Here is a 72,089-nt window from a genome sequence, read left to right on the forward strand (position 1 = left end):
AGCAGTGGTTTTCCATGGAGGAGGAAGGGATTTAGGCTTAGGGGATCCCAGAAGAGTTGGCAGTGGCTACTGATGCTTGTGCTTTTAGTATCTCAGGGCCCCCCCTGATGGTTGGCTCCTCTGAACACAGACCTGACAGTCTATGCCTCATGGCAGGTGGAAAATTGGAGTAAACTCTCTCTCTCAAAATTAAAGATAAACTCTCAGGAGACACACACACACACAAAATCAAGACAGAAGAAACCTCATCTGGTTTTACTGGTGACCTCCAACAAAGTTTGTCCAAATGGATGCCAGTTCGGAGAGAACTGCAAACTCATTGGTCTGTGCCTCTGCCTGAGCTCTACCTCGTGATTCTACTTCTTATGACAGACAACACTTTTAGGCAAAACAATACAAAATAGAAGTACAGAAGAGAGTCAACAAGGATGAAAAGGTATAGCCTGATTCCACCAAGGATGCTTAACTAATGGGAACCAATAACAAAACCTGGGCACCAAATTTAGAATAAATAGCTGAGGAACTCCATGCGGACAGCAGAGTTCACATCCAGCACTGACATACCGCAATGGCACAGACTTGACAAGCCTCAAGCAGCAGGGTGCAAGAGGTCTCTGTGGGTACCTCATCCGGTCCAAGGCTGGGGTCCGTGGTGATGGGCAGTGAGGACCATGTCTCAATGGAGTCTTCAGGAAAACTGTGGAAATAAAGGGAGATGACCCAAATAACTAATAGAATTTCAGAGCTTGCTAGAGCAAGGGAGTTAGCAACCATCACTTGCGTTTGGAAGACGAAGAGGCAGGCAGGGGAGTGGAAAAGCTTTATGGCAAACTAATGAGAAGTTCAGGTGTGCTCTGGTTGGAGGTTGTTGGCAAGGGGACGGTGGAGGTGGGCTAACTAGAAACGAGCATCGTATGTCATTGGTTTGGGGAACATATTTGGCTTTTTCTGGTTTGTTCTGAGTTGGAAGCAGGTGAAAAAATTGGGGAACCAGCAGTCACTGACCATGTTCTAACTGTTAGGGGCAGACTGCTGCAGGGCTTGGGTTTGGCTTCGGCTTCCTGGGCTACTTGCTGCCGAGGCTGTGGGTTGGGGTTCTCATCTGGCCCTTGTCCATTTGTAGGATCTGTCTATTAAGGTGAAGATGTCATTGAGAAGTAAGATTTCATTTAATCTACATAACTATCTCCTTCCTATTTTACCGAGGAGGAAAAAAAAAAGCTCAGGGACTATGAGTAATGTATCCAAGCCATACAACTAGTGACACAAACAAAATTCAGACCTACACATGTTAGACCTATTTGTAACTATGTTCCATCATTTAAAGACCATGTATTATTCTGATGCTTTCCTATCTGTTTAAAATAGTAGGTGCTCAAAATTTTTCATTGGCTGAGTGAATGGATGAAAATAATTTTGTAACACTTGTTTTGAAATTGTATCCATAGCCTGCTTTTTGTGACTCCTTCAGTGATGACATGTCTTGATGGATTTAGTTTTTGGAAATAAACATTTTTTTCTAAATTAAGACAGGTGAAAAATGTGAGAGAACCTGCTGGCAGAAAAACTAGTGCGTACATTTAGTAATGAGATGAATCCTGGGATTTTTGCACATTTTGCATGTGATTGACAAAGCAGCTTTGAAGGTTTTTCCTAAAGAAAAGTTGTAAATAGTTGCATTTTGAGAGAAAGGTCTCAATTTCTCCAAAGTTTAAAGGCTAATGTTTATTTTTGAAAAATAAGATAAATTCTCATTATTTTTGTGATTTAGCTATTTGTGTAATTTTTCACAGTTCTCAAATTGTTTACATCATTCAACAAGTATTTGTTGAACATCTATAAATATTATGTGTTCAGTGTGTGCTTTGAACATAGATATGAATTATAATCTTGCCATCCAGGGCCTCAGAGTTTGGTTAAGGAAGACAGAATATTAACAACTGAGATGCAATTAAAGAAGTATTGTGGCTGATAAATGGCAGGATGCCCTGGGCACATGCAGTAGGAACAATAGAGAGTTGGTATGTGTTAAACCACTGATTTGTGGTGGGGTGCGGATAAAGAGGTAAGTGTGCTGATTTTCATGGTGTAAATCAGGGGTCTCAAACTCGCGGCCCGCCGAACAATTTTGTGCGGCCCGCAGACTAATCCACGAAGTTCAAAATATTTTGGATAAAATTAAGTAAGCCCGTGGATTAGTCTGCGGGCTGCACAAAATTGTTTGGCGGGCCGCATGTGGCCCGTGGGCCGCGAGTATGAGACCCCTGGTGTAAATACTCCCACTATGGCCAATTTAAGCTACCAACATGATGCCACCAAAAAAGGAAGTTGAATAGAGATGTGCAGTAGCAACACCATAATATCTTATTCTCACCATACAGACAACATCAATCTAAATAATGTCAAAAACATAGGTAAGAGGAAAGTATGGTAAAATAATTAGGAAATGAGTCTGAGCATTTATTACTTTTGCTTTTAATATAGTTAATTGTAAACTTATTTATTGTTAGAGAGCAGCTATATTTAAAAACCAGCTCACAAAATTACTGAACATTTAGCAATCATCTCTAGTAAGCAAGTGTGAACCAGCGTAAATGGGCTCCAGCACGCCTCTGGACAAGAACAATGTCAGGAATTACAGTAGATCCATCTAAGGTGAAGACTGCAAGAAAATCAAAGGTAACAGTCCTGCCTTTTCATTTCTGTATCTCCGGCACCTAGCGATAGGTTGCTGAATAGTTGCAAAGCCAGCAGCCGCCATCGTGGCCATTCACATGCAGGTTCGCATTAGATTCAGACAGACGGTGATGAAACAATGGAGCCAAGAACTGGTGGGCCATCATCTTTATCCTAGCTTGCACCCGACAGTCAAGAAATACACACAGGCCCTGGCCGGTTGGCTCAGCGGTAAAGCATTGGCCTGGTGTGCGGGGGACCCGGGTTCAATTCCCGGCCAGGGCACATAGAAGAAGCGCCCATTTGCTTCTCCACCTCCCCTCCTTCCTCTCTGTCTCTCTCTTCCCCTCCCGCAGCCAAGGCTCCATTGGAGCAAAGATGGCCCAGGTGCTGGGGATGGCTCCTTGGCCTCTGCCCTAGGCGCTAGAGTGGCTCTGGTCACAGCAAAGCGACTCCCTGGAGGGGCAGAGCATCGCCCCTGGTGGGTGTGCCGGGTGGATCCCGGTCAGGCGCATGCGGGAGTCTGTCTGACTGTCTCTCCCTGTTTCCAGCTTCAGAAAAATACAAAAAAAAAAAAGAAATACACACAGTGGGAAAACATTTCCCTTTCCATTCAGGGCTCCTAAAACCACTGACTTATCTGAGTTTCCTAGAATCAAAGGTTTCTAACCTCACCAGCCTTATTCACCTGTTCCCCATCTCCTTCCCTCTGCACAAACTCTACACAAACTGGCTTCTCCTTTAGTACTCCAACATCTTGGCTGCATCTTCTCTCCTCCACATGGCCTTTCTCTGCTCTTCTTTCTTTGCTCTTTCCTCTAATGCTAATCTCAGGAACCAAGAGACAGCAAGCTCCAGGTCTGCCTCACTTTATAGTGTAGAAATCCAAACCTTTAATCCAATATACAAACAAGGAAGTCTCTGATACAAAGTCACTTATCTGAGGCATAATGGGATTCCTCATAAGAGTGCACCACCTCACTTCAAAAAGGGTGGGAAAGGGTTAGTCCCAAAACCAAGCTCCAGGCTGTATACAAGGATCCTGCCTGCCTATAGCCCACCGCCAACACACATTAATACAATCACACCTATCCCAAGCAATCACCTGGGCAACGGGCTTCCACGTGGACAGCACCATCTTTAACAAAGTGAGCATAATATATTTTATCTGCCCAACAATAGTCAACATAAATTATATGCATATATATATAATGTTATATAATATAAATTTAGCCCTTACTATATTCTGGAAACTACTCTAGGAGCTTGGAGGTGGGTTTGGGTGGGTGTGGCAGTAAAAATCAAGGCCCTCCTTGCCTTTAGGGAATTTACACTCATGGGTGTGTGTGTGTGTGTGTGTGTGAGTGTGTGTGTGAGTGTGTGTGTGTGTGAGTGTGTGTGTGTATAAACAAATGCTGGTCATGTAAGGCGGTGGGTGATAGGGTTAAACATTCAGCAGTGCAAAGTAGAAAAGAAGTGGAGAACGGCTATTTCATAAGGAGTTGTAAGATGTAGGAAAGTAAGGATGGAATGTTCTGTTATCTGAGAAACACACTCTGTGGAAGGCTGAAGCACAGACTGCACGAATCTCGCCATTAAACAGGACTGGAACATTGAGAAATTTAGGAAGTTCCTTCTTCAGAGAACCCCACGCGGTTGCCCTTTACTTTCCTCAGGCCTTCTCCACAGCGCGAAGTCCTTCCTTCAAGTCCATCTCAGAAACACTAAGGGATTAACTAGACCCTTCGTTAAATAGTCATGTAAACTACAGACACCGATCAGAGGGAGTAAGGCGAGGCAAGTCTCCAGCATCAGAAGCCAGCTAAACGCGCTGACAATCCTGCGCATGCTCAAATTCTCCAGTGTCCGGTGCACCGACTCAAGCGGTTCGCGCATGTGCGAGAGCGAGGCTTACATTTTTGACCCAAGGGCTTGCCGTACCGTCCAGGCGGTGAGTTGCACCCTGGCTCTATCGTGTGTCTGCCACGGGTCAAGTGCTGTCCCGCCACAGTTGCTACCGCCAACATGAATCGGGAGAGTTTCGCAGCCGGCGAGAGGCTAGTGTCGCCGACTTACGTGCGGCAGGGCTGTGAGGCCCGCCGATCGCATGAGCACCTCGTACAGCTGCTTCTGGAGCAGGTAGCGAGTTGTCGGGACCCTGCCCCGCCGCGCGTCCCCAGGCTCCGCTCCGTCCCGCCCCCTGTACTGTGGAGCGCCGTGTCACTCGCTCCCGTTTGCTGGTTGAGACGTGTCCCCAGAGTCAGTCGCAGCCTGGCAGACGCTACGCCGATTTGCTGCACTCAGCTCTCCAGCTCGCCAAAGGCGGCAAAACGCAGAGTGTGTTACTAGAGGGTGTGTGGGGTGGAGATCTTGAGCCCCAGTTTGTGTAACTCGGGGATGCGGAAGCGAGTGGAAGTTCCAGTCGGTTTACTGTCCGGTTTGCGGAAAGGGCAAGGTTCGCCCCTCCCACCTGTCAGTCTTCCCGAGAACTCGGGGAACACGTGTTTGTGCACCACGCTGTATTAACTCCAACCCGTGCTGCCTCAGACCAGCACAGGTCTCGCTCCTGCCGGCATTTCCGAATTCTAATTTCACTGGAGTTTGACAACCACCGGTTTTTAACACTCTGGCTTGGAGAACTTTTGTTGAAGATAAGGTTTTGTTGGTTTTCAGTTACCTTAACTTACTGCCACTTTAAACCGGAGTAAACGTCTCACCGTGTTCATTTATCTCTTCTCGCAACCTGCAGATAATCCTAATATACTGTAACATAAACGTTCTGCCTATTTGAGGTTCTTCATAGTGCTGAATTTCTGTCTGACTTTTAGACAGTGAGGAAATGGCAAAATAACACATTAAACCATTTTAAAATTTATTGACGTGTGTTCTAGGAAACGATGCGATCATCTTAAATATAATTAAATTATACTTCAATATAATTACGTGTTGTATTTGTTTGTTTTAAGGGTAAATGTCCAGAGGATGGTTGGGATGAAAGTACACTTGAACTCTTCCTACATGAACTCGCAATCATGGATAGCAACAATTTCCTGGGCAATTGTGGTGTGGGAGAAAGGGAAGGAAGAGTAGCATCGGCCTTAGTTGCTCGGCGTCATTACAGGTATTCTCTCTTTTTTTTTTAGATAGCATATGAAAACATTTATCTTTCTTCCTGTTTGTTTATTTGTTTGTTTGTTTATGTGGGGTGGCTAAAACAATGGTGGCGATATTTATTATATTAGGTTATGAAATCTGTTTGTAGCCCACTTTCCTATTCAAATAGTCATGTAAATTACATAGATGAAACAATTTAGTCTCAGTACTGTAGATGCTTTTCAAGACAGTAGGGTCAAAGTTCTTGTCAGGTTCTGGGTGGTTCACAATACTGGCTATATATTCTGTTAAGAACAGTTCATCTAATAAACCTATTTTTTTTAAACCTATTATTTTTAAGAGTTTAAAACATTTTATCTATTGTAGTTTTCCATGTTTCTTTTCTACAGTTGCAAGTGTTTTTAGAGAATGATGTATAAGTAGAACTTGAAAACATTGTTCATTTGCATCTAAACCGAGTCCCCCATTTTATAAGCACCTTGCTTTGTTGCAACTGACGTGGGAAAAGGTGTCCTAAATTTAATTTTAGATTAAGTCACTCGTTTGTATTTTTTCAAAAAGCTTTTCATCAATTCGGGTAACCATTTAATAGACTGTGGTTCCAAATATACTCATTTCTCTGTTCTCCAGCCTTTCTGTAAAATATATTTCTTAAAAAATTCTTGTCTTCCATGACTTTAAATCATGATGAAATTTTCCATCCCATAGTAGAATTTTATTTAAATCAAAATGACCAAACTTCTAATTCATTCAAAAGGTACAAACTTCAAGTATAAAATAAATAAGTCATGGGATGTAAAGTACATCACAGTACATTTAATAATATTGTATGATATATTCCAAAGTTGCTAAGAGAGTACATCTTGAAGGTTCTCACCATGTGAAAGAAAACTCTGTTACTATGTTTGGTGATGGATGTAAACTAACTAGACTTGTGATCATATTACAATACATACAAATATTTAATTGCTATCTTGTATACCTGAAACTAAGATGATGTTACATGTCAGTTAAAAGAAAACATACTGCAGTTAAAACTAATGATCATGAAGGTATAACTTGGGTGAAAAATTCATGTTAAAAATGGGCTGATAATGGTCGATATTATCTGTAAAACAATGCTTTGTGTGTGAGGTTTCAGTGATGATGAAGTGTGTCAGTAGTGTTCTGTGATAATGCTGGTGTGCAGATTTTTAAAATCTATTTTACTATAAATTATAAATAGATTTTTGATTTTGAAGAATATTCAGAGGTATTTTTAAATAGCATACAACATGTAATTTACAAACTATAGAAATGATCCCTGAAAGTATAGTCTTAACATGTAATTTAAAGTGAGTGGATTTGCACGCAAGTTTTTAAAAATGGATTAAGGCAGTATTTGAAGTATTGACTCTTCCCCCATTGGAACTTAGTCCCCTGCTCCAGTCAGGGGAAAAAGAAAGAAAGAAAAGGATTTAATGTCAGATATATTTTGTTTTTCTGCTATTGCATAACAAACCACTCAAAAACAGTGTCTTAAAACAACCATGTACTATCTCATAGTTCTGTGGGTAAACTGGGCTCAGCAGGATGATTCCTGCTTTGGGTTTCTCTGTAGTTGCCATCAGCTGTTTCCTGAGAGTTTGGTCATCTAAAGGTTCAACTGGGCAATTTATCCAAGTTGATGCACTTGGATTGCTGGGAGCTCAGATGGCCTCTCCGTGTGGCTTTGGCTTCTCCGAACATAGCATCTGGGTTCTAAGAGGGAACTCCTCAAGAGCAAGCCCTTCATGAGGATTGATAGGAAGCTTTAAGGCTTCTCATAATCTGACTCAGAAGTTCTGGATCATCACTTCTGCTAGATTATTTCTGGCCAATCAGGTCACTGAGGCCAGGCCAGATTCAAATGGAGGGAATTAAACTCTACCTCTTGGTGTCACAGTAGTACCACATGGGCACGGGGAGAAAAGGAATTAATGCTGGCTCTTTGGAGACTAGATATCACAGCATAGTTGATGAGTTTGTTTCACTTTAATAAGATATTTTAATATTAATAGTTTAAAATATATCTACAATAGTCAATCAAGTATTGCTTCTGGTATTTTTTGTTGTTGTTGTTATTTCTATACTTAAACAGTGGATAACTTAGAATGCTGAATATTTTTGTCTAGTTGTTGGCCCATTTTTTTGTTTAGGTTCATTCACGGAATTGGACGATCAGGGGACATTTCTGCAGTGCAGCCCAAAGCTGCAGGCTCTAGCCTTTTGAACAAAATTACCAATTCTTTGGTCCTCGACATCATAAAGATGGCTGGTATGTACTGTTTTAATCGTAATACTTTCGGTTGACCAGTCACACATGCCTTTGCCTAATTTCTTTTATTAATGCATCTTTAAAAAAGTACATAAATGGCTTTTGAAAAGACCTGTGTATATGTAAACATACCTTCAGAATAAGATAGAAAATCAGAGCCATAAGCACGGGGGATGAGCGTGGCAGTGAGCTTGCTGAGGGTGAGCACAGGAAAAGGAGCACTCAATCCACTGCTCTTATTATTTGCTAGAGCATAGCACTTCTTCAGGAAGAATACTGGTCTTCCAATGGAGTAACTAATTTCTGTTTTACTTCTTATTCCTAGGTGTCCGTACAGTGACTAATTGCTTTGTAGTGCCTATGGCCACCGGTATGAGTCTGACTCTATGTTTCTTAACATTACGACACAAAAGACCAAAGGCAAAGTATATTATATGGCCGCGGATAGACCAGAAGTCCTGCTTTAAATCCATGATCACTGCAGGTAAAAGAGAAGAACTGGTGTGTATAATGTCTTCAATGTCGCAGTTAAACATTTCAAATTCTTTATGTAAAGACAGATAACTGAAAAGAAACTACACCTATTTCCTATTTCTTCTTTTGATTGTGGTAAAATATACATAACATGAACCATTTTAACCATTTTTAACTGTACAGTTCCATGACAGTAAGTACGTCCACACCGTTGTGCGCCCGTCACCTCCATTCATCTCCAGAACGTTTTCATCCTCTTCAACTGAAAGCTGCCCGTTCAGCAGTCACTGCCCCCTCCCCTCCACTTCCAGTCCCTATCAATCCTCATTCTAGTTCTGTCTCTATGAGTCTGACTACTCCAGCTCCTTCATGTAAGTAGAGCATTTGTCCTTTGTGACTGGCTTATTTTACTTATATCCTTAAGATTTGATCCATGGCATAGTATGTGTCAGAATTTCCCTGTTTTAAGACTAATATTCCATTCTGTGTGTGTGTGTGTGTGTGTGTGTGTGTGTATCCCATATTCTGTTAATTCATTAATTCATAGGTACACACTTGGGTTGCTTCTACCTTTTGGATGTTGTGAATAATACTACAGTGAACATGGGTGTGCAAATACCTGCTTGAGTCCCTGCTTTGAATTTTTCTGGACATATATTCAAATTTCTGTGTCCCTGTTCTTTAAAATGGGGTTATGATTAGCTAACTCACTAGATTGTTTTGAGGATTAAATGGGATGGCATATAAAATGCCCAGCAGTATCCCTTGAGCATGAAAGGTGCTTAGAAATGTTTGTTGCATATTCATGAGTGGAGTACACATAAACTATGACCATGAACCGAAGTGCAAGGAAAACAGGTATTCAGTATAGATGAGACAAAACTTTACATTGGTACTTTAGTATTTGTCTTGCTTAAGTCAATTTGAATTTGAGAATTTAAGATTATTTTTGAATGACTTCAGACTGTTGTATAAGTTGACTGCGTAAGTAATCCTAAAGAAACTCATGTAAAAGGATTTATAATAAGGACATATAGCAGAAATTGATAGACTTTAAAAATACACTGCTTTATTTTAAGTGGTATAAATTTGTCAAGTCTGTTAATTTAAATCCTATTAACCAAAGGATTGATAATCAAACTTATAGAAAAGATTGCTTTATTGAAAAACTGGAAACTTTCCCCCCAAATATGTTATGATCTGTACCATGATGGACACTATTCTTTTTCAGGATAGCCTCTATTCTTAGGAATCAAGATAGTTGTATTTTTTTTCTCTTAGATTTTTTTTATTCATTTTAGAAAGAGGAGACAGAGAGAGAGACAGGGAGAGAGAAAGGGGGAGGAGCAGAAAGCATCAACTCCCATATGTGCCTTGACTAGGCACGCCTGGGGTTTTAAACTGGCGACTTCAGCGTTCCAGGTTGATGCTTTACCCATTGTGCCACCACAGGTCAGACAAGAATGTTGTATTCTTTAAAAAAAAATTGTACTTTAATTGTTTGAAAGCCAAAATAGGGCTGGATCTTGATAAATTTTTCCCCCCCTCTATCAGGTTTATTTCTTTCCCGCTGGCTTTGGATCTGATTTCTCCTTTTTTTCTAATTTCTTAAGGTGGAAACAGACGATTGGTTTGAGACATTTCTGTTTTTTCTTTTACTTACTTGTTTTCATTGAATTCATTGTGGTGTGTTGTTTAATAAGATTATTTAGCTTTCAGGTATACAGTTCTGTAATAAAGTATCTGTATACTGTATTGTGTGGTCACCACCCAAGTCGAGTCTCCCTCCATCACCATCCGTCCCCCTTTACCCCCCTCCACCTCCCCCAACCACCCTTCCCCCCTGATAATCACCATGGTTATTTTTTTCTAATGTAAATCTTTTTTTTTTTATTGGAAGGATCCTTATGTTTATTTTTTTTATTTAATTAATTGTGTTTACATAGATTCTAGGGTCACCCTGAATGCATCCCCCCGCCCCCCTATACCCCTCAACATCTCCCTTGCGCCTACCTACAGTGCCCTCCCCCCTTCGCTTCAGGTTTATCCCATCCTATCATCCCCTTTCCCTCTGTCCTCTTGTCCTCTGGTCCCTTTGATCCCTCCTCTGTCTCAATTCTGTTTCTCAGTTCTCATTACTCCTTGGATTCCTCAAGTGAGTGAGGTCATATGATAATTTTCTTTCTCTGCCTGGCTTATTTCATTCACCATAATAGTTTCCAGGTCCCTCCATATTGTTGCAAAAGGTAATATTTCCTTGTTTTTCATGGCCCTATAGATTTCCATTGTGTATATGTACCACAGCTTTTTAATCCACTCATCCACTGACAGACACTTGAGCTGTTTCCAGGTCTTCGCTATTGTGAACAATGCTGCCATAAAGATGGGGGTGCATTTCTTTTCTTCAGTCAGTGATATGGTGTCCTTGGGATATATTCCTATAAGTGGGATGGCTGGGTCAAAGGGCAGTTCCATTTCTAATTTTTTGAGGAATCTCCATACTGTTTTCCACAGTGGCTGCACCAGTCTGCATTCCCACCAGCAGTGCAGGAGGGTTCCCCTTTCTCCACATCCTCGCCAGCACCTATCCTGTGTTGTTTTGTTAATGAGTGCCATTCTGACTGATGTGAGGTGATATCTCATTGTGGTTTTAATTTGCATTTCTCTAATGATTAGTGATGTTGAGCATTTTTTCATATGCCTATTGGCTATCTGTATGTCCTCTTTGGAGAAGTATCTATTCATTTCTTGTGCCCATTTTTGATTGGATTGTTTGTCTTCCGGGTGTTGAGTTTTACAAGTTCTTTATAAATTTTGGTTATTAACCCCTTATCAGATGTATTGTCAAATACATTCTTCCATTGGGTGGTTTGTCTTTTTATTCTGTTCTTATTGTCTTTAGCTGTGCGAAAGCTTTTTAGTTTGATATAGTCTCATTTGTTTATCCTGTCTTTTATTTCATTTGCTTGTGGAGATAAATCAGCAAATATATTGCTTCGATAGATGTTGGTGAGCTTACTGCCTATGTTTTCTTCTAGGATGCTTATAGTTTCACGATTTACATTTAAGTCTTTTATTCATTTTGAGTTTATTTTTGTGAATGGTGTAAGTTGGTGGTCTAGTTTCATTTTTTTGCAGGTAGCTGTCCAGTTTTTCCAACACCATTTGTTAAAGAGACTGTCTTTACTCCACTGTATGCTCTTACCTCCTTTGGTCAAATATCAATTGTCCATAAAGATGTGGGTTTATTTCTGGGTTCTCTGTTCTGTTCCATTGTTCTATATGCCTGTTCTTATGCCAGTACCAAGCTGTTTTGAGTACAATGACCTTGTAGTATAACTTGATATCAGGAAGTGTGATACCTCCCACTTTCTTCTTCATTTTCAAGATTGCTGAGGCTATTCGTGGTCTTTTTTGGTTCCATATAAATTTTTGGAATATGTGTTCTATATCTTTGAAGTATGTTATTGGTATTTTAATTGGTATTGCATTGAATTTGTAAATTGCTTTGGGTAATATAGACATTTTAATGATATTTATTCTTCCTAATCATGAGCTTCCACTTGTTTGTGTCTTCCTTGATTTCTTTTATCAATGTTTTATAATTTTCTGAGTACAAGTTTTTAACCTCCTTGGTTAAATTTACTCCTAGGTACTTTATTTTTTTTGTTGCAATAGTGAAGGGGGTTGTTTCCTTAATTTCTCTTTCTGACAGTTCATTGTTCATGTATAAAAATGCCTCTGATTTCTGTGTATTAATTTTATATCCTGCCACCTTGCTGAATTCGTTTATTAGGTCCAGTAGTTTTTTGACTGAGACTTTAGGGTTTTCTTTTTTTTTTTTTTTTTTTTCTGAAGCTGGAAACGGGGAGAGACAGTCAGACAGACTCCCGCATGCGCCCGACCGGGATCCACCCGGCACGCCCACCAGGGGTGACGCTCTGCCCACCAGGGGGCGATGCTCTGCCCCTCCGGGGCGTCGTTCTGCCGCGACCAGAGCCACTCTAGCACCTGGGGCAGAGGCCAAGGAGCCATCCCCAGCGCCAGGGCCATCTTTGCTCCAATGGAGCCTTGGTTGCGGGAGGGGAAGAGAGAGACAGAGAGGAAGGAGAGGGGTGGTGGAGAAGCAAATGGGCGCTTCTCCTATGTGCCCTGGCCGGGAATCGAACCCGGGACTTCTGCACGCCAGGCCGACGCTCTACCACTGAGCCAACCGGCCAGGGCCATTAGGGTTTTCTATATACAGTATTATATCATCTACAAATAATGATAGTTTTACTTCTTCTTTTCCAATTTGGATGTGTTTTATTTCTTCTTCTTGTCTGATTGCTGTAGCTAGAACTTCCAGTAATATGTTGAATAAGAGTGGTGAATGGGGGCACCCCTGGTTTGTGCCTGATTTTAGGGGAATTGCTTTTAATTTTTGTCCATTAATTATGATGTTGGCTATGGGTTTGTCATAGATGGCCTTTATCATGTTGAGGTATGCTCCCTGTATTCCCACTTTGCTAAGAGTTTTGATCATAAATTGGTGCTGGATTTTATCAAATGCTTTTTCTGCATCTATTGAAATTATCATGTGGTTTTTCTCCTTCATTTTGTTTATGTGGTGAATCACATTAATTGATTTAAGAATGTTGTACCATCTTTGCCTCCCCAGAATAAATCCCGCTTGATCATGATGTATGATTTTTTATTTCATGTATTGCTGGATCCGGTTTGCTAATATTTTGTTGAGGATTTTAGCATCTAAATTCATCAGGAATATTGGCCTCTAATTTTTTTTCTTTGTGTTGTCTTTGCCTGGTTTTGGAATCAGAATTATGCTCGCCTCATAAAAGGAGCTTGGAAGTGTTCCTTCCTCTTGAATTTTTTGAAATAGCTTGAGAAGGATAGGACTTAGTTCTTTGAATATTTGGTGGAATTCACCAGTGAAACCATCGGGCCCTGGCCGGTTGGCTCAGCGGTAGAGCGTCGGCCTAGCGTGCGGAGGACCTGGGTTCGATTCCCGGCCAGGGCACACAGGAGAAGCGCCCATTTGCTTCTCCACCCCTCCGCCGCGCTTTCCTCTCTGTCTCTCTCTTCCCCTCCTGCAGCCAAGGCTCCATTGGAGCAAAGATGGCCCGGGCGCTGGGGATGGCTCTGTGGCCTCTACCTCAGGCGCTAGAGTGGCTCTGGTCGCAACATGGCGACGCCCAGGATGGGCAGAGCATCGCCCCCTGGTGGGCAGAGCGTCGCCCCTGGTGGGCGTGCCGGGTGGATCCCGGTCAGGCGCATGCGGGAGTCTGTCTGACTGTCTCTCCCCGTTTCCAGCTTCAGAAAAATGAAAAAAAGTAAAAATAAAAAAAAATAAAAAAAAAAAAGAAACCATCGGGCCCAGGGGTTTTGTTTTTTGGGAGTTTTTTGATAACTGTTTCGATCTCTTTTGTTGTAATCGGTCTGTTTAAGTTTTCTGATTTTTCCAGATTGATTTTTGGAAGATTATATGTTTCAAGGAATTTGTCCATTTCACCTAGGTTGTTTAATTTTTTGGCATACAGTTCTTCATAGTATTTTCTTACAATATTTTGTATTTCTGTTGTGTCAGTTGTCATTTCTACACTCTCGTTTCTAATTTTATTTATTTGAGTCCTCTCTCTTCTTTTCTTGGTGAGTGTCATTAAAGGTTCATCGATCTTGTTTACCCTTTCAAAGAATTAGCCCTTGGTTTCATTGATCCTCTGTATTGTTTCTTTAGCCTCTATGTCATTTATTTCTGCTCTGATCTTTATTATTTTCTTCCTTCTACTAGCTCTCTGCTTTACTTGCTGTTCTTTTTCTAGTTCTTTTAGATGAAGGGTTAGGTTGTTTATTTGAGCTTTTTTCAAGCTTCTTAAGAAATGCCTGTAGTGCTATGAACTTCCCTCTCAGGACTGCTTTTGCTGTGTTCCATAAATTTTTGAGTTGTTGTATGTTCATTATCATGCGTTTCTAGGAATTTTTTTATTTCTTCTTTGATTTCATTGTTAACCCGTTCATTATTTAATACCATGCTATTTAGTTTCCATGTGTTTGAGTATTTTTCAGGGTTTTTTTTGTTCTTGATTTCTAGTTTCATGCCATTGTGATCAGAAAAAATGCTTGATATGATTTCAATCTTCTTAACTTTGTTGAGACCGCTTTTGTGTCCTAACTTATGGTCTATCCTAGAGAATGTACCATGAGCACTTGAAAAGAATGGATATTCTGCTGCCGTAGGGTGAAAAGTTCTAAAGATATCTATTAAATTGAGTTGGTCTAGTGTTTCCAATAAGTCTGCTGTTTCTTTGTTAATTTTCTTTCTTGAGAATCTATCTAGTGATGTTAGTGGGGTATTGAAATCTCCTATTATTATAGTATTGCTGTTGATCTAGCCCTTTATATCCATCAAAGTCTGCTTTATATAATTAGGTGCTTGTATATTAGGTGCATAGATATTTATGATGGTTATATCTTCCTGTTGGATTGCTCCCTTTATCATTATGTAGTGACCTTCTTTATCTTCTACTATAGCCTTGGTTTTAAAGTGCATTTTGTCTGATATAAGTATTGCTACCCCAGCCTTTTTTTCATTTTTATTTGCATGAAATATTTTGTTGCATCCTTTTACCTTCAGTATATGTGCTTCTTTTGTTTTAAGGTGTGTCTCTTTTGTTTAAGCATATGTATGGGTCCTGTCCTTTTTGGTTTTTTTTTGTATTTTTCCAAAGTTGGAATCGGGGAGGCAGTCAGACAGACTCCCACATGCGCCCAACCGGGACCCACCCAGCATGCCCACCAGGGGGCGATGCTCTGCCCATCTTGGGGCGTCGCTCTGCCGCAATCAGAGCCATACTAATGCCTGAGGCAGAGGCCATAGAGCCATCCTCAGCACCCGGGCAAACTTTGCTCCAATGGAGCCTTGGCTGCGGGAGGGGAAGAGAGAGAGAGGAAGGAGAGGGGGAGGGGTGGAGAAGCAGATGGGCACTTCTTCTGTGTGCCCTGACCGGGAATCGAACCCGGGACTCCTGCACACCAGGCTGACGCTCTACCACTGAGCCAATCGGCCAGGGTGGGTCCTGTTTTCTTATCCAAGCAGCTACCCTGTGTCTTTTGATTGGATCACTTAACCCATTTACATTTAAGGTTATTATTAATATGTAGTTGTTTATTGCCATTTTATTCTTTAAAGCTTTATTCCTCTTTTGCTATATTCTTTTCCCACTTTGATCTGTTTACAACAGGCCCCTTATCATTTCCTGCAGCATTGGTTTGGTTGTAATGAATTTCTTGAGTATTTGGGGTTGTTTTTTTTTGGTCTGGGAAGCTTTTTATTTCTCCTTCAATTTTAAATGATAGCCTTGCTGGATAAAGTAGTCTCGGTTGTAGGCTCTTGTTCTGCATTACTTTGAATATTTCTTGCCATTTCCTTCTGGCCTCACATGTTTCTGTTGAGAAGTCAGGTGTCGGCCCTGTCCGGTTGGCTCAGTGGTAGAGCGTCGGCCTGGCGTGCAGAAGTCCTGGGTTCGATTCCCGGCCAGGGCACACAGGAGAAGCGCCCATCTGCTTCTCCACCCCTCCCCCTCTCCTTCCTCTCTGTCTCTCTCTTCCCCTCCCGCAGCCGAGGCTCCATTGGAGCAAAGATGGCCCGGGCGCTGGAGATGGCTCCTTGGCCTCTGCCCCAGGTGCTAGAGTGGCTCTGGTCGCGGCAGAACGACGCCCCGGAGGGGCAGAGCATCGCCCCCTGGTGGGCAGAGCGTCACCCCCTGGTGGGCGTGCTGGGTGGATCCTGGTCGGGCGCATGCGGGAGTCTGTCTAACTGTCTCTCCCTGTTTCTAGCTTCAGAAAAATACAAAAAAAAAAAAAAAAAAAAAAAGAAGTCAGATGTCATCCTTATGGGGGCTCCTTTGTAGGTGATAGCCTTTTTTTCTCTAGCAGCTTTTAATATTTTCTCTTTATTGCTTAGCTTTGGTATTTTAATTATGCTGTGTCTTGGTGTAGGTTTCTTTGGGTTTCTCTTTAATGGAGTTCTCTGTGCTTCTTGAACTTGTGAGATTCTTCCTTGCATCAATTTAGGGAAGTTTTCAGTTATGATTTGATTGAGTAAAGTTTCTATCCCTTGTTCTTGCTCATCTTCTTCAGGAACCCCTATGATGCAGATGTTATTTCTCTTCGTGTTGTCACAGAGCTTTCTTAGAGTTTCCTCAGACTTTTTGAGTCTCTTTTCTTTTTTCAGCTCTGTTTCCATGCCTTCATTTATCTTGTCCTCCAGCTCGCTGATTTGATCCTCAGCTTCATCCATCCTGCTTTTAATTCCTTCCATTGTGGTCTTCATTTCTGATATTGTATTTGTCACTTCCGACTGATTATTTTTTAATATTTCAATGTCCTTTCTTATACTTGCTATCTCTTTATTTAAGTGTTTGTAATGACCATCCGTTGTTGTTTTAAGATCCCTAAGCATCCTAACAATCATTATTTTAAACTCTGCATCTGGTAGTTTGGTTATTTCCATATCACTCAGAGTCTTTTTTGGAGGTTTCTCTTGTGGTTTCATTTGGATTGCACTTCTCTGTCTTCTCATTATGTCTGTGTGTTTGGGTGTGTTGTTTGTAGAGCTGGTTGAGTCTAGGCTTGGTATTGTCTGCCTCCAATTTTCAGTTGTGTTATTTCTAGGTCTTCTTGGGTTGGCATCAGCTGTTGTTTGTAATCCACTGTCCTGGGTCTAGATAATTTGAGAAATAGTAGAAAATCAGCTGTTCTCAGGAAGCTACTTATTTAAGTGTTGTATGTTTTAATAACTGTGAAGGTATAGGTTAAGATACCTGGACGTCTTTGAACCCATGTATTTGAAGTGATGATTTTATAGTGGCGAAGCTTTTATATTTCTGTAGATGGAAAAGAGACGAGTTGATGTGGATTCTAAAGCACACCAGAAACTACTTGCTCTTAACTTTGCTGTGTGACCTTGGGGGAGCTGCTTAATCTTCCTGAACTTTGGCTTCCTTATCTTGAAATGAGTGAGTTGAGCTAAATGGTTTCTAAATCCTTTAGGCTTTTAAATCCATGAATCTAGCCTGCTGCTAGATTTGGTATTTGGGAAGACTGAAGATGTGACTCCATAATAACTTTATGTGCAAACTTTCCCAGGTTTATTTGCTACCCAATTTCTGAAACTTAAACACTTAGGGTTTACTTTTACCCTAAGTACTCATTAGTATTATAGTATAGAATACATAGTTATATAAGTGCATTGTACATTATTTGGTGTATATATTGCTTATACAGCTTTTACATCAGTGGATAACTAAATATACCAGGATGACTTTCTATCACATGCTAGTTAAGTGTAATGATTCAACTGAAAATTGATAAACAGTTTTTATATTTATGTTATAGAAGGCCCTTGTAAGCTATGAGGTGAGTCATTACCCTTTTCCTTAGAGGTAAAACTGTTGGCCATGGTGAAGACAGCACCAGGTGTTAGACTGATGGAGCCAGACCGACCTCACTTCAGTGACCTTGGTACTTGAGTTCTGGCTAAGAAAGAATTCAGAAGCAAGACTCAAACAATAAGAGAAAGTTTATTTAGAAAGTGACAGAAGTAGAAGAAGTGAGCTGTTGAAGAAATGGGTTTAGGAAACACATTGCAGAGGCAAAAGAAGGGTTCTTTGACCTTAAGAGGAAAAAAGTAAAAGTAATGCAGCTGGGGGAAGGCAGGAGGGACACAGGTGTGCTGCCAGGAAGGAGAGTGCCATGGATTCTTCATCCAAAGGGCTTTTAAGGGTGGGATTTTAGGAGAAGTCCCAGGGAGAGGATCTCAATAGAATATGCATCAGCTTTCCAGGTGTGTCTTTCAGAGTTATGGTCTCTACTGATTGGTCAGCACCAGGACAGGGGGTCATTGGCCAATGCAGCTGGTCACCCATCACATCGCTTGTCTGATTTTGCTGCTTTTGTGGTCCTGGAGCTGAAACAGCTAAGCTCTAGATATTATCCCCAGGGGTTAATGCTTAAGGGAGTGGTTGTGTAAGGGCCTGTGTGGGAGTCTTCAGCCCCTTGTTCCTCCTCCAAGGGTCTACCTCATGACTAGCAACATGCCAGGGGAGAAAGAGTCCGGGCAAGGTCCAAGCCACTTGACCAGCGAAATGAAAGTTCAAGTGATCCAAACTGGATGACCAGTGTTATGCTAGAGTTGGAAACATTACCCTTTGCGGGGGTGGTGGTGGTGGTGAGGTCCTTGATTTTCCAGTTTTGCCCATTGCTAAGCACCTGGGGATTCCTACCCATCATCTTGTTCTTGACCCATCATCTTTGTTCTGATTATGTCTAACTGCCTACCACAAAACATTTTTTGTAATCTGTTTCAATACTTGAGTTATATTTTTGTCCATCTCTGAAATGAAGTGAACTTTAAAGTAAAACTTAAGCATTGCCGGAGAAATGTGTAGATTTACTTTCCCGTGGACTGAAATGGAACTAGAATAAGTGATCCTTGTCGTCATCGATGACTTACTGCTTTTATAGGTATCTATACACCATTTGTTTTACTTCCCAGAATTAGTCTTTCTTGTAATACCAAAGTTCTAAATAGATTTGTGGGCTCACTGTGGTCTAGTGGTCCTTCACATTATTTTGACCTGCCTTTGACTCATACCAGTATGGAGCCAGGTCCTTATTGCTAGAAGAAGGTTCATCAACCAAAGGAGACCGGTAGAGTTCTTATGTAGAATAGCGCTGCTTCCTAGAGTTCCAGGATCTTCTCTTGTTTTGGCTTACACTAACATTTTGATTTCTGGTTTGCTGGGTTAGGTTTTGAGCCTGTGGTGATCGAGAATGTTTTAGAAGGCGATGAGCTACGCACAGACCTGAAAGCAGTAGAAGCTAAAGTCCAGGAACTTGGGCCTGAGAACGTGCTGTGTGTTCATTCTACTACGTCCTGCTTTGCTCCAAGGGTGCCTGACAGGTAAGTGAGTTGGAATACTGCCCTTTATCTATTCATCAGTCTATTAAAGAAAATGCGCATGTACTCTCTCAGAGATGCTGAGGTAACATTTGGCAGCAAATAGGTGATTGGACTGTTCTAAGAGAATAGATTGACTCTAGTGGAGAATCATTTCTTGAGAAAATAAAAATTTGACATAGAAGAAGAAAAAACAACGAATACCATCTGTTTTCTTGCTCTTTTTTTCTGTTTCTGATCTCTTAGCATCTTTTCCCTTACTATTTAATAGAAGTTTCTAAGCCAAATGTTCAGTTTACTTGTTTTCACTGTTATTGCCACTTCTTTGATCTTACAATTAGTTTTCCTATGTAGGAACTATTGATAATAATGAATTTAAAAACAAATACACGCATATACTTTATTTTCTCTCAAAGTATTGTCTTTGTCTTTTAATAATAGATTATAAGCAGAAAATTTTTAGAATTATTTACTGCCCTTTGAATATTTTTTAATTGAAAGATTAATTCAGATGTACACTTAAGTGTACAGAGTGGTTGTCTTGGCATTCTGAGAAAAATGCAAATGTTTAAGAAAATAAAAGCAAAAAGAAAACAATCAAATGTTTACTTTTTTAAAGGATGACCACACATTTTTATTCTGAAAATGCAATAGGCGTAAGTATAAGAATACAGATTTCTAGTTTCGACAGCAAGTCTTTGTTTCATGTTAACATTGTAAGTAGAAGTGCTAGTCATTTGTTAACATTATATTATAGATGGGCTTTCAGATACAATTTTAAAACCGTGCTTGTGAAAATTTACCTTGCTTCAATCATAAGTCTGTGAATTCTCTTTTAAGATTATATTGAAAATAATATAATCATCAATAAATAGTAATACAAAAATAAACTGTTTCGTGAACTCACATCTATAAACCTACTTTTGACCCACCCTGTATTGTATATGTTTTATTTATTACTTACCAAACATGTTTTAAATTTGCATGCAAATATTAAGCATCTCTATTCTTTCTTCATTGGAGGTTTTGTTATCTAGAAAAAATTTAATGTGCTAGAAATAAATCACATTTCCAAAAACAGCATATGGATATTTGTATCAATTTTATCCTGGAGGATAGTATTGTTTTTATTTAATCTTGACTAACTCTTTTTGGCTGTTTACAGTGTGCCTGGTTCAATATTAAATATTTCACATGAATCATAAAGTTTTTTTATCAGCAAAATTCTTATATATCACTTTCTAGTGGGTATTAAATGATGAATGCTTCTTATAAGAATGAACTTTAAGAAAATGGTGATATACCATTATTACTAATCTGTTTGAATTTCTGATTTTATTAAATTTAAAAATACATTTTGATTTCTTTACATTAAACTTAATTCTTTTGTAGTCTTAATTTGAATGGGTAGATATTGTTTTTTGTAGTGCATTAATTGGACAGAGAGCACTGTGGGGCGAAATAAGCCAAAGGAAATGTTAAAAAAAGGAAAAGTATCATGTCTTCTAATTGATAAACACCTTAAATTGGCTTCTAGGTTAGAATATAGTTTGATTCACATGGAAAATATTTTTTGATTTCTTTAACTTTCACTAAATACCTTTATATACGCTCTTAATATTAGCAGATTTGATCAATTCAAAATATTTAAGGCCCTGTCCAGTTGGCTCCGTGGTAGAGTGTTGGCCCAGTTTGTGGAAGTCCTGGGTTCAACTCCTGGTCAGGGCACACAGGAGAAGCAACAGTCTGTTTCTCCACCCCTCACACTCCCTCTTCTCTCTCTCTCTTTCTGTGTGTCTCTCATTCTCTCTTTTCCTTCTGCAGCCATGGCTCTAATGGTTCAAGCAAGCTCGCCACTGGTGCTGAGGATGGCTCCATGGCCTCACCTCAGGTGCTAAAATAGCTTGGTTGCCAAGCAGTGGAGCAGTAGCCCTAGATGAGCAGAACATTGCCCCCCCCCATAGGGGGTTTGCCAGGTGTATCCTGGTTGGGGTGCATGCAGAAGTTTGTCTTTCTGCCTCCCCACGTCTCATCCTCTCACTTAAAAAAAAAGAATATTTAAAACTATTGATTTAAAAACAAGTGATTTTTTTTTAAACGATAGTGCCTTACTCTTAAAGAAGTTTAATATTAAGGAATGCTTTAGTTAGAATACAAACATCTGAAAGTGCCTTTTATGAAGAAATTACTGTGTGTATCTCAGAAGGTCTATTTTATTAGAAACAACATTTGATTAGGTTAAGTAAGGTTTTCTATGTTGATTTGTGAGATTTATGAAAATAAATGATAAAATAAATTTTTAATTCATAAAACTCTAAGGAAGTAAATTGAAAACTTCTGACAGATGACCAGAATAAAGTTACTGCTATTTGTAGTTTAGAAACATATTTATACACATCTACTATAAAACGAAAATGAATTATCCATAAAGAGATAATAAAACTATATAATATGTATTTGAAATATGTCTTGTGGGAAGGAACTTTTATTGTATAAAAGTGCTTTGCTTTCAAATTCTTTATTGTATAAAGAATATTTTTTAAAAATTAATTTTATTAAACTATAGGATTTAGTCTTAGCTTTATAATGTTAGCAATAACCTCAGTCACAAGTAGTATTTGGTTTTACAAAGGAATATAATTTATTATACTCTGAAATTTAATGAACTTATTTTGCATAAAGTTATACTGTCGTATAATCTTTTTTGATGTTTCTTTTGTGTGTGTGTGACAGAGACAGAGAGAGGGACAGATAGGGACAGACAAGGAGAGAGATGAGAAGCATCAATTCTTTGTTGTGGCACCTTAGTTGCTCATTGATTGCTTTCTCATATGTGCCTTGACCAGGGGGCTACAGCAGACCAAGTGACACCTTTTTCAAGCCAGTGACCTTGGGCTCAAGCTGGCGACCTTGGGGTTTTGAACCTGGGTCCTCCGCATCCCAGTCTGACGCTTTATTCACTTTGCCACTGCCTAGTCAGGCTTGATGTTTCTTTTTTTAACTTAAATTTTATTTTCAATTATAATTTGCATTCAGTATTATTTTGTGTCAGTTTCAGGTGTACAGGATAGTGGTTAGACAACCATATATTTTACAAAGTTTTTCACCGGTATATCCAATACCCATCTGGCACCGTACTTACTTATGCAATACTGTTGTCTATATTTCCTACGTGGTATTTACATCCCTGTCACATTGTCTCAATATAGCAAGAGTCAAGGAAAAAAGTAAGAGTGACTTTAAAACCAGATTATTTGTCAAGTTGTTGGAGAATGTTATGTTGGTACTGAAACATTTAATGCTCTGTATTTTTTAATACATTGAAGTCTTTGAAGATTTTTTTTACATTATAAGACCTTTTTATTTTTATTTTTATTTTTTTATAGAGACAGAGAGAGAGTCAGAGAGAGGGATAGACAGGGACAGACAGACAGGAACGGAGAGAGATGAGAAGCATCAATCATCAGTTTTTCGTTGCGCATTGTGACACCTTAGTTGTTCATTGATTGCTTTCTCATATGTGCCTTGACCGCGGGCCTTCAGTAGACCAAGTAACCCCTTGCTCGAGCCAGCAACCTTGGGTCCAAGCTGGTGAGCTTTTGCTCAAACCAGATGAGCCCACGCTCAAGCTGGTGACCTCTGGGTCTTGAACCTGGGTCCTTCCGCATCCCAGTCCAACGCTCTATCCACTGCGCCACTGCCTGGTCAGGCACATTATAAGACATTTAATGTGAGATTTGCCAAGATTTCAAGATATGCTCATTATTTTTAGTATAAGTAACCAAAAGCATTTAAACATGAGCATATCCCTTTATAAGTGGTCATTATAAATAATCTGCTTCTTTTTTTTTTTTTTTTTTTTTTTTCATTTTTCTGAAGCTGGAAACAGGGAGAGACAGTCAGACAGACTCCCGCATGCGACCGACCGGGATCCACCCGGCACGCCCACCAGGGGCGACGCTCTGCCCACCAGGGGGCGATACTCTGCCCATCCTGGGCGTCGCCATGTTGCGACCAGAGCCACTCTAGCGCCTGGGGCAGAGGCCACAGAGCCATCCCCAGCGCCCGGGCCATCTTTGCTCCAATGGAGCCTTGGCTGCGGGAGGGGAAGAGAGAGACAGAGAGGGAAAGCGCGGCGGAGGGGTGGAGAAGCAAATGGACGCTTCTCCTGTGTGCCCTGGCCGGGAATCGAACCCGGGTCCTCCGCACGCTAGGCCGACACTCTACCGCTGAGCCAACCAGCCAGGGCTAATCTGCTTCTTTTTATACAGGAAATTTTAAAATAATTTAAAAGCTACCATTTTTACCGATTTTTATAAATACACATTTTTTAATTTATTGGTAACATTATAAATTTAAAAGCTTTTGGAAGTTGATCCTAAAGTGCCTGCTGTGTATTGTCAAACTGCCGAATTCTATGCTAAAAAAGAGCTGTAGAAATAATCAGTTTTGCCATTGTTTTCCTAGTGTACATTGAGAATAACTATTAAATTAGTTTCCAAACTGCAATTTATAAAAGCACAGTGTGAATATGTCTTTCTGTTGAATATTTATGCGTCTAGATTAGAAGAACTGGCTGCGATGTGTGCTAATTATGGCATTCCGCATATAGTCAACAATGCTTATGGACTGCAGTCTTCAAAGTGCATGCATCTCATCCAGCAGGTAAGAGCATTTAAAAAGATATGTCAAGAAAAAATGGATTTTAACATATAGGCTTATTACTTTGTTTTTCTTGCATCTAATGTAGAAAAAGCAGTTATCTAACACCATCTATTTTATGGAGCATTAGAAATTTGCATCCAATGTTCCATCAGTAAAAGTCATTTTTTGGTAGTACGGTGGTTATTGGAACCACTACTGGCTTTGGTCAGAACCAACATTGAAAAATATGTCAGGAGCTTAGTTTTGAACTTCCTGAGAATATTGCATTACCAAAATTTTTATTTTTCTAATATACTGGATTATAATGTTCTTAAAACTGTATTCATGATTTGTTCTATATTTAATACTTAAGGAAATCACTTTACCTTATTATCCTAGGTTGGAAACGAACTCATATATAAACATTCTAGCATATAACTATGGAGTTACCAAGTTTTTTTTTATTTTTTATTTTTTTACTATTAAGTAAGAGGTGAGGAGGCAGAGACGTCTGTGCCCCGACTGGGATCCACCCAGCAACCCCCTTACCAGGTGATAATCTGCCCATCTGGGTTACTCGGAACCCAGCTCTGTTACTCGGAAACCGAGCTATTTTAGCACCTGAGGTGAGGCCATGGAGCTATCCTCAGCACCCATGGCCAACTTGCTCGAACCATTTGAGCCATGGCCACAGGAGGAGAATTGAAGCAGATGATTGCTTCTCCTGTGTGTGTTGACTGGGAATCAAACCTGGGATTTCCACACGCCAGGCCGACACTCCACCACTGAGCCGACCATTTTTATTCCTATTCCCCTTTTTCCTTTTTCTCTCCCCTTCTCCTCAATTTTTAACAACCTCAATTCTTTTGAAAGTCAAATACATCATCATTACTAAAAGTTTAGAAACGTGAGGAAGTAGTAGAAGCTTATTCATAGCTCTGTGATTCTAACAAATACTCGTAGTAATTTATGTGTCCACTTTTTTCTTGTTTTATATACATGTATTGCACTTTATATAGTGATAGTCATTGTGTACATTTAGAATAAACTTTTAATAACAATGGAGAAAGATTTAATTTTTAAACTTAAATATAAACTTAGATTACAGTTTTATACTCTGCCACGACAATAAAGTTTTATAATGATCATTTTAATGGTTTCATAACATTTACTCAAATGTTATTTACTTAACTTGGTGTGTCTGATGAGAATAAGACTAAAAGAAAATGTGCTCCAGGACATGCTTTTAAAGGTACCCTTGTAGTTGTGAGTCAGGAAACCCTAGTCTGTCATCACTTCTCTTCGTTCATGAGGTGGTTTTACTAAAATTTTAACCAAAAAATAACACTGTAAGATCAGTGAATGAATTTTTTTAAATGTAGCTAATTCTGTTGTTGCAGATATTGTATTGCCTTCTAAAGTTGTTATTTATTCAAAATTTAAAAAAAGCAGGACACAGACATTTCATTTTTTTTCAATTTGGCCCTCATAAATAGAGGTGGTGTTGCAATTTCTTTAAAAAGAAATATATATTGGGTCTTATTGAGTGCTAGTTGCTGTTTCATGACATTCTAAAAACATTAGCTTTAATTCTTCCCAGTAGTTTTTATTAGTAAGGTGACCGATCATCCTTTTTTAGGGAGGACAGTCCTTTTGTAAGTTCCATCGTCCCTTAAAAAGTGTCCTCCTACACGTCCTCCTTTTTGATATTGGAAGACTAATCAGTAAATGTCCGTATTCTATCGATGCAGAGTCGATCCATCGCTGTGATGTGACATATTTGTATCTAAATAAGTATTTTTTTCTTACAATTACTATTAAAAATTAATAGGCATGTAAACATAATTACAATATAAAACATTATAAATGTATTATACAATTATCATATAGTGTATTATTGCAATGAATAGAGTGTTTCTTTTATTTATGATATTGTTCTCTTCAATTTATTTTTGTCTTCCTTTTCTTTTTTTTCTTTTTTTTTTTTTTTCTGAAGTGAGAAGTGGGGGAAGGCAGACAGACAGACTCCTGCATGTGCCCTACTGGGATCCACCTGGGATGCCCACCAGGGGCTGATGCTCTGCCCCTCTGGGGCGTTGCTCTGCTGCGATCAGAGTCATTCTAGTGCCTGAGGCAGAGGCCATGGAGCCATCCTCAGTGCCTGGGCCAACTTTGCTCCAATAGAGCCTTGGCTGCAGGAGAGGAAGAGAGAGAGAAAGAAAGGAGAAGGAGAGGGGGAGGGGTGGAGAAGCAGATGGGCGTTTCTCCTGTGTGCCATGACCAGGAATTGAACTCAGACTTCCACACGCCAGGCCAACACTCTACCGCTGAGCCAACCAGCCAGGGCCTCTCCTACTTTTCATTGTAAAACAGTTGGTCACCTTATTATTAGTAATATATAGCATTTACTGAGTACACACCACGGATCAGGCATCCTCCTAGACTTTTAAAGTTTATTAACTTAATCTTAACCATTTCCGGTCTATAAAGGAAGAAACAAACTCAGTAGGATTAAGTGACTTGCCCAAGATCTGAAGCTACAAAAGGACCCAGGTAGTTCATTGTGACTCCAAAGTGCTGTATTTTTTTCTAAAAGGCAAATTACTAAAACTGCAAATACTTTCTGGGGAAGCTAGTATTGTAATAATGAGGCATCAATAAAGCAAGAGCTTACCACTAAAATGTGTAAGGATTCTTTTTCTGGAGTTTAGCAAAGTCTGAGATACTAGTGCTTTTAGTAATCCTGCTCCCAGTTGAGGTTCACATTTCTCTCAGGAAGCTGTGGACAGTACTTACATGTTAATGAAAGGCAACTATAACTGCTCCACTTTATTTTTACGTGCTACTACTTTGCATGTTTTTCAGTGATTTATTCTATTAGTCTTATATGCTTCTGTTTTCCTGAGATATGGTGAGACTTTCTTTGATCACCGTGTATGAGGAAATTAAAAGAGCAACAGGAAGTTTGAGACTTGAAGCATCATGTGATAGCCTCCAGCGCTTGCTGCTTCTACCTGTTGCCTGGATCTGGTCTCTCAGATTAGACCAGCTATCTGCCACTGCTATTCTTTCCGAGATATGGACGTGGGGAGAGAGTGTGAAGCTGAAGGTCAAACGCGGTTATAATATTAATAGGAGTATAGATTCTGAACACAGATTGAAAATCTGTCGCCAAAGATAAAGAAAAAAAAAAACCCAATCTTAGTTGAAATTTAGATAGTATCTCTATTTTTAAGAGGAGAAAATGGAAGCACATTTGACAGAAGGTCATAGACTATGTAGGATTGGGACTAGACCTTGGTTTTATATTTCTGGTAAGTAAGTATTCAATTTTTCATCAGAATATTAGATTTTCCCTTGAGGTTCATTTACAGTGGAATGAGATCATCTCACATGATAGCATTAGGAAACATAAGTTAATATAGAAACATTGCCAAGAGTTAAAAAAGTACATATATTCCATTAGTTGATATTAAAAATAAAATTTTTCTTTTTCTCTTTTGTTATCTGACTGGTGGTAGGAGCAGACTTATTGCTTTAAGTGGTCATGCAGGTAGATTACCCAAGAATCAAATAGAGGCACTTAAATGTGTAACTAATTGATTGGCAGCGTGGGTGGCTGCAGCCCATTAGATTATGGTGGCTGCTCTTAACCTCACAGAGGGTGTTTGAAATTACTTAATAGTTTTAGGGCCCACTGTTGACATTTATTGTCAAATATAAAATCATAGATGAGAGACACAGGAGGAATCCACTCTGTGCTACCCAATTTTAAGGTGGAAAACTCTGTTTCATTGTGGTTCCCACCTGAACTGATACGGGAACCCTGCCTTTCTCAAGGGGTTGCTGTGAGGATTAAGTGATTTTTGTGTGAAAACAGGTTGTAAACTATAAAGTGCTCTTTCACATATAGGGAGCAGCATTTAAAAATTCAGTTTAATACTTAAAAATATTTTACTGGCACTGTTGTAAAGCAATACAAATATTTTATCTGTTTTTTATTTTCATGCATTATTTTAATGGTATTTATTTGTCAATAGCCATTGTTGTTGCTTCTTCTACAAACCAATATGTAATACTACATTATTTCATTCTAGGGAGCTCGGGTTGGTAGAATAGATGCTTTCGTTCAGAGTTTGGACAAAAATTTTATGGTTCCAGTAGGTGGTGCTATAATTGCTGGCTTTAACGATTCCTTCATTCAGGAAATCAGCAAGATGTATCCAGGTAAATAAATTAGTTGCTCTTCAGAAAAAGTAACAAACAAACAAAAACCCATTTGTACATAGACTACTATAATAAATCTTAATTTACAAAGCTTTTTTACCCTGCTGAGTGTAACTTGTTCTTATTTCAGGAAGGGCTTCAGCTTCACCTTCTTTAGATGTCCTTATTACTTTATTGTCACTTGGATCAAATGGCTATAAGAAGCTATTAAAAGAAAGAAAGGTAAGCTTTTCCTTTAGGTGTAAAAGAATATTCCTGACTATAACGGCACTCCAAATCATTGGTATTTTTGCCTGTTGGTTTACCAACAGGATTATAGTTATCTAGTGTGGAGTATTGTGATCTGACTTATTTTGAAGGACCATTCTGATTGCTGTGTTGAGAATAAGTTAATGAGGCAAGGATAGAAGCTGGGATCCCTGTTAGGAGGCTTTTACAGTAGTCCAGACGTGATGTTAGCTTGGATCTAGATACTGACAGGGAGGTGATGAGAAGTGGTTGGATTCTGGGTCTGTTTTGAGCCAATAGGGATTCCTGATGAATGTATTGTATGACAGAAAAAGAGAAGTCAAGAATAATTCTGAGATTTTTTTTTTTACCTGAGCAACTGAAAGGACGGAGGAGCTATTAACTGAGATGGGTAAGCCTGTAGGTTTCAGTAGAAGGCCGAGAGTTCAGTTTCAGACAAAACTGAAGCCAGGTCATCTGTTGACATCTAGATAGAGATGTCAAGTAGAAAGCAGCATATGAGTCTTGTATTAACATATAGAACTGGGCTGGAGATAAAAATTTAGGGAGTTAGTTGGCCAAGAGAATAAATGAGATTGCAAGAGAGTGAGTCTAAACAGAAAAGGAGTAGCAGAACTGAGCTCTGTGGCACCGCAGCATTCTCCTGGGAGAGGAAAAGGGACCCGCAGAGGAATGTCAAATAACAAAAGCTTGAAGACGAAGCATAATGTCATGACTTTAAAGAATTTTTTTATTTTTTAATTACAGTTGGCATACAATAGTATATTAGTTTCAGGTGTACAACCCAGTGATCAGACATTATATAACTTACTAAGTGATCACCCTAATAAATCTAGCCCACATGTGACACCATATATAGTTATTAGAATATTATTGACTATATTCCCTATGCTACACTTTACATCCACTTGACTATTCTGTAACTACCAATTTGTACGTCTTAATCCCTTCACTGTTTTCACACATACCCCCAAACCACTCCCATCAGGCAATTGTCAGTGTTCTCTGGATCTATGAGTCTGTTTCTGTTATGCTTTGTTTATTTTGTTTTTTGATTCTACATATAAGTGAAATCATACAGTATTTGTCTTCCCCTGCTGACTTACTTCACTCAGCACAATACTCTCTAGGTCCATCCATGTTGTTTCAGGTGGGAAGATTTCATTCCTTCTGATGGCTGAGTCATATTTCATTGTCTGTGTGCATCACTTCTGTATCCATTCATCTGTTGATGGACACTTAGGTTGCTTCTATATCTTGGCTGTTGTAAATAATGCTACAATGAACATATGGTTGTATATATGTTTTTTTGATTAAGTGTTTTTGGGATAAATACCCAGAACTGGAATTGCTCTTGTTATATAGCCTTTGTTTAAAATCTGTTTTGTCTGATATAAGTATTGCTACCCCAGCTTTGTTTTGTGTGTTTGTTTCCATTTTCATGAAATATCCTTTTCTATCCCTTTACTTGCGTGTGTATCTTGATCTGAAGTGAGTCTCTTATAGGCAGTGTAATAAGGGTCTTGTTTGTTATCCCTTCAACCTCCCTGTGTGTTTTGAATAGAGCATGTAATCCATTTGCATTTAAAGTAATTCATTGATAGATATATATTGTCATTTTATTAATTCTATATTTGACTTGATCTTTTTATTCTTCTTCTTAAAGAAGACCCTTTAATATTCTTATAATACTGGTTTGGTGGTGATGAACTCCTTTAGCTTTTCTTGTCTGGGAAGTTCTTTATTTGTCTTTGTATTCCAAATGATAGCTTTGCTTGGTAGAGTAATCTTGTTGTAGGTAGGTCCTTGCTTTTCATCACTTTTAATATTGCCAGTTTCTTCTGGCCTGCAAAGTTTCTGTTGAGAAATCAGCTGACATTCTTATGGGAGCTCCCTTATAGATAACTAATTGCGTTTCGCTTGCTGCTTTTAAAGTTCTCTCTTTGTCTTTAACCTTTGGCATTTTAATTATGATGTGTCTTGGTGTGGGCCTCTTTGAGTTCATCTTGTCTGGGACTCTCTGGGCTTCCCGGACTTCTATGTCTATTTTCTTCACCAGGTTAGGGAAGTTTTCTGTTGTTATTTTTTCGCAAAGGTTTTCAATTATTCCTTGCTCTCTCTGTTTTCCTTCAGGCACCCCCATAATGCGAATGCTAGTATGCTTGAAGTTTTTTTGGATTCTTTTTGCTCTTCTGATTGGCTATTTTCTGCTTCCTTCTAAATCTGTGATTTGATTCTCTGCGTCATCTACTCCACTCTTAATTCCCTGTGTGTATTCATTTCAGTTCGTATACTCTTCATTTTTGACTGGTTCTTCTTGTTTTCTATCTCTGTGTTTATGTTTTCTATTTCTTTGTTGAAGTTTTCACTAAATTTATTTACTTTTCCCCTAAGTTCATTGAGCATCCTTATAACCAGGGTTTTGAACTCTGCATCTAGTAGATTATTTGTCTCTATTTTGTTTACTTCATTTTCTGAGGTTTTGCTTTGTTCTGTCGCTTGGGACACGTTTCTCTGTCTTCTTATTTTGGCAGCCTCCCTGTGTTTGTTTCTATGTATTAAGCAGAGCTGCTATTTCTCTTGGGTTTGGTAGAATGGCCTTCAGTAGTAGGGGTCAGTGGCACAGCCTCCCTATCATTCAAGCTGGTCACTCCAGGTGTGCCCCTCACCCCACTAGGTGGACTGTGTACACCCTCCTGTTATAGGTGAGTCTTGATTGCTGTTGGTACCTCCATGGGAAGACTTTCCCCCCAGACAGATTAGTGTGAGGAATGTCTGTGACCAGTGGGGAGGACCAGCTATGCAGGGGCTGACCCCACAGAGCAGGGCTTATTTCAGCAGAGTTCTGATGCCTGCTGGGTGTGTCCCCGGAGTGTGTCACTTGTGGAGGAAGCTGGGTGGTGCCTCAGAGTGGTCTAAAGCTCTCCCATCAGGTGTGCTGGCTCTGAAACCTCCTGGGAAGTTCAGGCCAAGGTCAGCTGCCACCTGTGTCCTGTCCAGGGCCAACTGGCATGAGCTACAAAGCAATGTGCAGATGGCTGCCACTGGTGCTGGGCTTGGAGTTGCCCAGGAGAGGCCAGGCTGTGAAGTGAGGCTGGCTGCTGTTAGTGCCAGGCCTGAGGCCCCTTAGTGAGAGGTACAAGGCCCGCTGAGGCCAGATACTGCTTGTTTGCGAGATTTTAGTAAAGTCCAAAGCATGAGCTAAGACAGGCTAATTATATGGAAAAATAGTGTGGGTTGGTCCCACAAGTTGGGTAGGGTAAGTTGGGTGAAGCAGGATCTCAGGAAATCACCAGGGCAGGGTGAATATTGCTAGCCAGGTTGAGGGAGACTCAGATATGACACGCACCTGCTACCTCTGTGGGGGAGGGCTCAGCAAAGGAACAGTGGCCTCTGCCAGCTCTTCTGTCTGGGAGAAAGCAGTCTCTACAGCTCTCATACCAAAGCCAGACAATTCAGTTCCTCCCCTATGCCCCTGACATATCTTTTCTTTTAAGAGAAATACCTACGACTACAGTTGCTCTATGTCTCACTCAACCACAGTCCCTGCTGTTTTGTTTGTTTGTTTGTTTGTTTGTTTTGTATTTTTCTGAAGCTGGAAATGGGGAGAGACAGTCAGACAGACTCCCGCATGCACCCGACCGGGATCCACCCGGCACGCCCACCAGGGGCGACGCTCTGCCCACCAGGGGGCGATGCTCTGCCCCTCCGGGGCGTCGCTCTGCCGCGACCAGAGCCACTCTAGCGCCTGGGGCAGAGGCCAAGGAGCCATCCCCAGCGCCTGGGCCATCTTTGCTCCAATGGAGCCTCGGCTGTGGGAGGGGAAGAGAGAGACAGAGAGGAAGGAGAGGGGGAGGGGTGGAGAAGCAGATGGGCGCCTCTCCTGTATGCCCTGGCCGGGAATCGAACCCGGGACTTCCGCACGCCAGGCCGACGCTCTACCACTGAGCCAACCGGCCAGGGCCCCTACTGTTTTTTTGTTTGTTTTTTCTTACTGATTTGAGAGAGAGAGAGAGAAAGAAAGGTAAACAGAGAGACAGAAAGGGAGAGAGATGAGAAGCATCAACTCATAGTTGCATCTCTTTAGTTCATTGATTGCTTCTCATATGTGCCTTGACCGGGGTGCCTCAAGCCAAGCCAGTGACCCCTGGCTCAAGCCTGTGACCTTGGGCTTCTAGCCAGTGATCTTTGAGTTTAAGCCAGTGACCATGGGTCATGTCAGTGATCTCATGCTCAAGCCAGATGAGCCATGCTCAAGCCAGATGGGCCACGCTCAAGCCAGCGACCTCGGGGTTTTGAACCTTGGACTTCAGCATCAGGTCAGCGCTCTATCCACTGTGCCACCAGCAGTCAGACTCATTAGATGTTTATTGAATGAACTAATGCAGGGTGTGTGGGAACAGCACAGGTCTGGTGTTGTATAGTCATCTCTTATTTACACAGAATAAGTATCTTTCTGGAAAATTAGTCCAAAAGCAAGTAACATTTTAACATTGACTTCACTAAATGAGAAGTATCTTCCTGTATGAACATAGGTGAAAACTTGTAAAAAGGAATGAGTTGAAAGGTGATTACTTGTCGTGTAGAACAGGGACTGGACCTCCAGGAGTGGGACTGCCTCTCTAGCAGGTACTCTTTTCCAAAGCACTCTTCTTACACTGGATTATGAAATTGTTGATTTTAGGGGTGTTCTGTCATCATTTTGGAATTTAAGCATTTCTATTATGCCATGGTTCTTCTAACTTTTGACACTTAGAGTTTGACTTTTACATTTTCAGCTTTTCTGATGATTCAGAGTCCCGTATATGTGTACACTTTGCTTAGCATACATGAAAATCCGCCTGCTTTGAGAAGGACTGTAGGAATATGCAGCTCAGCTGCTGAGTGGCTCCAACAGGCATCCCTGCTCTGCTTTCCTTTGGAACTGTGTTCTTTATTAATCATTGGGTAAATACTTTATGGGAGAAATTTTACGTTCTAGTGATATTTATGAATTGAATGGCTCCATCTCCGATGCCAAGAGGTACCTCTCTTTGTAACACGCAGGACTTTGTTCTTTTCCTTTTATCTAGGTAGAGTAGAGTGGGATAAACAGGGATGGGACAAGAATAGGGTGATAACTACTGGGTGTTGGTGCGAGTCTGTGGGAGTCCTGCTGGCTAACGTGAGTTACTGTGACCTGCAGACGCAGCGAGGCTAAGGGGAGAGTAGGTGGGTGGGGAACGAACACTTTAGTGAGTATGTGCTTTATTCCAGCAACGCTGCTAGGTGTATTATGTTCGTTATTTCATATTACTCAGCTTAAGTTTAGGAGGTAGGTATTATCCCTATTTGACAGATAGACTTGTGGCTCAGAAAAGTTAAGTACTTACTCAGGGCCACATACAAGTGCCAGATTGCCACTGAAACTCAGGCTGGGGTGATGCTAACGCCTCTCTGCTTTCCGTATATATATATATTTTTTGTGACAGAGACAGAGAGAGGGACAGATAGGGGCAGACAAACAGGAAGGGAGAGAGATGAGAAGCATCACTTCTTTGTTGTGGCACCTTAGTTATTCATTGATTGCTTTCTCATTATGTGCCTTGACCGGGGGGCACCAGCAGACCAAATGACCCCTTGCTCAAGCCAGTGACCTTGGGCTCAAGCTGGTGAGCTTTTCTCAAACCAGATGAACCCACGCTCAAGCTGGCGACCTTGGGGTTTCGAACCTGGGTCCTCCGCATCCCAGTCTGACGCTCTATCCCCTGCGCCACCGCCTGGTCAGGCTGCTTTTTATCTAAGCGCTCTGCACTCGCTGCTTCCAGTACTGAGGGAGCGTTTACCTGCTCTGAGTCCTAAAGATGATGCTCTTGTGACCCCCCTCACAACATTCATATCTAGTGGATGTATGTAAAACCCCGAAGGTTCTATTGTATTAACTGGTTTTATTTAAAATGCTTTGTATAGAATTTACTTAGACTAGGACTATCTGCAGTAGTAACCTTCAGAGTTCATTTGAGAACTCTGTCACTGTAAGTGAATAAAATTGTTCTTTAACAACTTCATTCAACAGGCACGTCTTTTCATTGAAAAATGTCGATGTCCTCCATAAACCATAATTGCATATCTGTAGCATAAATATTGTTTTTTTATTGGATTTGTTTCAGAAGTAAGGACCTCTTTTGTTTAAATGGACTTGCTTTTGAACTGTGAAAATTTAATCGTGATAGTTTATTGGTTCAGCTCTGGAGAAGCTGAGGAAAAGCTATTCTGCTCCAGCCAGAGCTATTTATAGCCCATCACTGGACGCTCCTTTTTCTACTATCGGTGTTATTGCGTGCTAAAAAAAGGAGCGTTCAAAGAAAACTTAGGGTTTTTCAATTCTGTGCCCTTCTTCACCACAATGATATTTTTAGAGGTTATTTCATTTAGTGTATCTCTTCAGAAAAGCCTTTATCTTTTTCACAGTAGAGGCAGACAAGAACTCAGCTTGAAGCCATTCCTTTTCGAGCCATCTTTTCTGAGGGATGAAAGGATCAGAGACTGTGTGTGTGTGTGTGTGTGTGAATTGAGCCTCTTTGCCCCCAGCCCCTTCCTGATCAACACATTGGCTTCATTGAGGGGAGAAATGACCAGAAATCTAACGGAAGAGGCCTTTAAGGAAAAGGGTTAAAAGTTAAGAGACAGTTGCTCTGAGGTTCTCTAAGCAAAAAGCAAGATCGGTCTTAGAAGTTTCTCCTCGTTTTTGTTTTGCTTCCGGAGGAGACTGTGACTGCGCTTAGCTTTCCTTTGAGGAGAGTGCTTTGCCTAACAGGGCCGGCAGGTGATCGTGGTTGCAGGTATCTGCTGAACTGGACAAGTGCAGGAGAGCAAAGACAGCGCAATGGCTGTGCCCGGGGCTGGAATCTGTTAGCCGAAGCTTCTGAAAGAGCATCAGACATCTGCCTCACACAATGTCCTGTCACGGAGCTGGGTTTGGAGACAGTAGGTCTGCAGCCCTAAAGGTGGAGTAGTTGATTGAATCTCAGTAAAAGCATGAGATTCCAGGCCTGACCGTGGGGCCTCAGCAGAAGCGTTTGAAAGCAGTGCTCTAGCCTATGATGAAAAGACTGCTGAGTGTGCCTGGATCCTTAAATCTGGCCACAGGCATGGAGCAGCACATCGCATTGGCACCATCGTCTGCAAATGTGGCCATCTGTGCGTGGATATGCACCTGCAATCTGTTGTCCACCCGTCCTTTGAGGTTATTGAAATATTAGACTGCTTGGTATGCTTCCCTTTTGGTTTATTACCTGCCTTATGAGGCAAACTGTAATAACACGTGAAGTTCTATTTACATCTTATTCTATAACACAAGACAGTATGTTTCAAAAAACATGATTACATAAGCACTTTTTCTTTAAAATTTACTGAATTATACACACTGTTGGGTTATGGGGAGGGAGAGGCTGAATGTTGGGCTTCATGACTGTAAATCAGTTTGTAAAAGGCTGTATAAAGGGTAGTGCTTAATATAATTCAACTTATCTTTCATTAACATCATGAACTATGGTATAAAGTCTTGTATTTTTATTCTGGAAATAGCGCTGACATTAGCATTCAGGTATACAGCTCAGTTTATCTCTAGTGAAGAATCTTTTAAAATTAAGTTAAAGATAGCACAAAAGACATAGAAAATCAATAATATTTCATTTCTTTTAAGGAAGATCTTTTTATGTACATTTGCTTGGGGTGCTAATAAATTTTTCTCTTTATAGACGTATTTTATAATAAATGTCAGTTATAGATTTAACTCTAGCAAAAATATAGTGCAGGCTCTGTAGTGCCTTTAATATGTCAGGTAAAAAACTGCTTAGCTAAGTATTAGTGTAGGAAGTTGTGGTACAATCTCTTAGATGATACATTTTAAATGTAGTAATTTTAATGGGAAAGCATTTAGGACCTTAATAGGTGGAATATTGTAGGATTCAGTATATTGTGTTTTCAGATAATTTAAGCTTTTTTGCTTATTGGATTACCTATCATAACCCTATACACAGAGTAGAGATACTATAAATATTTGCAGATGGATGTGAACTTGACTCACAAATATTTTCTTTTTTCTCTAATTACTCCCATAGTAGTGATAGGAGATTTAGTTACCTTAGTATGATGTTTATTATCTAAAGACTTTTATCCTAATGTTATGTTAGCTACAATTAAAACTGAATTCCAGTGGCATTAGCAAGTGATTGATAACCCTGGTAAAGCTAATTTGTTAAAGTATTAGAAATTGAACATTGGAGAAAAAAAATCTCAGTTTTTTAATAGCCACATATGCAGTAGTAAGTTTAAAAGCTCTATTTAGGGGTGTTACTAAGGAAACATTTCCTCTCTTTTTAGAAATAGCTGAATAGAAATTGTGTACACTTGACTCAAACAATATAGGAGTTAGCGATGCCAGTGCCCTGTGTAGTCAAAAATTCCGTGAATAACTTTTGACTCCCCCCAAACTGGTGTCTGTGGGGGATTGGTTCTAGGACCCCCCATAGAGATCAAAATCTGCAGGTGCCCAAGTCCCTATATAAAATTATATAGAGCAGTTTAAACAGGAGGCGTTTCATATCCATGGATTCCAGATTATAGATCGAAACCCTTTTTTCGATCCATGGTTGGTTCAGTTGTGATACAGATGGTCAACTGTGCTTATTGAAAATAATTTGCATATAAGTGGACTAGCACAGTTCAAACCTGTCTTATTCAAGGGCCAACTGTAATCACAGTGGTGATTATCGTGGCAGCCATTCTAGATAGAATACTATTTTAAATTGGTCCTCGCCTCTGAAATACGTTTTTTGGTTGTTTCTACTGGGGGGAAAACATAGGAATGTAAAAGGCATTTTCAGGCTGTCTGATTTGTTTCTGCTTATGAGAGGTTGACACATCTGAGAATAAGCGAGACAGGTGCAGATTAAGAGTTTGGTTTGCACCCTGGCTGGACTGCTCAGTTGGTTGGAGCATTGATCTGAATTGCAGAGGTTGCCAGTTCAATCCCCAGTCAGGGCACATAGAAGAACAGGTTGATGTTCCTGTCTCTCTCTCTCTTTCTCTCTCCCTTCTTTTCTGACTAAAATCAATAAAGTAAACATAAAAAAATACTTTGGTTTATAATATAGATGGAGAAAAATCAGCAGTTAATATCCAAATTAACATGTGATTTTAAAAAAGCATACAGAGCATTGAAGTTAGTGACCTAGTTATTTTATAGTACAATGGATGGCAGTTTATAAATGAAGCCCCGGAATTCCGCTCTTCATACACACTGGTGTGGTACTAAAGGATTGTACTCTTAATTTCTGTATTCCATTTGATTATCATTTCATCTTCTGAAGTGAATATTGAAGTATTAGTTGAATAAGGAGGAGTCTTTATATGTCCAAGAAAGAGGCCTACCACAACTTTATTTTTCCCCCGTTTCCAGTGATAACATTTGCCTTTCTAAATATTTCTCTACACTTTGTTTTAAATGACAAAAGAAAAAAGATTTATTACATGTATCAGTAACACTCATAGGTTCAAAAGGTATCACGAATTTGTATGTTAACTTTTTCAAATAAAAGAGTCAATTTCTTTTAGTGATCTAAGATTTCATAATTCTGACATGCTGAGATTGATCTTAGAAGATCACCTAAAAATTTAAGTACAACAATTAATTTGAAAATTTTTTTATTTAGAATATAAAATATACTGTGTCAACAAGGGTAAAAATGTTTGTGGTCTTCAGTAGACTCATTAATAATTCATAAACTTGGTAGGATTTTTTTCTCTTCTTTTAATCTTTACCTAACAAAAGATAGAGTTAGTCTTTCCTGTGCTTTAGACATGAAGAAGCTATTTTGCGGGTCAGTGTGGGGTCGGACTCTGCAACCCGTAGCTTACAGAAAACTGAAGCAGCTTTTGTGGTTTGTTATTGGAGAAGCGTCATTCCTGCTGTCTCCACTCTGGGGTACTCTGTTGGCCCTTGGCTTTTAGGAGTATCTTTAGAGTTTATAGGTTTTGACTATGGCTGGAGGAGATCAGTGCAAATGCCTTGTTCAATGGGCAGATTTAAGAACTTAGTGGGGAAACAAAGTATAATTTTAGGTCAAATAGTTTCCAGCTTACTATTTATTTGTAACCTTGGTTGAACTCCCACTTCTAACATGTACATATGAAATTTCATACTTACATCTTTTGAGTTCTTCTTATTAGATATACATTGTTTTCTAGAGTAGGATCATAAATGTAATTTTTAGTTTTTTGTTATAGCTTTTAAATTGAGTTTAGAGAATTGTTATTTTTAAATTTATATGATTTAAAAGAAATACATTTTTAAACTATCTCTTTCTAAGTTACTTACATTCTAAAAGCCTGGTAGTTTTCTTGGTGTTGAGAAAACAGTGGTGAGGAAGACAAAGCTCCTCCTTTCGACAGCTTTACTTTCCCCCCATTCTAGTAGGTTGTCATAGGCGGTATTTGTTTAAGCAAATAAATGGGGTCATTTCAGATTGTGGTAAGTATAGTGAAGGAGCCAAAACGAGGAATGGCATTGGAGTGAGATGGAGAGTTGGGAATGGGCCCAGTTGGAGAGCTGCTTGTATAGGGAAGTGGTAAGGGAAGGTCTCCTTAGTCTGTGTCAAGAGGGACCACCCATGGAGTGACCTGGGAGGAGAGCTTCCGAGTCTAGGGGGAGTAGGCGTAAAGGTTCTCACACAGAGTGAGCTTGGCGCGTTCAGCTGTTGGAAAAGAGGCGGACGTGGCTGACGCCGTAGTGAGTGGGGGAATGACAGTTGCTGAGTGGCCTTGTTGGCTGGGCCAGATCCTTTGGGACCTTATAGATCAAGAGTTGTTTTTTTTTCCTTCCTTTTTTTTTTTTGCTATATATTTACCGAAGGAAGTCACTGGGAGGGGCATGATCTGATTTATGCTTTTGAATGAGCACTCTGGCCTCTGTGTGTAGAGCCAGGTAGAGGGTCAGGGAAGGAGGCAGAGGAAGTCACTTAGAATGTGTTGCGTGCTCCAGGACAGAGGTTGACAGCTTCTTGGGCTTGAGCTGCTCATAGCCCTGGAGGCTCTAAAAAGAGGATGGATTTGTGATAGATACGTAATAGCCCCAACGCAGAAAGTGTACTGGTTCATCGCCTTCCTTACCTAGATTCTGTGGGTTTCTGATCATTGTGGCAACTTTGAACCTCCTTATATTGCAGCAAAGGAAAGAATTGCTCCTTGGGCACAGGAATGAGTTTAATTTAATTGGCATCACAGACTTTACACCAATCAGATTTTGTCTTGTTAAATTTAGCAAGTTGCAATACATATTTATTTGATTCTCTTTAAGTGTAACATTTTGTTATTGCAGGAAATGTTTTCATATTTGTCCATCCAACTAAAGAAACTGTCAGAAGCCTACAATGAAAGACTGTTGCATACACCTCACAATCCCATATCTTTAGGTAATTCTTTTTCCTTAAAAAAAAAAAAAAAAATCAGCACTTCTGATCCAACCCCAGCAGGAAGGTGGTATTTCTAGAAAGAGTATGAATTCCTTCTGGTTACAGTGATATTTCTAAATTTATTACAGTATTAATTTGTAAGTTGAAAAGGTTCAGTTAGCCTTTAGGAATGTTTTAATGTATTTCTAAGATAAAAACTATAAACCGAAAGAATCCAAATCGGAATTAAGTATTATAATGATTAGACAGAAAATAATACTTTAACTCTTGCTTCTAATGAAAATCATTTGTTCACTAGTAAGGATTCTATGTAAGTATTTAAAAATTTCTACCAGTTAACAAAACACTATAATATTAGATGTTAAAGCTATTCTTATATTGTTTTTAATGCTCTTATTGTATTTTTTATTTCTTGAGAGTCTCCATGTAAGAGAATTCTGTATTGATGATAATTTCTTTTGTATAAGGACTATGTATTTTTGTCATCTAGTACAAGAACTACTGAACAGGATAATATGAATATTGACTTCTATGCATTTAAGTAACTTTTAAGCTTTATAATTATCCCTTTAATTTGTGAATATATGCAGTATAATATGTTTCATATTTCATGTGTATCTGAAGAAAGTAAGGAAATAGTCATTGATAACTAAAACCTTTTTCTGGAATGCGCTTCCATGGAAAACTATTTGACTATGAATATATACTAAAACCCATCGCAGTCAGTTCTTTGCTGGTCTATAATCTATGTAGATGTTACAGAAGGTGATATGGTACGGTTTGAATCCCAGTTCTGCCATGTCTTAGTCCCCAAGTCCCTTTCCCCTATTTATGAATAGAGATCATGATCCCTCATATGCAAGACTGCTGAAGAATGGTTGAGATTATATACTCTCTGGTGTGGTAAGTACATCCTCAGGAAATGGTACCTACTATAGGTGATTGGTGGTATGAATAGAGTACAGTTTACCCATATAACCTCAGAAAGATAATTTTCATTTCTATATGCAGAAGTTGATCTTACTTAGTCTTATACATATACTGAAATATATCCCACATTCTCATTTTACAAGTTCCTAAAACCTGGTTGAATTTGAATAAACTGCCATATTGATCATGTCATAGCTCCATCTGTTTAATTGGAAAATGCACTCTTTAGAGGGTTGATACAGAAATTCTGTTTGATGCTGAGTATGTTAATTTATATTAACATACTTTTTGTCTGATGTACAAACAAATCTATACTATAATTTATTAAGTGCATTTTAGTAAAATCATGCCATGTGACAGTGTATAAAAAAGTAATGTCTCTGTGAAATAAGCCAGTAACAAAAAGACAAATACTGCATGATTTCATTTATATGAGGTACTTGGAGCAGTCAGAATCATAGAGACAGGAGGTAGAAAGGTGGTTGCCAGGGGCTGGGAGGAAGAGACAATTGGGAGTTATTGTTTAATAGGTATACAGTTCCAGTTTTATAAGATGATAAAAATTATAGGGATGGATGGATGGTGGTGATGGTTGCACAATAATATCAATGTATTTAATACCACTGAACGTACATTTAAAAATGCTTAAGATGGTAAATTTCATGTTGTGTGTATTTTAACACACAGAAAAAGTGATGTCTTCATTATTAAGTGTTGTTTCTTGAGTGATTCTTGTGCCGGTGAACCAGCTTATGGGGCTACTTTTTCCTTTTTCAGCTGTGACACTTAAGACACTAGATGAACACTGTGGCAAAGCTGTTACTCAGCTTGGCTCAATGCTTTTTACCAGACAGGTTTCTGGAGCCAGGTGAGTGTGTTTAAAAGAGGCTTGGATTTATATGGCTTTTAAATTTGATTCTAATTAAGTACTTTTCTTAACAATAGTTTTCCCACGTATATGCTGACCTACCCCTGAGACTTCATTGTGGAGTAAATGATGATGAGTTAGAGAATCTATAAGTCTATTATGTGCCCCGTGGACTGCCTACACTTGAAATCGTCACAGAAGATATGAGTCTTGTTTGTTTCAGTAGACGTATATTAATGAAAGTTCATTGTCTCTCTCTACAAATATTTGTCTTTATTTTTTTTGTTATATAATCTTCAGTGTTATCACTTAATGGTGTTAAAAATGTCATCTTCATTACTAAATTTAAGTGAAAAAATGTTTTTTTCTAAGTACATACTACCTTTGAAGAATATACTTTTTGCTCGTTTATGTACATGGCTTAAAAATTAATTTCATTTTTTTATTTGATGATGTCAGAGAAAAATGACTTGAAATGCTTTGTTCTAAGTATTCTTCTCATTCTTCTATCATTTCTCTGATTACCAGAGGTTAGAGATTTCACATCAAAGGACAGCTTTTTAAAGGAAAAAGTCTTAAGTTAGTTCAGCTTTTACCTTGATGAACTAAGTGTGGATAACACAGCATAGTTTGACACTTGTAAAATGGTTTTCTTGGCCTTGCTTTTATCGTTGCCACTACTTGTCTTTATGTTGTTGTTTTGTTTTGTTTTTGTGACAGAGACAGAGAGAGACAGAGAGAGGGACAGATAGGGACAGACAGACAGGAAGGGAGAAAGATGAGAAGCTTCAATTCTTTGTTGCGGCACCTTAGTTGTTCATTGATTGCTTTCTCATATGTGCCTTGCCTGGGGGGCTACAGCAGACCGAGTGACCCCTTGATCAAGCCAGCGACCTTGAGCTCAAGCTGGTGAGCCTTGCTTAAATCAGATGAGCCCGCGCTCAAGCTGGCAATCTCGGAGTTTTGAACCTGGGTCCTCCACGTCCCAGTCCAATGCTCTATCCATTGCGCAACACCAGGTCAAGCTATTTGTCTTTATGTTTAAGTTGATCTTTTTTTATTTTTAATTTTTATTTATTTATTTTTTACAGAGACAGAGAGTGAGTCAGAGAGAGGGATAGTCAGGGACAGACAGGCAGGAATGGAGAGAGATGAGAAGCATCAATCATTAGTTTTTCATTGCACGTTGCAACACCCTAGTTGTTCATTGATTGCTTTCTCACACGTGCCTTGACCACGGGCCTTCAGCAGACCGAGTAACCCCCCGCTGGAGCAAGCGACCTTTTTCCTCAAACCAGATGAGCCTGCGCTTAAGCAGGCGACCTCGAGGTCTCGAACTTGAGTCCTCGGCATCCCAGTCCAATGCTCCATCCACTGCGCCACCATCTGGTCAGGCGTTTAAGTTGATCTTAATTGACTTCTTTGAAAGAAAAAATACTCCTATTAATCTTTTTATATCCAGTATGCCAAAGGGATCAAGCTTAAAAAATGCATGTGCCATTGTTGAATATTACTGACCGCTGCCCACCACCCCACTGTAAGCAGTTACATAATTTCTTCTGGATCCTTGCCTTAAAACTCTTACTGCATAGCACTGATCAGATACATGTAATTTTAGTTTGTTGATTATTTGAGGTGACACATGGCAATCAAAATGGTTTTGACTTACTAGTGTCAGCATTCTGTTAAAGTTTGTGTATATATGTGAAGTCAGATTCCATATTTGATACAAAAAAAATTATTTTTACCTCTTTGAAGAAGATGTATAGATGTTAGTGATTCCTAGAGCTTGGGCCTCTTTAATAGGAGATAAATAAATGGCGATCACTTTTCCATGTAAAATTGAGTGTATTGTATACATTTTTAGTTTAAGGCTAACACAGTCTTTTTTCAAAGGCTATGATTTTTTGGCTGTTTATAAACTTTATTTTAAAATTTTTAATTGATTTTTTAGAGAGAGAGGAAGGGTGAGAGAGACAGAGCAGAGAGAAACATTGATATGTTGTTCCACTTATTTATGCACTCATTGGTGGATTCTTGTATGCACCCCGCCCGGGATGGAACCGGCAGCCCTCGTCTTAGCGGAATGATTCTGCAACCCACCGAACTATCTAGCAAACTTCCTAATAAGTAGATGTACGGCCTAGTAACACAGATTTCTTTGTTTTATGAATGTTATGCTAACATCACCAAACATATTAAATTGTTAAATTTTTCCATTTTAGAGTTGTGCCTCTTGGGTCCATGCAAACCGTGAGTGGCTACACTTTCAGAGGCTTTATGTCGCATACGAATAGTTACCCTTGTGCCTACCTCAATGCTGCATCGGCCATCGGAATGAAGACACAGGATGTGGACTTGTTCATAAAGAGACTTGACAAGTGTCTAAAGACAGTAAGGAAAGAACAAAATAGAGAGGGTGATGTATCCGGAGTTGACGATTGTGACAAAACTAAAGATGTGGCTATTGTGGAGCTTTTAAAACTGGATCTATAACTCTCGACACATACCAGGATTCTTCTTCGTGACACGTGAAGGGATTCTTCTGAATACTGTGAAAGAAAATGAGGAAGCGATATAGAAGTAAACAGTTTAAAGAGAAGACCTGAGATTTTAAAATTGAGATGTCATGGAGATGTTTGGTCAGGAAATAGAATATGGTTTGATTTAGCCATTGATGATTGTCGCATTATTTTTTATTATGCTGCCTCAGTCATTATGACTCTTAACAGGTTATAATATACAATTAGCATTTTTCTAATAGTGAGACCATTTGTCAATTAAGCATTATGCTTCAGATAATTCTTACTAATTATAAGGGCAGTAAAATTACCACAGTGCTCTTCGAAATGTGCCGACTGCTTCTCCCCTTCCAGCCTCTACAATGCACCTATCACTAAGTTTCTGCTCACACAGAATTTAGAAAGCTCTCCTTATTAGATGCTTGCTGGTGTGTGTAAGTCCCCGGGGGCCTGTAAAACGGGAGGCCAAGTCAAGGGGCAGGCTTTCATTTTCTCTCAGCAGAAGGGGTTCCCGACTGGGGGTGATTTGCTTATATCTAAGCAACATCTGGGTCGGTTAGGGTCATTACGACTGGTGGGATGCTATTGGCCTGTAGCATCCAGTAGTGGACAGGACAACTTCCCAAAACAAAGCATCACCCAGCCCCAAGTCTCAGTAGTGCTGAGGTTGAGAAGCGCTGCTGTAACACAGAGAGTTTCCCATAGCAACTTCAATTATGCCACAGTGCTTCAGAGCAGGTGACTCTGTAATGTTATCTCACTATCCTGTATGGAGACTCTTCAGTACTAACCGGGGTTACCAGTTCTAGACAGGCAACGATAGGTTGTTTATTTGACACTTGTGCGTTTTTCCATTCGAGCAAGTGAAAACTGCATCCCACTGTCCTTGCTGGCTAGTTTGTCAGGCTTGTGCACAGTGCTCCGCACGAGTGGCAACTGTGGTATCTCTGAGCATGTTTTGCTAGGGAGGTGAAAGTGACGAGGTATGATAAACGAGTGTATTGCCCCCTCCCTTCCCGCATGCTCATTTTCTGAGCCTGGAATTCCAGACCTATTAGCTGTAACAATTATGTTTGTTGTTCATTTTAAGCTACCAACTGATGTCTCATAGTCTGAGGAATCAGCAAAGTTTCTGAATACACCAAGTAGTGAAGGTGTGTTTCTCAAGACCTGCTCTGTGGAGCATTGCTCCTAAGAGGTGCTCACAGGGTGAGGGAGTCTGTGGACAAATAAAATGAGGACTGTGCAAAGCTACCTATTGCATATTAAAAGTTCTAAGAATTCCTTTGAAACCAGTTTGAATATATTGACTTATTGACATCCATTGAGCAACCTTTGGAAAACACTACAGTAGCGAATCCTGCCTTGGTTTTAGGTTGTGTTTTTCTGTATTGATTTGATGGTGTCAACTCTTCACCGTGAGCTCAGACAGATACGCTCCCGCTCATGTGTAAATTAGAATACTTAGACACTGGCTTGACAACCTTGGAAGTCAAGGCAATTGAGATCAAGTCCTTAATTATAAATATTTTAAAATTTACTTTTCAATGATTATATCTTTGGAGTTCAAATATGTTGAATATCTGCTTTTAAAAATAGTTTTAATAACTCATCTCAAAGGAGTAAATACTGGCTTGGAAAACGTAGTGTAGTGTTTTCTATGTGACTTTGGGACCGACTTAGCCAATAAAGCTCTGAAGAGTGTCCCCAGAACCTCCAGCGTCTACGAGAGGGCGTGAAGTGACGTGGCCAGTGTAAGCGCTGGCAGTGCACTTTCTCTCCACGTGAGCCAGGACCGGTTTATAGAACAAGTGAGCTCGAGTGTGTGACTGTCAGTTAGTTAGCTGAAGACAGACCGGAGCCCGAGACGAGCGCACGCCGTCCCAGCTGCGATGTATCGGCAGCTGGTGGGCTTCGGCTGCCGGGGAGATAATAAATCTAATTGAGGATGAATTACATGTACCCACATGATAGATATGTTATAACATTTCATTCCTGGTGCATAAAATAGGTGGCCGTTTTTATTATTAGCACTTTTCGGAAGTTTTGGAATTCGAGTTCTGTTCCTGCTGGTTTAAATTTGACCTTGAGATCATAGAATTCTTGAGTTTCCATGGATTGATTTTTAGGGAGAGAGAGAGGAAAGAATTGCGAGAGGAAGAGAGAAACATTGATGTGTTGTTCCATTTATTTATGCACTCATTGGCTGATTCTTTTGTGTGCCCTCACCAGGGACGACAGTCTCACCAACCGAGCCGCCGGCCAGGGCAGCTCCTCGGAGTGTTTGAAGGGATGTTGTGCAGTTCTGTCTATTCAGGCATGCCTTTGCCCCCACCCCAGTGTTGTTTCTCCTCCCATTTCCACATATAAACATCAAATATATATACAGACAATTGTGTATTTTGAATTGCTAGTACTAATTGGTAACCCTCATAACAGACTTGAGTTAACTCGGAACTATGGCAGAGAGACAATGGATGATACATTTTCCAATTATTGACTAAGATGACCTCTTCTCTCTCTGTGATCCAACTGCTCTTCCTCAAGTTATCAGGTAGAATTTTGGAGTTTGTTTTTCAAAGTCATTGAGCTGTGGTAGTCTGCCTAGAAAAGAAAATTGAGTAACATAAAATATTCTTTAGGTCACTACCCAATGTGCTCCTTATATGCACAGCAGGGAAAGGGTTTTCAAATCCAGCTCTCTGTTTGGCTCTTATGTTCTCAGCTGATGAATTCTCACTCTGTCAGGGAATGATAGGTGATACCAGCCTTAGCAACTCAGTGTTTCACTATAAATCTTTTTATTTAGCTTTTTGTGTTAGTTGAATAAAATTCTAGAATAGGAATTATTGAATACAGTTCTGTTTAACCAATAGGTACTTGATATACAGAATGGTAAATTTAAATATAAATTCATTTTTTTTCCATATTTGGCCCAAGCACATAACTCTGTTTCTTTAGCCACCCCATAATAAGAGCTTTAATGAAGCCTAAGCTATACGATGTGCTTTTATTTTTAGACTATATGCCTAGGATAGGTTTTAGTAAAATTTAAATTAAACAAAGGTAATTTTTTTTAAACAGTGGCATTACTTTAATGTTGAATTAGTAGCTCATTGTGAGAATTAAATGCCTGTGTTCTTTCCTGGAAGTAAATAGCCAACAATTGCCGACAGCAACAGATGCCAATGAGTCGCATTCACTCTACACTCAGAGAAAGTTTTTTTGAATATATATTTATTTGGTGCATCTAAAAATTGCTTTTTCTTTTCCCACTTTATAAGATGTACTGATTCCATGCCTGATCAGGCGGTGGCGCAGTGGATAGAGCGTCGGATTGGGATGCGGAGGACCCAGGTTCAAGACCCTGAGGTCACCAGCTTGAGCACAGGCTCATCTGGTTTGAGCAAAAAGCTCACTAGCTTGAGCTCAAGGTCACTGGCTTGAGCAAGGGGTCACTCGGTCTGCTGAAGGCCCACAGTCAAGGCACATATGAGAAAGCAATCAATGAACAACTAAGGTGTCGCAACGAAAAACTGATGATTGATGCTTCTCATCTCTCTCTGTTCCTGTCTGTTTGTCCCTGTCTAATCCCTCCCTCTGACTCTCTCTCTGTTCCTGTAAAAAAAGAAAAGAAAAAAAAGGTGTACTGATTCCTGCCAGGCCCTTTAAATGGTTTTGTTATCTTGTGCATGTCATGAGGCCAACTTTATTTTGTAACTAAAAAATAATCCAGTTTGTGTACACAGAAGTTTGGTGATTTCAGAAGTATCATAACCTCTGAATAATTAGACAAGAATAATTGAAATAGTTGTTAACAGTAAAAAAAGAAAACTTTCCCTAAACTCTCTCTTCCATTGTGTCCTGTTATGTTGCTTGTGTGTCTTTACGGCCATTCATAACATGACAGGATGAAGACGTGCCCGGGGCGCCCTCTTGTGCCTTCGTTCCCTTCGCATTCGTGCTCCTTTTGACCATATGGTATTTACACATGGAAGAGGGTGAGTTCACGCCCAGGAATATATCTGTACAACTTCCCGCCTGATATTCTACAGCTCAATCTAAGGCTGTAGGCAAAATGGAAATGTTTGTACTGCATTGTTTTTACCAAGTGGTATCAACTTGAACTTTTAGGAGAAATGTGAAGAACATACAGCTATGTTTAACTGTAATTGTGGGGATTCTAGCCATTGGAATGGAGGCTGACCTCAGCCTGCTGACCTATTTGTTTTACCAAAACAGAAAGATGTTTCCCAAAATTCTTTTTGGTGTAGACTGTTTAAAAACAAAAATGAATTATATGATTTATGACATGAAATAAATTTTTAACAAATCATTGACAGTGCATTGTATTATTTTACCTAATCATTGCTACAGATAAAATCTGAAAGTACAGATAATTGACACAAAATTATTCGCCTGGTTTTTGATTTGGTCATCAGTATCACCTTACCTAGATATCGGCAAGAAAAGTCATACCTATAATGAGAATCGTCATGGGGGTGGGGTGGTGGCTGGATTATTATCATTATTTTATAAAGGAAGAAGTGAACATTCTAGCAACCATTTTGTAAAGGATCTATTGACCATAGAAAGTTGCATGCTTAGAAATTCATCTTTTCTAAAAGAACCACTTTATCTTGCATTGGACAATAAACTAGATTAGTATTGTTTTGTTCATCAGCAGATGTCATTTCAAAATTGTGCTGTTGAATTTTGTAGGTAGTTCTCATTTTGTTTGCAGTTAGGTTTCTGCACTGCGACTTAGTGACCGTGTGAGCTCACATATTTAGAACCTCGTAGAATCTCGGTCTCATGATAAGTGAAGTGGGTGCCACCTTAGAGGATTGAGGACTTAATGATATGGTAATATGTGTGAATGATTAACTCAGTGCCTGAGACGTAGCCCTTACTGTTACTAATGCTCCACACAGACTGTACCAAGTGGTGCTAGATTTTAACTGAAATACAGTCATTATCTAGTTTAGTAGAACTTTTATTTTAGTAGAAATTTTATTTTATTTTATTTCATTTTACAGAGACAGAGAGTGAATCAGAGAGAGGGATAGATAGGGACAGACAGACAGGAATGGAGAGAGATGAGAAGCATCAATCATCAGTTTTTCCTTGTGACACTTTAGTTGTTCATTGATTGGTTTCTCATATGTGCCTTGATCACAGGCCTTCAGCAGACCGAGTGACCCTTTGCTCAAGCCAGTGACCTTGGGTCCAAGCTGGTGAGCTTTGCTCAAACCAGATGAGCCCGCGCTCAAGCTGGCGACCTCGGGGTCTCAAACTTGGGTCCTCCGCATCCCAGTCTGACACTCTATCCACTGCGCCACCGCCTGGTCAGGCAGTAGAAATTTTTTTAACAGGGGAGTCATCAATGTTTTGTGCATTCTCCAATGGAAATTAAAAGGTATGTAGTTGATTTTAGATGACCATCCTTTTTTATGTTCAGAGTTTTTCAGTTTTGGTTTCTTTGAGTTACCTTATGTTTTGCATCTATATATGAGAATATTCCTTTAAAAATATTTAAAATGCATTAACTATTTTACGCATGGGAAATTTCAGATCACAACTCGGGAGGAACGCACAGAAAGAGTTTATGTCACAGTGACTTCCATATTGATTGTATTATCTGACCAAAGTTTTTGGTATACTCAGTGGATCACAAACACAGCAGTAGTTTATTATCCAAGCCTTATTTTTGGATGACTTTAGTGGAATGACTGATTATAGCTCCCAAATTTATATCTCTAGCAGACCTCTTTCCTGAACTCACACTTGTGTGAAACTGCCTGTTCATTTCTTGGTTGTCTAATAGACATCTCAACTTCTACATGATTCCTTGATATTCCCCCCCCCTAAAAAAAAAAACCCCTGTTCCACCCACTTTCTTCCCCACTTGAATTGATCATACTTCCGTTCGTTGAACTGCTTAGGCTAAAAGCCTTGGACTCACCCTTGACTCCTCTCTCTCTCTCACACCCTCCATCTAATCCGTGAAGAGGTCATGTTGGATATACCTTAGAAGCATACTCGGACTCAAGCCACTTCTCAGCTCCTCGGCTACCAGCAGCAGGTCTGAGCTACCAGTGTTTCTTGTCCGGATCACTGTCATGACTCCCTCCCCCCTTGTTGCGTCCAAACACAGCAGGCACCTTTTTGCCTTAGAGCCTTATTCCCACTGTTCCCTCAGCCTGCCAACATGTCAACCCAGATGCTTAGCTAACTCCCTCACCTCCTTCATGTTTTTGATCAAAGTTGCCCTTTTCAGCCTGACCAGGCGGTGGTGCAGTGGATACAGCGTCAGACTGGGATGCGGAGGACCCAGGTTCGAAACCCCGAGGTCCCCGGCTTGAGCGTGGGCTCATCTGGTTTGAGCAAGGCTCACCAGCTTGAGCCGAAGGTCGCTGGCTCGAGCAAGGGGTCACTTGGTCTGCTGAAAGCCCACGGTCAAGGCACATATGAGAAAGCAATCAATGAATGACTAAGGTGCTGCAACAAAGAGTTGATGCTTCTCATCTGTCTCCCTTCTCGTCTGTTTGTTCATATCTGTCCCTCTCTCTGTCTCTGTCACACACACAAAAAAAGTTTTCCTTTTCAGCAAGGTCCAGGGGTCTCAAACTCAACTCAGCATGTGAGCTGCAGAGCAAGATCACAGCCATTAGGCAAATACAAGTAGGCCCCTAGGCTTACTTAATTTTATCCAAAATATTTTGAACTTCGTGGATTAGTCTGCGGGCCACACAAAATTGTTCTGCGGGCCGCATGCGGCCTGTAGGCCGCGAGTTTGAGACCCCTGGTCTAGACCATACTTTTTGATACAGTAGTTACCTCCCCGACTTTCATGTTGTCTAAAAGTTGTCCTAAAATTGAGAGTGGAGCTTCAATTTTACTATGTATAAGAATCACTTGGGGTTCTTGGTAAAATGCAGATTTGCATTCAGTAGGTCTGGGGTGAGGCCGGCATTTCTAGCAAATTCCCTGTGTGATGCTCTTGGCCTGTGGACCATGCGGAGGAGCAAAAGTGCAACATGCTATGTAATTTACATCCTTATTATGTCCTGTTGTCTCTCTCCCTCTCGGAGAACGTAGGCTTCAGCAGAGAAGGATCTTAGCACTGCCCACCCACGTACTGCAAGCACCTAGACACCCGGCACATGACAGACACTCGACTGTTTGTTGTATGAATGATTCAATAGGCATCATTAAATATTTATGTAACTAGGAAATCTCATCTAGCCTGATTGAAACTGTTCAGTGGTTTTCCATTGCTTTTAGAATAGAGCTCTAAAAATTCTATTCAGTGTGGCCGACACAAGCTGCAAGGAGTGTGCTTCGCCGACAGCCTCCCTGCTGTGAGCTCCTTCAAGGTTATCTCCCAACTAGGTTTCTGACCCAAAGTCAAACTCTTCGGTCAATTTCGGAGCAAGGTGCTGGTATGTCTAGGAAAAGCCTGGCTATTTCCACCTGACGCGCCTCCTCTGATCGGCAGTCTCTGCTTCCGAGCCCTCCCTGGGGGCTGGCTGAACTGTGTGGGGTTTGCAGCTCAGACTAATGGCTCCCCTGCCCCGGCCTGCATCCCCCTTTTCTTTTATAGGACCTTACTCTCCTGTAAGCTTTCTGTACTCTTTTTTTTTTTTTTAGCTTCTAAAGAATTTTATTTTAAAATTATAGTCGACATACAATATTATATGTTTCAGGTGTACAAGATAGTGATTAGCCATTTATATAACTTAAGAAGTGATCATCACAGTAAGTCTAGTAACCATCTGTCACCATACAGAGTTATTATATTATTGACCATTCTCCCTGTGCTGTACATTACATTCCCTTGATTTATTAAAAAGTTGCGTGTTATTCCGTACTCCCCCCTCTAAAAAATTTTGGTCGTAGACAATAAAATAATTCTTTATGCCATAGAGGCAGAAAGTACTTACACTTAGAAAGCTGTTGCCTGACCTGTGGTGGCACGGTGCATCAAGTGTCGACCTGAAATGCTGAGGTTGCCAGTTCAAAACCTCAGGCTTACCTGGTAAAGGCACATATGGGAGTTGATGCTTCCTGCTCCTCCCCCTTCTTTCTCTCTCTCTAAAAATGAATAAATAAAAAAATTTAAAAAAAATTGCGGGGCCCTGGTCAATTGGCTCAGTGTTAGAGCATCAGCCCAGTGTGTAGAAGTCCAGGGTTCGATTCCTGGTCAGGGCACAAAGGAGAAGTGACCATCTGCTTCTCCACCTCCCCATCTCTCTCTCTATCCCCCATCTCTCTTTCTTCTTCTACCACAGCCATGGCTCAAACAGTTTGCACAAGTTGGCCCTGGGTGCTGAGGATGGCTCCATGGCCTTGCCTCAGGCATTAAAATAGCTCAGTTGCTGAGCAACAGAGCAGTGGTCCCAGATGGGCAGAGCATTGCCACATAGGTGGCTTGCCAGGTGGATCCCGGTCGGGGCGCTTGTGGGAGTCTGTCTCTGCCTTCTTGCCTCTTACTTAATAAAAATAAAATAGAAAGAAAGCTATCCAGGGGAAAACAACAACAACAAAATATAGCAAAAAGCAAGCCTCTTCTTGGAGACGTGAATATGGAACTGCACCACGCAAAGCTCCTGGGGCATGTTGGTCTAATGGAATCCCCCCTTTGACGCTTTCCCCAGCAAGAACACAGGTCTCGAGAACGACTCCTCGAAGTCCCACAGCTAGTTTCAGCTCAGACTGAGGCAGATCTCGGAGCCCAGAGCTACCAACGGGCCCGTGACAAGGCAGGGGCTGGTCTGACGCAGGTCGAGAAACCCCTTGAAAGATAAAAAGTTGATCCAGAAAACATTTTCAAACCTTTTAGGTAAACTTTCTTTGTTTCCCCGTAAAATGCATCAGTTTCTCTTTGTTCCTTCAGTTTCCCAGGCTTGCTCTCATCATGTTTAATTTATCCCCTGTTTGTCATTGCCAGTGACTCAAACCTTCCAGGGTGGGGCTGGGGGGGCTGGGGGGAGGGTTGGGGCGTGAGGGGTTGGGGGGCCGGAGGCAGGAGCCTTTTGCACAGCCACACCCGCTAACTTTTTTTGAAGGCCAATAAAAATACTCTTCAGTTTTAATTTACTAATTCTAAGTAAACGGACCTTTTTTTTTTTTTTTTTTTTGTATTTATCTGAAGCTGGAAACGGGGAGAGACAGCCAGACAGACTCCCGCATGCGCCCGACCGGGATCCACCCGGCACACCCACCAGGGGCGATGCTCTGCCCACCAGGGGCGATGCTCTGCCCACCAGGGGGGGTGCTCTGCCCCTGCGGGGCATCGCTCTGTTGCGACCAGAGCCACTCTAGCGCCTGGGGCAGAGGCCAAGGAGCCATCCCCAGCGCCCGGGCCGTCTTTGCTCCAATGGAGCCTCAGCCTCAGCTGCGGGAGGGGAATAAAGAGACAGAGAGGAAGGGGGGGGGGTGGAGAAGCAAATGGGCGCTTCTCCTATGTGCCCTGGCCGGGAATCGAACCCGGGTCCCCCGCACACCAGGCCTACGCTCTACCGCTGAGCCAACCGGCCAGGGCTGTAAATGGACCTTTTAACAGTAAATTCAGCATGTTGTGTTTGCAGTTATGATCATTGTCTATTTCCCATTTATTCCCATCTATTTGCAGTAAGTATGTTTTTGAGCCAACTTGGTTTATGCTGTTCCACAGGAAAAAGAGAAGAGAAAAACCTTACAACCAACCAAATTGCTTCTGTAGCCGCCCCTGCGGACCCAGAGCTTCCTAGGCATGAAATTGACTGGCGCACCCCAAGGCAGCAGGTGCGCGGCCACATGCCACTCACCACCTTTTTGTTGTTGTTGTTCTTCTTCTTCCATTTTCAGTGTGCATTTATAATCAGTGAATGGCTGCAGATGTTTAAATGGTTCCTTAATACTGATGGAGAGCGGATGCCGTTATAACTTGAACTTGTATTGCCACGCAGATGGTGGGAATAAACATCCAATTCTGCACACGGTTTTATTAGTCTCTCACTTTTAGGAGATGGGCCGGATGTCAGGCCTGCACGGTGCCAGCGGGGGATGCGGCAGGGGCGCTGGAGGAGAACAGGGCCGCGGTCAGGTTCCAGGTTGGCTTGTGTGTGGCGTGCCCCCAGAGCCGCAGGTGTAAGTGGGGGGGAGGATCACTGTAGCAGTGCACCCCGCCCCCCAACCCCAGAATTACTAGCCAGCAGCTCCCACTGGAGATGTGCCTCACACCCTTGACTTTCTCTGTGACACAATGATTGCACTCCTAACCGTAGCTCCTGGAGCTCTCCTGCGCCCTGCTCTCCACCTCTTACTGGGTTAGACACCTGCACCACGGGCTTGGCTCAGCACCCATCTGCTACCTTTTGCTCCTTTTCCTCAGCGCAGTGGAGGACCTTAGTAAAGAGCTGTTGAACAAATGAAACACTAACTTGTTCGTGCCATAGAAATAACCAATAGAGTTGAATGTTAGCCTGTTCCGGCAATTATTTGTTTTAACAAGTTAGGAATAAAGATAGAAGTGAATCTGGGCATGTCTGGGGAAGGGAAGACCTCCTAGCACCTTCCGATTCCCTGGTGGAGGGGGAGGGGGGAGAGACTTACCTTTGGGAGGAAGGCCAAGCCTGGGAAGACTGCACTATGTCTCAAATTTGGGACTGGCCCCAAATTTCAAGATTTAAGAGATGACTCCAGGCTTCAGGGCCAAAGAAACTGCTTCATGAGCGAGGGGTCTGCGGTTTATGACAAAGGCCATGTCACGCAGGTTGGGTCTGCTTTGTTAATGAATCATGCAAAAAGCAAGGCAGAACTGCCCCACCCCCTCACAGTTGGCTTATTTCCCTCATCCCAACCTCCTTTCTCTGAATCAAATCAGCAATCCTTCCCGTTTCTATAGCGTGCTTTCCGGATTACAAAATGCTTTCCCATACATTATCTTGTCGTCATCTTCTGACAGTCTGGAGCTGGGCAGGGCATGACGATGATTCATATTTTGTGGTTAAGCCCCAAGAGAACTTGGGCGATGTAGATGTTTTATCTGGCCTCATTCCAGGGGAAGGATCTAGAAACCCTGGTGCTCAGGGCTCTGCTGCCAGTCTTGGAGCTTTCGTGGAAACTCTGGGTAAGGGTTAAGATCCTGCACTTTGGAGCAGGGATAGGTAAGGGTTCGATTGTTTGTTTTTATAAAGGGCCAGGTAGTAAATATTTTAGGTTTTGCAGACCAGATGGCCTCTTGCAACTACTCAAAAGCAACCACAGACAGTATGTAAATGAATGGGCATAGCCGTGTTCCAATAACACTTTATTTATGAACACTGACATTTGAATTTCATATAATTTCCATGAGTTGTAAACTACTTGTTTCCAGTTGTTTTTTTCCCCAATCAGTTAAAAGTGTAAAAACTACTCTTAAGTCATACAAAAATAGGAAGCTGGTTGGATCTTGCTTAGAGGACACTTGTGCTGACCCCCTTTGAGAGCTGGTCACCATTTATCAAGAGTGTAATTTGGGGCAGATACTGAGCTACGCCTCCGTGTGTACGAGACGGGAAGCATGGTGGTGATCCCCACCTTCAGCGACCGGGGGATGCATGTAGGAGTGTGCAGTATCTGGCACGGTATCTGGTGAACAGCTGGCCCTCAGTAGATGGGAGCTGTCATGACTCGGTGATGCTAAGTTCGGAGAGTGGGTTTTCCTCCCAAATACACAGAAAGTGGATTCAGATCTCTTTAAAACAAACGCAGCCTTTTCCGCACCTGGTGCTGATGAAAAACTGTGTGTTGAAAGGAGACCCAGACATGCCTACAAGACAGAAACACACATTTTTCTTTAAATCCAAAGATACGTCTTTAAAAATAATAACTTGGGCCCTGGCCGGTTGGCTCAGCGGTAGAGCGTCGGCCTGGCGTGCGGGGGACCGGGGTTCGACTCCCGGCCAGGGCACATAGGAGAAGCGCCCATTTGCTTCTCCACCCCTCCCTTCCTCTCTGTCTCTCTCTTCCCCTCCTGCAGCCAAGGCTCCATTGGAGCAAAGATGGCCCGGGCGCTGGGGATGGCTCTGTGGCCTCTGCCCCAGGCGCTAGAGTGGCTCTGGTCGCGGCAGAGCGACGCCCTGGAGGGGCAGAGCATCGCCCCCTGGTGGGCACAGCGTCGCCCCTGGTGGGCGTGCCGGGTGGATCCCGGTCGGGCGCATGCAGGAGTCTGTCTGGCTGTCTCTCCCCGTTTCCAGCTTCAGAAAAATACAAAATAATAATAATAATAATAATAACTTGTCAGTAACAGAAAGGCCCAAATGAAATGAAAACAGGCTGAATGTTTGGCCTGCTGATAGGAACTCGGGGTAAGGAGTTTCTGCCTCTGGGCCTTAGTTTCTCCCTCTGTAAAATGGGGGTAATAATAATAGTCCCCACCTCAGAGGACTGAGGGGAGAGGAATAGATAGGATAATGGTGGCAAGTGCAGAGCACGGAGCTTAGCATACGATGAAGACCAGTCCGGAGCATGTGAAGAGCTCCCTGTCTGTACTCATCATGCCCACCTCTGGCTCGGGCTCCTCACAGCCCGCGAGGACCAGCAGGCCGTGCACTTTGGAAACTCTCCGCTCCTGGCACCCAGGAGATGCAGCCAGGCCAGGGGTCACCGTGTGGGGCCCCGGCATCACCGGAGGAGGCCGGGGTGGAGGCAGGCGGGAGACGTCCCGAGCACAGAAGGCTGAGAGGAGCTGAGTCCAGGAAAACGTCCTGAGTCTGTCTGCTCAGCATGTGTGAACCTGGCCTAGATTTGCCCAAACCTGGCTCCCTGCTCTCGCCGTTCAGAAGCAGAAGCTTGTGACTTTGCGCCCGTTTCTGGAACCCTCTATAGACCAACCTTGGATGATTCCATACCCTTGAGCCGGGGAGGGATGTGGTCCAGAGGAGAGAGCGGGACTCTTGGGACCCAAGAGGCTGACTGGGGTCTCCGCCTCTCTGGCCTGAAGTTCCCCGCTCTGTCAGCTGGAGTCCGCACCTGCACAGAGGACACTCACACTCCTGCTGACCATGGCCGCAAGGTGACATTGTGCACCCCGAGGTGGCGGACGGTGAGGATGGTGAGGACCATCACTAATGAAGCAGATGAAGTCCTGGGTGAAGTGAAAATGAGGAAGGTGACCCTGACCTTGGCTGTCTCCACTCAGTCAGAGCCTCCCCGTCGGTCAGTCATCCTTCTGTGCCCAGGGACTGCTCTGGCCACAAGTCGGGGCCTTATGCATGGGAGGGAGGGGGTAAAGCAGGGACTGAAGTGTGGCTGCTTCTGCCTTCTCCTTCCCTCCCCTGGGCCAGCCCTTCTGACCCCCTCCCCCCCGGACTCAGGCAGCAGTCACAGCCTAGTGTAGGCAGGACAGGCACAAATCACAGATCAACTGGCCTTCAGTTCAGTGGGACTCCTAAGGACATGATTAAAAAGACCTGAAGCTGCTGGACCAATTATCTGTCTGACCAAGATTTACTGAGTGCTGGCCAGAGACCGCTAGTTTCTTCCCAACTTTAACTGGGAATAATGGCACCCTTCCAATGGATTAAACTTCCTAGCTTGCCTTGAAGATAGGGGTGGCCACCTAGTAAGGTCAGGCCAATGAAATGTATGCTGAGTTATTGTGTGGGTTTGCTGGAAACTTTCCTTGAAAGAGAAGCAATCCATATTTTTGTGATTGTTCCTAACACAAAACTCAGATGTGATTGCTGGAGCACAGGCAGCTCTCTTGGGCCATAAGGTAGACATGCTAAGCATAGTGGGGTTGCTGGTAGAAATAGTTTGGGCCTTTGATGATGACAGCTCCACAAAATATTCCCTGGGCTGCACACCTCCAGATATTTTTCATAAGAGGCAGATACACTGCTACCTTTTATTTTATTTTTTATTTTTTCTACAATAATGTAGGTATATTTAAGTCTTCAAAAATTAAAGACAGGTCATTAAAATATGAAACAGAAACAAGAAATGATGAAGAACGGTTTTCAAGGTACAACAATTAAAATAACTCAGTGGATGGGGTGAATTGCAGCCGGTAAACCAAACAAAACCTTAGAACTAGTCCATCCTCTGACTCTTTCAAAACAGGAATTGACCAATGTAGGAGATGAAGGGAAGCTGATCAAGATGTCTATTATATATGCCCTGGAAGCTAAGAAAACTATAAACACGTGTAAAGGAAGTCTGACAAATGAAGTGTAATAACTTCCCAGAATTAGAGAAAGAGCTAACATACATTTCCGACTGAAACCCTCCCAACAAGCCAGACGGGATGGATACATTGTTCTGTCACACATTGGAGTGAAATTCATACCACTAAACACGGATAAAGTTACAAAATGTGTTAGAAATCACCTACAAAGGAGTAAGAAAAGCATATTCTCAACATCATTGGGGGAAAAAAAAAGACAGTGAGGTAATGTTCCCCATTTGTCGAAGAAAAAGAACTTCAAACTCCCAATTTTATAAAATCTCAGCCATCCCGAGACTCGGCGACTCCGTTATCCGGACCACGCGGAGTATCTCGGAGAACTTATCACGGACAGACCCTTTCTGATAAGAGTCTTCAAAGACGTCCTCCATCAAGAAAAATAAGTTCAAAGGACGCTATGGGACTTTATTCCACCCAAGTCAACCTCCTGGGTGGACACCAAGCTAAGTGGACGAGGAGGGTGGGAATAGAAGGACAGGCAGAAGGGGTCCGGTCCCCCAGTGGCCCCCGGAGAGAACACCAGGGAGCCGCTGAAGATGAAAGTCTGCCCCTCTTCCCTGGGCGGGACAGCCGTACCCCCCGAGACCAGAGCCTCGCTTGTGAAGTCCCGTCGGTTAAGAAAACAGGTGCCTGAGGGATATGAAGGCGGACCCTGGTCCTCTTCACAGCTCTCTTCCCTGAGATTTCCTGCAGACAATCCAGCCTCTCCCTTCACCTTTATCTCTCAGAAAAGGACTGGATTGGAGTTTTCCAACCACCTTTTAAAAAGGAACTTCATTGAGCAGGTCACGGCGGGGCTGGGCTAAGGTCTCGGCTCCTCTGGGCCCACGCGGCAGGCGGTTCCCTCACTTCTGTGGGTGGACGCAGAAGAGCCTTCGGCTGGAAGGGGGGGGGCGTGACAGTGACCCGCGGGAGCTGCTTCTTCACGGGGGTTAAGCTACTTGGACCAGGAGATACAGTAACAAGTGGGTATAACTGCTGGTGGACAAGGGTACCAGTCGTAATGCCAGCCACCGAGGCCCCGCAGGGGCACACCGAAGTCCGGCAGAAGGTAGAGACACTGTAGAGCCGGAACAGTGGAGCAGCAGTGGGCCGTTCGTTTAATAGAGTCTCACAACCGCGGACCGGCACCAGGCAGGGAAACCGTCTGTTAGGCAAATGAACAGCCTACCCTGCTACCTTTTCAACTACGGTTATGATGAGGTCATGTGGTACATGCAGGCAGACCCCAAACTAAGCTGATACAAGTCCCCACTGTGGGCCAGACATTCTTCTGGGTGGTGGTGACAGAACAGTGAGGATGACACATGCAGTGCCTGTCCTATACACTCATATTCTAGTGGACAGAGAACTACAAATGAGGAAACAATCATTCCAGGAAGCAATTGGTGCCATGAAGCAAAGACAACAGAATAATACTGAATGAGACGTAGTTCTGAGCTGCCACATGTGTTTCAGCCAGTAGTTTTCATGTCCATGCTGTGTGTAAGGGCCATTACTGTCCCCGTTGTACAGATGGGGAAAACAGGCACAGAAAGGTGAAGTTGCTTGAGTGGTTTTGTGGTCAACCTACCTTAACAGGAACTAGCCCCCAATCCAGAGGGGAATCCGTGGAGGATCCTAGAAGCTTTGGAATTGCCTGAGGTTTGGGGAGCATGGACCAGTACAAGGGAAACTTGGGGCCTTGCTCCAAAAGTCTTCCAAGTTCTCCCCCCACCCCCTCACCTAGGAAACAGTGGGCCACTGGCTCCAAGGGATATCCAGGGATGGCTCATAGATCAGTTAACCTAGAAAAGGTGGTTATTTATTAAGGGCCAAGCTTTCTCATATAGTATCATATGTTGTCTGGCTTAGTCATCACAACAATCCTGCAAAAGGAACCATTATTCTCCTTCTGCAGAGGGGTTACTGAAATTGAGAAAGATGCAAGCCACATGCCTAAGGCCACAAGGCAAGTGGTAAGGACATGACCCAAGGCCAGACCTGCCTGGCTTTGCCTCTTATGTTTCTTCCTATTCTCATCCTCACTCCTTGGTGCGATGGAAGTAAGTAAGGCTTGCGTAAGTTTTGGGATCCTGGAGTGACAGCAAATGTATGCCTGCAGCTGTCTGGAGTCATTCGAGAATATGCTCAGCCAGGTTCAATGACAAATCCTTTATAGGAGGGGAGCATTCTCAGTGCTTAGCAGGTCTCAGGAGGTGCCCTGGGGGCCCCATGGGCATCCCACCCAGACCCTGCCCGCACCGTCTGCAGCTGGGGACAGCTGGGCTCCGGGCAGCTGGGAAGAAGGACTGGAGAACTATTTCCCAGAAAAGGAGAACAACGGGAAATGTGGTTTATTAGTTGGAAAAGGTAGGGAAGGAATCTGGAACTAAAGGAAGGATTTGATTTGCAATAAGAAGTCTTCCCTCTGGCCTCTCATTTTTCAACTTGCTTTGGCTGGGAACAAAGCACTTTGTATACATTGAACAAATGGTTTGTCCCCAACGGTTTCTTGACCTTCAAACACAGCATTTCCCTTCCTAGAAATGGGAAGTGGGAGCAGGGATTTCGTCTCAGCTTTACATAATTACAGAACCACACTCCCTTCCTTATCCCAAACCCCAAACCTCAGAAAACCTAATGCTTAAAAAAATATGACTCGACACACTGTGCAAGGCTCTCTTAAGTCTTCACTGGTCTTCCTTTGTATAAATATCCTCCATTGTTTGTGGCAGAAATATCCATGTGTACGAGCACGGGAGGTGGCCCCACCCGGACTACGTCCCACAGCAGCTTGCTTAAAACCCCCAGCGGGCTGAACATGGAATACCAGGTCCCAAGAAGTCAGCTAAGGAACTGCAAAGTCACATCAGAGAAGTGGCTGAACATTCTTCCTCTCACCTTTTACTCATTCTTTCTTTGTCTCTCTTCTTTCCCCTCCCCTTTTTACCTCCCCATTGGAAAAAAATATCCTGTTTCTTCTTCTTTTTCATCTTAGTTCGTTGGCTCTTTCCCTCGCACCCCTGAATGCAGAAATGCATGGCGAGCCAGGCACACGGTTAGCTGTGCAGGTACAAGGGTGACCTAGTGGGTGTAGTCCTGATCAGTTGGGTCCTGAGAGTTGGGTCCAGTCCCAGTGGGGAGCTGACAAGCAAAGAGACCATTGTCAAGCCGAGCGATGGGGTGAAGAAGGCGCTATGGAGTGTGTGGGAAGAGTCCCTCTCCCAGACTCAGGTCGGGGTGGGGCAGCACGGAGCCCAGGTGGGAACCCTTCGGCGGCTATAGTTCCTTCCAGGTTCACACTCCAGCCACCCAAAGGCACCCCGGGAAACACATTAGCATGCTACCTTTGTAACGCCATCTCAGCACCATCCCTGACCTCTTTTCAGGAGGAGCTGCCCCAACCCCCTCTTCCGTGACCATTGTAAGGCACGTGGAGGCTTCCCGAGAGAGGGGCCTCTACGCGAGGAGGTGGACAATTTCCCTAACTGGGATTTCCTCCTCATTATTTGACATCCAGTGCATTCATTTGCTAGGGCTGTGGTAACCAAGTACCTGAATTCTACTTATACCACAGACATGTATTGTGTCCCAGTTCTGGAGGCTGGATGTCTAAGGTCTAGGCGTCCAGTCAGTCAGTTCCTTGTGAGGGCTGCAAGGGACAGGCTTCTGGGCCTCTCCCCGGCTTACCAGGGGTTTGCTGGTAACCCTTTGCATTCCTGGGCTTTGCTGCATTACGCACGCTGATTTCTTCCTTCACCTTCATGCCGCCTCCTGGCCTCCTCCCTGTGTGTCTGTGTCCACATTTCCTCTTTTCATAAGGACACCAGTCATCTTGGCTTAGGGCCCACACTATTCCGTTACAACCTCATCCTTACTAATTACATCTGCAATGCCCCTGTTTCCAAATAAGGTCCCATTCAAAGTGCGAGGGGTTAGAACTTCAGCATCTGAATGCAGGGGGATGCAACCCAACCTGTAACACCAGGTCTTCCCTTGTGGGGGATGCTTCCGGGGAAGACACTGTGCCCACTGCTGTAGGCTGAGTCTGGGCCTGTGGCTCCCAGCAGGACCGAGGGTGAGCGAGGCAGGAGGCAGAAGAGGAGCCTGGTTGGCTCCCCTGGTAAAGAGTGGAGAAGGGCAGTGGCGCTGCCTGTCATGGGCTGAGATGGGCATGGCGGGCGGGGCTCTCAGCCAGGCGCTCAGCAGACAGGGGACCAGGGGCTGCTGGGAAGAAAGCTAGACCTCCATATATGGGGCCCATCGGTGGTGCTGGAGTCACCTAAAAGGACTTTAAAAACAGCTACTCACCTGATGCAAAAGATTGTAACAGAAAACCAAAAATCAGCTCCCATAATTTCATCACACCAAAGGGCTTTCTATGCCAAGTTCAGAAAAGTGGCAAAATATGGACAGATCAGTTTGGCATAGTGGTTCAGGACATGGGATGGAATGCCAGCTCTGTTACATATTAGCTGTGTGACCTTGGGTAAATTAATCACCCTCTCTGTGCTTTGGTTTCTTCATCAGTGCAAAGGGTTTCATAGCTGTACTTACTCCACTGAGCTGTTGCAAGAATCATTTGTAAGCCTGTAAGTGAAGCCCTCAGAACAATGCTCAACATGCTGTCTGTTCTTCAGTAAGCGTAGCTGGTATTATACAGATGTGAGCAGGTGAAGGTGAGGCCCAGAGCACACCTGACCACACTGACTTTGCATGTAGCTGCTTCAGAGAGGCTTGCCTTTACACAGCAGCACAGACGTGGCTGCCAACACCAGTGTCAGTGTTACACAAGGTATCAAGACATAGGGGGTGGTGGGAAAGATGAAAAGTTTTTCTAGTCCTTTTTTTAAATAGAAAAGGGGAATTTATAGAGCCTCCAAACTGGTGTGATAATAATCCCTTATAAATTTATTAGACAGGCCCTGGCTGGTTGGCTCAGTGGTAGAGTATCAGCCCATCATGTGGATGTCCCGGGTTCAATTCCTGGTCTGGGAACACAGGAGAAGTGCCCATCTGCTTCTCTACCCCTCCCCCTCTCCTTCCTCTCTGTCTCTCTCTTCCCCTCCCGCAGCCAAGGCTCCATTGGAGCAAAGTTGGCCTGGGCACTGAGGATGGCTCCATGACCTCTGCCTCAGGCGCTAGAATGGCTCTGGTTGCAACAGAGCAACGTCCCAGATGGACAGAACATCGTCTCCTAGTGGGCATGCTGGGTGGATCCCAATTGGTGCATGCAAGAGTCTGTCTTTGCCTCCCCACTTCTTACTTAAGAAAAAAAAATTAGCTTGGGCATGCGTGTAGAAGGAAGGAGTGATCACTGGTACTATCATGGGTTCACTCAAACAAGTCGTGCCAAACCCACTGTATCTCTTTTGGTGCTAGGTTAATATAAATTTTGAAAATGCTAAAGACCTGGTGGACTTTGATCTTGTGAGATATTTATCAGAGACACTCACACTAGCCTTTTGGACAAGAAGCGGAAATATAGTCTGGCCATATAGATAGCACAGATAAATCGACTCATCTTTGGTTGTAGCTGAAGAATATTGAATAAGGACCTATTTGAGGGGAAGGTTTGAAAATCTGATTCCTGGGCCCAAATATCTCTCTGTTGCCTTTTACAAATAGATTCCAGCTTCTTCAGCACTGGACCTATTGGTCTGTTCCTCTCCCCTCTGAATATAGTGTTAAAGGTTTTTATTTGTAGAAGCACCTTAAAACTAACAACAAACATAGGATAGTTTTTTTTTTATTAAATTTTCTCCCAATGGTGAAATGTTTCATCAAAATTCAAACAGAGTGGTACTCATTTCACAGTTCATTAATACTGAAGTCCCCACAGAACCTGGCCAGTGAAGAAAGAAGCCACTTGGTTAATGGGCATTCTTTTCTGCTGCAGTTCTTTCAAATATATATATACATTTGCTTATTACCAACTATGTGCCAGGCACTGTGCTAGATGTTAGCGATCACAGGCTCAGAAGGAAACGAGATGTTTCGGAACATGTGCAGAAGGCGTTTCCCTGCCGGCGTGGGCGCTGCGGAAGCACTTGAACGAAAGCCTGCCACTGCACAGCCGTCCTCAGAAGGTTTGCAAGCTCCCTTACCCTTTGTGCTGGGGTTTTATTTTTTGAAATAAAAGCTGACCTCAAGGGAGAGGCCATAAAACCAAAACTGCTGTCCAGGCATTTTTCTTTAAAGCAAGGAAGGATGTTCAGAAAGAAACTTCTGAATGATTACGTTTGGCCAACTGTGGAAAACCAGCAACTGCCCTCCCCCGGCCCCCCTCCCACCCTCAGTGCTCCAACAATGAAACAAACAACCAAATAAAAAACCAGACCTGGTGTGCTGGCTCCTTCCCTGCCCCTGCCAGTCCCTTTCCTGGCCCTCGCTGTGCTACGTGTGTGCTGGGGACCAGCTGTGTGGACCCGCCCCTTGCACATCGCGGGGAGGTGTGTGGTTGGTTGTAAGTGGAATGGAACAGAACGTGGATCAGAGTGGTGACAAGCCAGGAGCCACTGTCCCTGAGAGTTCCCCACTGCAGGTGCGTTTTGTTACTTGCTGGTACCATAAAGCGTGTTTTCTAAACAGGACAGACCAAATGGAGGAGAGAAGGATCATCCTCCTCTTTCTGCCAAACCTATCCCTTACCCCTCGCTGGGACCCACAGATCAGATGACAGTTCTATCAGTCAGGGGCTCGCTGGACCCATGTAATCCAAATGGAGGTAGTTAGTCAAACTTAGGGTTGCCCTGCGCCGCCAGGAGTTTGGCATCTCATGGTTTTGAACAAGTGACTGAAACTACCGGTGAGAAATAATAAGAACTGCATTCTTCATGAGTTCAGGCTCTCCATTCTGGCTGCCCGCCAGGGGTGTCAGAGGAGCTCTGAAAAACCATCAATGCCTAGCGCCACTCCAGACCAAGCGACCCAACTCTCTAGATTTCTGTAGTTTCTTAACATCTTCCCCAGGTGTTTCTGAATGACCAAGATGGCAAGAGCTTGGGGTTCAGCATCAAGGAGATCTGGGTTCAACACTTAATATCACTGCTGCCATTTGAGGGCGTCTTTGAGGAAATTTCTTAGTCTTTGAGGCTGTTTCTCAGCTATGAAATGGAGGCTAATGGAAACTACCTTTCAAGATTGAGAGGATTAAAAGGGACAAAATGTGTTAGTGCTTGACTCACGGTGAGTGCTCAATAAATGGTTGTGGTTTTCATGATCACCAGATGCTTGTGGGTCTCGGGCTCACTTTCTGTCTCAGCGTAGCCTCCTCCATCTTCGGTGGGTTGTGTCTGAAGACACCAGCACTCATCTTCTCTCCCGTCTCTGCTCTGCCCATCCATGTATGAGCTTCAGCCTCAGACTCCAAGTGCACGTTAGTTCTATCACCGCTCATTCACAGTGAGTGAAAGTGTGAAACAGTTGGCCCCAGTGGTGTCACATGTCCCTCCTTGACCAATCACTCTAACAGTGAGAGTGTGAGGCTGTGATTGGCTCAGGACTGGGTCACCTGGTCCACCTCAGAGCCAGTGGTGGAGACAAACCGAAAAGCATGGGCTGGAGTTGGAGAGGGAGTGGTTTCTTCCAGAGAAACCAGGGGTGAGGTTTAATGGGTGCTGGGGCAAACACGGTGGATGTCTGCATCCCACAACGTGCCTTTCTCATAGTTAACTATTACTCTGCAAAGAAATAAGCCAGCCTGTAGAAAACAGAGAGGAGGAGCAGGACAAGAAAGATCCAGGGTGCAATGCCCTTCATTTCCTCTCTTGGTTGCAATATAGCTTGCTAAGTTTTTCCACAACTGCAGTAAATTCCTGGCTGCTCCCTGAACAGATTCTAATCTCACTTTGCTCATGCTCTTCCATTGACCTGGTGTCATGTTTTTTTCCTTTATCTGCACCCATCCAAATTCTATTGATTCTTCAGGATCCCGCTTCAAATTCTTCTCCTCTAAAAGCCTTTCACGAGCCCCTTGTGCCTTTACCTTCCCCCCACCCCACCCCCAGTCAAAGGAAATGCATTCAGATTTCTAGCACTGTTCTCTGCATCCCTTTTATAGTACACGTCACTTCCTCTGCTGTACTGCTATTCTGACACACTACTGCTTCTACTGCTAGTCTGTGATCTTCCTGAGGACTGGGTTCATTCACCTCAGTTAATTTTATTTTTAAATGAATTGTTAAACTTTTATTTTCACAAATAGTAGTTAGCCCTCAGATGCTCAAATAAGGGACCTGGGGCCTTATTTGCTGTGGCTCAGGATGCCAAGCCAACCAATTTAAAAATTGTGATAAATATAACATAAAATTACCTTTATTTATTTATTTATTTATTTATTTTGTATTTTTCCGAAGTTGTAAACAAGGAGGCAGTCAGACAGACTCCCGCATGCGCCCAACCAGGATCCACCTGGCATGTCCACCAGGGGGCTATGCTCTGCCCATGGGGGGGGTGTCGCTCTGTTGCAACCAGAGCCATTCTAGTGCCTGAGGCAGAGGCCACAGAGCCATCCTCAGTGCCCGGGCCAACTTTGCTCCAATGGAGCCTTGGCTGCAGGAGGGGAAGAGAGAGACCGAGAGGAAGGAGAGGGGGAAGGGTGGAGAATCAGATGGGTGCTTCTCCTGTGTGCTCTGACCGGGAATCAAACGCGGGACTCCTGCACGCCAGGCCGATGCTCTACCACTGAGCCAACCGGCCAGGGCCCCATTTTAACCATTTTTAAGTGTGCAGTTCAGCGGCACTGAGTACATTCACAATGCAACCACCACCACTCTCAAGTTCCAGAAGATTTTCACTACCCTAAATGGAAACTCTGTACTCATTAAAATAGTAACTCCCCATTCTCTCTTCCCTCAGCCCCTGGTTATCTTTCATCTACTTTCGATCTCTATGAATTTACTTATTTTAGATACCTCATATAATTGAAATCCATATAGTATTTTTTTTCTTTTCTTTCTGGCTTACTTTACTTAGCATGTTTTCAAGCTTCACCCATATAGAATGTGTCATTTCTTTTTCTTTTTCTTTTTTTTTTTTTGTATTTTTCCAAAGTTAGAAGTGGGGAGGCAGACAGACAGACTCCCTCATGTGCCCAACCAGGATCCACCTGGCATGCCCACTAGGGGGCGATGCTCTGCCCATCTGGGGCATTGCTCCATTGCATCTGGAGTCATTCTAGTGTCTGAGGTGGAGGCCATGGAGCCATCCTCAGTGCTGGAGCCAACTTTGCTCCAATGGAGCCCTGGCTGGGGGAGGGGAAGAGAGAGATAGAGAGGAAGGAGAGGGGGAAGGGTGGAGAAGCAGATGGGTGCTTCTGCTGTGTGCCCTGGCCAGGACTCGAACCCAGGACTTCCACACAATGGGGCAATGCTCTACCGCTGAGCCAACTGGCCAGGGTAGAGTTAATTTTTTATTTCAATTTGGGTAGCACATGGTTCCCAAATATTTGGTCAAATATTATTCTGGATGTTTCTCTGAGATATTTTTAGATGAGATTAACATTTCAATTGGTTGACATTGAGTAAAGCAGATTGCCCTCCAATGTGTGGGTGGGCCTCATCCAATCAGTTGAAGGCCTAAGTAGAACAAAAAAATCTCAGCTCCGCTGAGCAAGAGGGAATTCTGCTAGCAGACAGCTTTCAGCTTTGAATTGCAACATTATCTCTTTCTGGGTCTTCAGCCTGTCCACCCTGCAGACTTTGGGTTTGTCAGCCTCCATAATCACGAGTGAATTCTTTACATTTTATCAGTGCTGTTTCCCTGGAGAACCCTGGCTAATACAATACCTAGTAGAGTACCTGGGGGGGGGGGGGGAGAAAGTTCTGTGTTTGTGACTCTGTGAAAGAATAAATTAATGGGTTGATGTATTCTGCATGGCCTGTAGGTATTATGCATCTAAGGAAAAGCCTTTTAACCCTCAGCTGATAGGACTATATGTGGAAACACACTTCATAAAGGGCCGACCTCTCCACAAGCATTTGTCATTGTAATTGTTTCTTCCACCACCACTTATCACCCCCATTGTGGCTTCTGGTCATAGGACTCATGCCAGTGCTGGCCTTAAATTGCTCTGCAGCTCTGCCTTCATGGGCCGCTGGACACCTTCCTCCAAACAACTGCCCTTCTCCTGCATAGGATCCGTCCTGTCAACTGGTGTTTAGTTTCCAGTCTCTTCTCACATCGGGGCTGTGTTGTTTGAAGTTGTGGCTCAATTTGATGGAAGGAAACCGTGGTGGGACGAGGAGGTGGGGGCTGTCCACGGTCATCCTATTTTCTCTCTCATGTAGTCATGAAGAGCCAAACCATGTTAGCAAATAGAGGGGGACTCTTTCGCCAGCATATCTGATGGTAGGAGAAAGCCCAGCACCGTGCCAAACTCAGGATATCGCCAAGATGTGTTACTGTCTCCACAGAAAAAAAGCCTTTGCTGAAACGATAGGAACAACGAGAGGCTTTGTGGTGCCGGGGTCGGTGGGGGACATGAGTGGGCTGAGCACAGGGGGTTTTTATGGCAGTGGGACTACCTATGTGATATTATAATGATGAATCTATGTCATTATACTCTTTCCCCAAAGCCGTTGAGTGTACCACACCAAGAGTGAACCCTCAGTAAACGATAGGCGTTGGGTGATCCTGTGCCAACGTAGGTTTTATCCTTGGTGACACATGTACCGGTCTGGTGAGTGGGGCTGATAACGAGGAGGCTATGCATGTGGGGGACAGAGGGTGTATGGGACATCCCTGCGCCTTCCTCTCAATTTTATTGTAAACCTGAATCTGCTCTATACAAAATAAAATCTTTAAAAAAACAAACAAAAACAAAAGCTTTTGCTGAATGAAAACAGTTTCTGAAAGCAACGACAAGTCCCAGATGAACAATCACCTCAATTTATTGCGAGTTCAAACAGCTTGGCTCAGATGAGGGGCTGGCACCACACTTGAAGAACAGCTGGGAGACCGGTTTGGGTATATGGGTTTATTAGCCAGGAGCCGGGCTTGGAAGGGGATCTTTGGGGAGAAGGGGTCCTGGGCGGGGGGCTCATGCTACTGTGAATAATCCGGACAGCACGTGCAATAGCCGGCGAAGATTTCACTGCCTCAGCTGTGCCTTGTCCGTCAGCCATTTCAACGGGGCCACCGCAGAGAAGGAACGACCAGCCAGGGCCAGGGCCAGGGCCAGCCGGCCAGCTCCCAACCCGACACAGGGCCTGGTTTCCCTTGTTCGATGGCCACCTCAGCCTCTTCGAGCCTCAGAGTAAGAAGATGCACAGGAAGGCCATGGATTCCAAGAGTTGTCGGATTGGAGGAGACCCGCCGGGCTTTCTGCGGTGAGTGTGTGAGGAGGGCAGCAGGCACACAAACCCATGAGCTGTCATCGGAGGCCTGCCTGTGCCAGCCCTGCCCCTACGCTACAGAAGCTCACGTCCCCCAGGGCAGAGACGGAGGGACCGTTTTGCCTTCCCAGGCAGTTTGTACTTCTGTTCCTTGGTTGAACCTTGATACTATTTTGCTTCTTCCATTCATTCACTCTTTCATTCATTCGCCCATTCATTCACCCATTCTGTTGGCAAAGATACTATTTGCGTTTTGTGTATGTGCTCTTGTAGAAAATGTAAATATGCAAAAGTAGAAAGAACATACAATTCTTCACCAACCAGAAACAGGTCCTTGGACCTTCTGACATTTGACAGTGAAGTTTCTGACACCTTTCTCTATGGATACGTACATGTTGACATTTTGTGTGTCACTCAACATAATGAGACTTTCTCTGTTTCCCAACTTGCTTTTTTTTTTAAATTTTTTATTCAACAGTGTCACAGACAGCTTCCTCCAGCAGTGACTGTCAGTGCACAGAAAGATGAGTGCTTAGGAGTGTGTTACACGGCTGTATCACAATGTCGTCTCTGCCATCCGTGGGTGCACGTTTAGGCGGCTGTTGGCCTTTAGCTCTGAGAAACCCCCCTGAAGTGATTCTCCTGGGACCCCCCCCCCACACACACAACTCTGACACCCTCCTGTCTCTCTGAGTCACAAGGCCACAGGTCCAGAGCCCCTCATTCACCACCCACTTTCCTCTTCCTCCTCCCTGGCCTCGAGAGGCATTGTTCTTCACTTCTTACTGCACACCCTTACCTGGGCCCATCATTCTGGCGTCAGGTTTAGAGAACTGGCCAAGGGTGGGCGCTAACGTGTCTCCCCCACTGCCCCACTCACCATTACATCTTTGGAGCCTCTGGGTGGCTATGTTGTCAACAAACTGGGAATTTCTCTTGGGCTTCCTTAGGGTACTCAGGGGAGGCTTCTGTCCGCCTCTTTGGTGGCCACAGAGGAGAGCATACTCTTACCTCCCTGTCTGTCCCCAGAGCCAAGTTTTCCTTCCTGAGTGGGGGCCGTCCCCCCCCCCCCAGGGGAGTTGGCGTGAGGGTCAGTAACAGCTGCTGGAACCTTCCCAGGTAGCTGCCTGTGGAACTGAAGAATGAGCCTCTCAAATGAGCATACTGTGGAAAATTCAATTTCTGCTTGTTGCCTCCTGCAGCTCTCCCCCGGCAGCTGCGGCGGGAAAGCCAGAAAGAGCTATGGAAATGTCAGGAAGCAATTGACGCAGCTAAATCATGGCTGTCATCGCAGGGGCGCCCATACGTCCTGATCTTGCTTTACCCACAGTCTTGGCTCGGGACCCCGCTCCTGATGGAGGACGGGGTGGGGGGGGGGCAGGGGGAGCTGTGATTTCAGAGAGGCTTCCAGATGGCAGTGAGAGGCCCAGTGCCCACACGTCACGCCGACTGACAGCATTGAGAGTTATGCAGATGGAGAAGGAGCCCGTTTGCTACAGTGGATGGCATTTCTGCAATCCCCCGAACACCTGCGTGCAAAGTAATGCACCTTGGTAACTGACCGTGAACTCTCACTAAAGGTCTGATATGCCAAGGCCGGGGCGCAGTGATGGCTGGCACAGTCAGCATAGCAGGGTGTGCTCGCTGGAACCATCCTTCCCTGGAACCAAACACAGCAGTCGCTCTTTCAAGTTTGCCGACTGAAGGCCAGATGACTGAGGAGCAGAGAAAGGGCAAGTGGCTCTGCTCGTGAACTTCCTGCTTCTTGGTTTTCTCTGTCCCCTCCCACCAAGAAAACATTCTTCCTATCTTTTAAATTCCATGGAATCTACTCCTGCTTTCAAGAAGCCTTCCTGGATTTACCAAACTCAACTGGTCAATACTCTTTCCTTAGAATGCACTTAAAAAACACCTTATTAATTTAAATTTTTTATTTATTAATTTTAGAGGGGAGGGGAAGGAGAGAAAGGAGAAGAGACGGAGAGAGAGAGAAAGATTGACTTGTTCCATTTACTTGTGCATTCATTGCTGTTTCTTGTATGTGCCCTGACTGGGGATTGAACCTGTAACCTAGGTGTATTGGGATGATGCTCTCACCAGCTGAGCCACCTGGCCAAGGACTAGGATGCACTTTTTAAAAACC

At 42.6% G+C, this 72,089-nt stretch overlaps 1 protein-coding gene across 1 annotated transcript; it reads left to right on the top strand.

The window, feature by feature from the left end:
- The first annotated feature begins 4,605 nt into the window (after positions 1-4,605).
- SEPSECS (Sep (O-phosphoserine) tRNA:Sec (selenocysteine) tRNA synthase) lies at positions 4,606-48,741 on the top strand. The gene is made up of 11 exons (XM_066279821.1): positions 4,606-4,815; positions 5,643-5,797; positions 7,968-8,086; positions 8,412-8,570; positions 19,370-19,523; positions 24,083-24,185; positions 28,262-28,391; positions 28,522-28,613; positions 40,000-40,093; positions 41,801-41,891; positions 44,117-48,741. The coding sequence occupies exons 1-11, from the start codon at positions 4,702-4,704 to the stop codon at positions 44,385-44,387; spliced, it is 1,482 nt and encodes a 493-aa protein (XP_066135918.1). The 5' UTR covers positions 4,606-4,701; the 3' UTR covers positions 44,388-48,741.
- The last annotated feature ends 23,348 nt before the right edge of the window (positions 48,742-72,089 follow it).

This window comes from Saccopteryx bilineata, chromosome 5 (genome assembly GCF_036850765.1).
Source record: "Saccopteryx bilineata isolate mSacBil1 chromosome 5, mSacBil1_pri_phased_curated, whole genome shotgun sequence".
In the NCBI taxonomy this organism is placed as follows: domain Eukaryota; kingdom Metazoa; phylum Chordata; class Mammalia; order Chiroptera; family Emballonuridae; genus Saccopteryx; species Saccopteryx bilineata.

What these genes read in the sequence shown, in the direction of transcription:
- SEPSECS (XM_066279821.1), top strand. Translation starts at nt 4,702, where the DNA reads ATGAATCGGGAGAGTTTCGCAGCCGGCGAGAGGCTAGTGTCGCCGACT. An exon ending in AATCAGCAAGATGTATCCAG is followed by an intron (nt 28,392 to 28,521) that starts GTAAATAAATTA and finishes TTCTTATTTCAG; the next exon opens with GAAGGGCTTCAGCTTCACCT. An exon ending in TCACAATCCCATATCTTTAG is followed by an intron (nt 40,094 to 41,800) that starts GTAATTCTTTTT and finishes TTCCTTTTTCAG; the next exon opens with CTGTGACACTTAAGACACTA.